The 68,070-nt window shown below is 39.6% G+C and overlaps 1 protein-coding gene and 2 long non-coding RNA genes across 17 annotated transcripts; 2 read left to right on the top strand and 1 right to left on the bottom strand.

Moving 5' to 3' along the window:
- Positions 1 to 7,514: 7,514 nt before the first annotated feature.
- On the top strand, positions 7,515 to 10,642 carry LOC307120560. Of its 2 annotated transcripts, XR_013815812.1 has the most exons (4): positions 7,515 to 7,666; positions 8,529 to 8,566; positions 8,780 to 8,900; positions 9,834 to 10,630. It is a non-coding gene; the product is annotated as an uncharacterized lncRNA (long non-coding RNA). The 2 variants fall into 2 exon arrangements; XR_013815811.1 differs by lacking the exon at positions 7,515 to 7,666 and having other exon boundaries at positions 8,462 to 8,566; positions 9,834 to 10,642.
- A 5,383-nt stretch (positions 10,643 to 16,025) lies between these two features.
- On the top strand, positions 16,026 to 33,702 carry LOC307121002 (uncharacterized protein). Of its 14 annotated transcripts, XM_079808367.1 has the most exons (8): positions 20,092 to 20,204; positions 22,055 to 22,267; positions 22,397 to 22,729; positions 25,765 to 26,073; positions 26,987 to 27,346; positions 28,314 to 28,634; positions 30,791 to 30,830; positions 31,131 to 33,702. In XM_079808367.1, the coding sequence occupies exons 3-7, from the start codon at positions 22,438 to 22,440 to the stop codon at positions 30,823 to 30,825; spliced, it is 1,317 nt and encodes a 438-aa protein (XP_079664493.1). In that variant the 5' UTR covers positions 20,092 to 20,204; positions 22,055 to 22,267; positions 22,397 to 22,437; the 3' UTR covers positions 30,826 to 30,830; positions 31,131 to 33,702. The 14 variants fall into 14 exon arrangements, 4 of the variants coding, with proteins under 4 accessions (XP_079664494.1, XP_079664493.1, XP_079664495.1 ...); XR_013815907.1 differs by lacking the exons at positions 20,092 to 20,204; positions 22,055 to 22,267 and adding an exon at positions 16,026 to 16,100 and having other exon boundaries at positions 26,987 to 27,092; positions 27,165 to 27,346; positions 28,314 to 30,830; positions 31,131 to 33,696; XR_013815908.1 differs by lacking the exons at positions 20,092 to 20,204; positions 22,055 to 22,267 and adding an exon at positions 16,026 to 16,100 and having other exon boundaries at positions 26,987 to 27,092; positions 27,159 to 27,346; positions 28,314 to 30,830; positions 31,131 to 33,696.
- LOC307120772 lies at positions 17,182 to 19,438 on the bottom strand. Its single transcript, XR_013815862.1, has 3 exons — positions 19,370 to 19,438; positions 18,612 to 18,668; positions 17,182 to 17,702 (listed from the first exon to the last, which is right to left on the bottom strand). It is a non-coding gene; the product is annotated as an uncharacterized lncRNA (long non-coding RNA).
- Positions 33,703 to 68,070: the final 34,368 nt, after the last annotated feature.

Here is a 68,070-nt window from a genome sequence, read left to right as displayed (position 1 = left end):
CGGTTGAAACACGCCCCATAATCACAGCCCAACGGAGCAGGAGCAGACTCAAATTCTGACTAGAATTGAGTATGACGACGGCTGCGTCCCAATTCGCCTACTTATACTACGTCCTAAAAGTATGTACTCTTTTTGTGAAGAAAAAGTACATACTTTTGAGTGTGTAGCAAAAGAGTATGCAAGCTTTGGGACATACTACTTCGTCATCTTTAACGGACTCTGTTACGTGCGTCCCGTCACCGTTTAAACTGCCCTGTCAATCATCGTCACAGTTCAAATCCTCCACTTTCAATTTAATTTCCTACCGTATCGGAGAGAAATGTAGTCGCTCGTTGATCTGCCTTTCGTGGGTCTTTAATGCAGAGACTCCTCTCATGTGTTTGCAAAGTTAATGGCCAAACGTATCATTACAAAAGTTCTCAATGCTGCTAAAGGAGAAATATAATGTGGATAATATTGAATAAATATATTTTCGTCAGGTTAAATACTGATAATTGCTCACTCAAACCACTTTATCTAACCCTCTCCACTTAACCGTCAGACTCGCATAACCGTCATGTTTGTAGTTTAACACTTTTTATCCGCGTTTGTAGTTCTAATCGAATCCTCGTCCATCTCGCAATGGGTTGTGGGCAATATCAGCCGTTAGAGTGCGCTTCGATCTGCACTTCGGATTCTGACCGGAAATAGTAAACCATCCGGGAATCTTTGGAATACTTTTTTCAACATACTAAGATTTGGGACATACTAATTATTTTTTCGAATACTATTTAGTACGGATAGTATGCGAATTGGGACGCAGCCGACGTCAGGCTAGGTTCACTCAGGTGTGTCGGCCAGAACACCACTTAAGGCCAAATCTCCAGAGAGTGAAATGAATAGAGGAGAGATAGTTCCTTTTATTCTGTTTATTCCTTCCTCTTTCTGTGAGTTTAAAGGTGAGTGTAATTTCGAGTGTGGTTTCTATAAAGATAGAACGAATACAAATGAATAAAGGAAACATATGCATACACTCATTCTAATACACTAATACACATTACAAACATAAAATAAACAGTAGTCAGAATATGACTATATCTCTCAAACTCTAAATGCAAGCAGAGAGAAAGGATTCAAACACTTGAATTTTCTACCATGCATTAAGTTACCAATAACATAGATATAACTTACTGTCGTCTATTATATACCTTAAAGGGTTAGTTCACCCAAAAATGAAAATTCTGTCATTAATTACTCACCCTTATGTCGTTCGAGACCCGTAAGACCTCCGTTCATATTCGGAACACAAATGAAGATATTTTTGTTGAAAGCTGATGCTGAGAAAGGCTTCAGTTAGGCCTCCATTGGCATTCAGTACATTAATACTCCCAAGACCGATAAAAGGCACTTAAAATGTCATTACAAAGTCCATCTCACCACAGTGACTCTACAATAATCTTACGATGCGACGACAATAGTTTTTGTGCGCAAAAAAAAATCAAAAGAACACCTTTATCCAGCTTGTTATTGCCTTCCGCGTGTGCCTCCACGACGCATGCGCGAGAAAATGACGTAGCGCCGGGGCTCGGGATTCCATGAAATGCACACTCTAACCCCATTTTGAGCACTACGCCGAGACCTAAAGCACGATCAATGTAGAATCCAACAGCTGAGATACGCGCGTCTTCCTCTGATTGTAAACAAATCACTTCTGGGTCATCTGTCCGAACGCCGGATCTGCGTCATATTCTCGCGCATGCGTCGTGGAGACACACACGGAAGGCAGTAACAAGTTGGAAAAAGGTGTTATTTTGATTTTTTTTGCGCACAAAAACTATTGTCGTCGCATAGTAAGATTATTGTAGAGTCACTGTGGTGAGATGGACTTTGTAACGATGTTTTGAGTGCCTTTTATCCGTCTTGGGAGTATAAGTGTACTGAATGCCAATGGAGGCCTTTCTCAGCCATCAGCTTTCAACAAAAATATCTTCATTTGTGTTCCGAATATGAACGGAGGTCTAAAGGCCCATTTATACTTCTGCGTCGAGTGTACGCCGTAGTGTACGCCGTAGGCTACGCGCGTAGCCGACGCCGTCGTGAGCATTTATACTTCTGCGCTGTTGTCTGCGTCAATGTGCAATTCCACATGCAGACGCTAGGAGGCAGTGTCCTCGGGCATGTTGGTGTAATCAAGACAACAGCCGAAGAAGAAGCAGCTTGATGTGTAGAATCTGTACATTCATGTCGGAATATCAGCAGCAGTGAGAGAGCGGCTTTTCTTGCAGCTTGAGTTGTTGTATCTAATACAAATTTAGCATCTCTAGTTGATTAGTAAAGTTAAACAAGGCGATCTGGCGCTGGAATGCATTTGTGAAACTATGAGGAGCTCGTGGCCGCTGTTTTCAGTATCGGTGGCTCAGCAAGCGATTGTTGTTGCGGAGACTTCATTCACGAAATATACCCTAATGTGTCCCTGTTCTTGATATACAATTACTGATTAACATCTTTGGTTTTAATGAGAAAATAAATAAACTATATTCAGCGGATCTATGTATTTATTTACTACCATAAAGAATCGCTGGACTGCAAAATAGTGTGTTATAGCAGACGTAAGGAACTATCATCCAATTTCTGGACACACACACACTCCTATCGCAGATTTTTTATTTATTTATTGACCTGAGGGAAGGGTTCTGGCAGACCAATCACAGCGCTTGCGGTCCGCGTAGAATTGACGCGTTGTTACATTTTTGGAGAGGTGCGCGTCAGGCTACGGCGTAGGGTACGGCGTATCCAACGCGTCTATGCGTAGGGTACGCCGTACCCTCTGCGTGCACTCGACGCAGAAGTATAAATTGGCCTTTACGGGTCTCGAACGACGTGAGGGTGAGTAATTAATGACAGAATTTTCATTTTTGGGTGAACTAACCCTTTAAAGCATCAATAGCGGTCCAGATAATGATATTTAACATCACTTCATATTTTATTCAACCACAGAATACTTAACATTCATAACATCAAGTATTGAATGAAGTAAACATGTCTAAACCCATTTAACCCGACGCAGTCCGATGGACCTCAGGCACGTGCAGAGGGGGGGGGCTTTGGGTGCTCGAGCCCCTGCCCTTTTTCAAAATGAATCAAAAGTGCCCCTCTCAGACAAATATCAATGATAATATCGTGGTCAATAAAACTAAATAAATGTGATTATTATAACATGACAATGTATACAATAGTAACGGACGGCTCAAAAGTCGGACAATTTCTGTTGAGGCGTTGCCATAACGAGTTGCTATGGGTTGCGTGCGTTTTGATTGACGGCTGATTTTCCACTGTTCGGAAACGGCTCTCGAGCCAAATATGGTCCTTTCAGAGAGTGTGTGTGTGGCCTCACTGGCCTGACGAGAAAAAAGTAAACCAATATTTTTTTTTCCATCCATAATCAGAGCTAATGTGTTGATTTAATTACACATCTATATATTATATATTTTAAAGTATTACACAATTCACCAATGCCCGTTTGTTAGTGTATAATACACCAACCAATCGTGATCTGGCAAAGCAAGTTCAAATTCCATTGGGCGATGTGATGTGAAGCGGTAATTTTCTGTTCTTATTCATAAATCGGTTGAAAATGACATGGACAGACGGAACGTGGAACGATTTCCTGCTGTTGTCTCATTTTATTAATTGCATCACTGACAAAATGGATTTTAACTGACAACAAACAAATCACTATGCAGCAACAAAAGTCGCATTAATGGTAAGTAGTGTTAAATTCACTTGTATTTATGTATATTGATACACCGTTTACTATTTCATGAAACTAAACCCAAGTGCCACCGGCACCTAACGTTACAGGCCTATTATGTGAAGTGTAGGCTGGCGAAATGGTTACGTGAAAGGACTTTATTATATTAACGTTAACATTTTTTAATATTATGCAGCATTATGAAAGAAGTCTCTTATGTTCTTCAAGCCTGCATTTATTTGATAAAAAACAGCAATATTGTGAAATATATTAAAATAATGGTTTTCTATTTTAAAATAATTTAAAATATAATTTATTCCTGTGATCACAGCTGGATTTTCAGCATAGTGTCACATGATCATTCAGAAATCATTCTAATATGAGGATTTAATGTCAATGATGGAAACTGTGATACTCTTTTCAAGATTGTTGGATTAATACAAAGTTAAAAAGAACATAATGTAATAATATTTCACAATATTAGGCTACTGTTGTTTCTGTATTTTTGATTAAATAAATGCAGGCTTGATGAGCATAAGGAGATATATATATATATTTATATATAGCCCCTTTTTTACATTTGAGCCCCTGCCCCTGAAGAACTCTGCACGGCCCTGCCGAAGCTAGAAAGTAACGGGCGAACGTGGATATAATTAACACAACAGTCGTGTAGCGACCCTTACTCCTTAGTACTCCTCTCATCCATATCGAATATCAAAATAACAGCTGACAAAGAAATACAATATCACGAGTAATGCAGCAGATTTACTTACTTCTCTCATTCACGCACACTCTGAGGAAAGTGTCACTCACGATTATAATCCAACCGACCGATGATCTCTACTGAATACTAACTGCGTGACAACCGACTATCATCTCTATCGTACTGCATACTAACTGCGTGACGTCAGATATTGTATACAAACCAGCGCGCGCTTTTGCTACCCTATTACACGCACTGAATAAACGGGAGTAAAAGTGAAACATAAAGCACATTGTGGTCAACTGTACTAAATAATAGCAACACTAACATAACTTTGGGGCCTTTTCTACAACTTCATAATTTGTACAACTTTAAAGGCGATTTTCTCAATATTTAGATTTTTTTGTCCTATTATAACAAACCATTAATCAATGGAAAGCTTATTTATTCAGCTTTCAGATGATGTTTAAATCTCAATTTAAAGTGTCTCAATTTTACCCTTATGTTATGACTGGTTTTGTGGTCCAGGGCCACATGTGTGTGTTATTAGATTCAGTGTTGAAAAAGATACAAATGAAGTCTAACCCATTCGGTGCCATGTTTGTTGTGCATTTATGTCAGGTTGTTGTAAATGAAAATAATTTTAAACAAACTTGACTGTCTTTGTCTTAATTTACTGTTTAACACAGTTCTCAATTTGTTGTTTGGATTGTAGCCTCACAATGTACAATACAGTGCAGACTGTTATTCATCAAACACACAGATGAGAAACTTTGGATGCTGTTCTTCATTTTTTGATGTAGTGTCTCAGGAATGATCTAGTGTTTATATTTTCACTGCTGTGTGTATGATCTGAAAGCATTGTTTGATTTTGAGCACAGATAAAAAGGTTGAGGCAATTGTTTGATTTTGCCAGAAGAGTCAGAGTCAGAGGTTCTCTAATGTAGTTTGAAGATTTGTTTTGTGTTTAAGATTCTGAGAAAGTGGATGATGGTTTCAAGAAATGTGTTTTAGCAATTTAAAAAAACTGTAATGATAAATGTGTCCATGTGTGGATTTGACTTCTTATGATACCATGCTAAATAGATCTGAGGCAGCTGCACTCATGACTGTGCTGCAAGATGATGGAAACTCAGCCTCAGACGTCACGCCCTCGGACCGTTGGCTGAGTTTCTGATGCATATGGCATTAAAAATTGGAAAGACTTTGGGATATTCTCTCTGTTTAAGTCAACATCTGCTTGTTTGACTTCTACAGGATGTCCAGGAGACGTGTGTGTGTGTGTGTGTGTCATGTTCTTTAATCGTCCTCTTGGAAACAAAGTCGTCGTGGCGTGTACTAAAGTGTACTAAAATAAAAATCATCACCTGAGGAGCCTACATTAGCCATAGACAGTAAAACAAATGGACACAGCGACCCCATGGACTTCACGGAGAAAAATTGAAGTCATGTAGAAGCACTCACTTCCTGATGGCTGAGCTTACAGCCTCAGACTAAGCTTGACGACGTAGATGTGACGTGAGCAACCTGTCTGACAGTTGTAAGTCCTCTAGTAGTTGTGCAAAGTGAAATCTGAATCACGTTGTTGAAATATTTTGTCCCGTTGCTTTTGGCTCTCTATATCAGGGTTCCTCAAACTCGGTCCTGGAGGGCCACTGTCCTGCAGAGTTTAGTTCCAACCCTGATCAAACACACCTGAGCAAGCTAATCAAGGTCTTCAGGATCACTAGAAAATCACAGGAAGGGGTGTTTGATCAGGGTTGGAGCTAAACTCTGCAGGACAGCGGCCCTCCAGGACCGAGTTTGAGGAACCCTGCTCTATATGGTCTTCTCCCCGTGCTTCTCCATTGAGTTTGGTTCGTTATAAACGTCAGAGATGTAGTTATGACACTGCATACACTGTAACAAATTTCTGTAGTTTTCACAGCATTATTACTGTAAAATGAGCAAATACTTACTGTAGAACCTGTATACAGCATGTTGCTGTAGATCTGCAAAGCATCATGGTCTTTTTTCAACTGCGGGTAAATTCTACAGTATTTTTTTTTTCCTGTGAATCACAATACAGCAATTTCTAGAAGATTTTTTTTCAGCCAAGGAAAGCTACGAGATTTCCCACTTTCATCTGAATTTTTACTTCAGAAAGGTAACATAATTTATTTCCAAAGTTTACTCTTGTAAAGTCACCTGTTTGTTCAACTTTAAGAGTGCAATGAGAGAGAAAAGAGTAATGAGCAGCACACTTCGTAGTAAACTCGTCTCATGTTGTGTGTGCATTTTATAATTTTATTACCACAAATATATATTTCTGTATGATTTCGATATATTTTCTAGTCTGGCAACATTTGATAACGTCATTAGTTTATAGAAGGATAGCATTGTTAAATAAAAATTAAATTGGAATTGTGTATGTGATCTCTTTTGGTGCAGATACGTCACATAATATGTTCACTTTTTTTTCCTGTCACCACTTGCGCGTGAGGGAGTGAACCAAGCCTGCCGACTCTCGACGGTCTCGAGCTGAAAGAAAACGCAGCTGAGGTACGTTAGGCCTAAGACTTAACCTATTTTTCATAGTGATTCATCATGATTTTTCTGAACGTAAACCCCCAGAAACGAGATTGGTGAAATGCTATTCAAACTTGTGGGAGCATGGCATGGGCTGTAGGCTACTGTATTAAGATTTGTCTTATCCAGCAACATTACATTTTTTAACGTCTTTAATTTGATTAAAGTCTAACGTTAGCATTGTGAAATGACATTCATTTAAGATGGTGTAATTTTTTGTATTTATTGGCGCGGTAGCCGTTTAAAGCTACACTGTGTAACTTTTTTAGTCTATTCTTAGCTAAAAACACTTAGTTCTTTCAAAAATATATGTGCTCATTAATGTATATTTACTTCTTTCAAGTAATAAAGTATTCTCGTAAGTTTATAATATGCCATTGAAAATACATAAGGTAATGGGATCTAACGGTGGTCGCCATGTTGCCCCTCCATCTTGAAAGTACATTAGCCAAAGAGGGACATACCCGTAAATTCAAGCTTCGCCTTTGGCGTTTTAACCGGTTTTAACACTGTGCGCGTCAACTTGTTCAGACTTGTCTGGTGCATGCGCAGAGAGTTTTCATCTCAGCAGCTCCAGTAACAGAGTTATACGGAGTTTTCCTGGCTTGTTTATTCCTCAAAAGTCTGTTTTTCCTTGTGTGGTATTTCTGTGCGTTAATAACTCCGTAAGTAATAATAGTTATTGTCATTGTGGATGTGTTTCAGAGTGTGTCATCATGTAATTCAGTTGATGTTACCTCAGAAGTATTTTTGTGTCAACATACAATAGCGTAATGCTCACCTATATTTGAATAGTCATTCAGTTATTAACAATGTTTATTCGTTTATAGAAAATATTTGCTTGTAATGTATGTTGATGGAAATATGTATCAGGTCTGATCGGCATATTAACACTTGTTATACAGAGCTAAACCTGCGCACACACTTTTGTAACCGGACACCGCTTGTTAGCAGCGGCAGCTCCGCTCCTTTTAATGCAGCTGCATTTAGCGCCTATATGTGGTACAATAAGCTCTGGTTTACGGTTACATTATACAAATGTAACTTATTAGTTATACAGTTCTTAACTTTGTATATTCTGTCATGTCATTATCATGTATATTTACCATCCTAATTTGTTCTCTCACAGAAACCACATTTATGTACATATCCATGCAAACCTGTTTATGCCTTGCAATTGGATGACTGAATAAACATTACTATCATCAAAGTTCACTCTGGATTAGCTGCAGTTCTTTCTAGCCGAATAATTAGGCCAGTTGAGTTCCAACCATCCCACTGCGCACAGAATATCCCACAGGCACCGTGTCGAATGTGGATGAGGTCGAACTGGAAGCCATATTAATCTTGGACTAAATCGGCCACCGTAGGAGTTAAAACGAAATCGGAATTGAACAGAACAGAAACTAAAATTCACTGGATGGTCATATACAAGTTCACCACTAGATGGGGGAAAATATCACACAGTGTAGCTTTAATAATCTCTCGTTTTTTTCTCTTGCTTGCTGTTGCCGCCTGAGGAATCAGACATTGAAGTTAAGCGGGCAGAGAAAACGCAGCTTGAGGTAGTATCTGTTAAGCTACGTTACTTAACATATTTTTAATAATTTCATGATTTTTCTGAACTTCATTGCCTTCAAGCTGCAGAAACTATAACGTTAGATTGTTAATAGCCTTTTGAAGTGCCATTCCCGACTTTTGGGAGCATATATTGTATTAATATTTGTCTTATCTGGCGAAATTACATTTATAACGTCTTTTATTTGATTAATTCAAAGGTCCAGATTAGCAGACGAACTGGGAAGGTGGTCCAAAAAAAAAACCGAGTGCCTCAATCCACACGTGGCATCATTCATCAGGGACTTCATTGAGTATGACTGGCAGAACAACTAATACCAGGTGAGACTTTTAATTGTTACCTTGAATACCTTGGAATAACTGGAAGCCAGTTTGGGTGGGTAGTTGGTGGTTGAAAGTCAGAGGTGGCCCGCAACTTGTCTATTAAAGGGATAGTTCACTTTAAAATTTACTCTCAAGTTGTTTCAAACCTGTATGAATTTATTTTTTCTGCTGACCTCAAAAGAGGATATTTTTGAAGAATGTCAGTAACCAAACAGATAACTGGAGCCAGTGACTTCCATAGTAGGGAGGAAAAAAATACTATGGAAGTCACTGGCTCCAGTTATCTGTTTGGTTACTGACATTCTTCAAAATATATTCTTTTGTGTTCAGCAGAAGAAAGAAATTCATACAGGTTCGAAACAACTTGAGGTTGAGTATATGATAGCATTTTCATTTTAAAGTGAACTATCCCTTTAGGCCTGCCAAGCATCATTTTCAAATCATGCAGTTTTACAGCGTCAACACAAGGTGATTCAACAACACTGACATGAAAAATAGGAGGAACATTGTGTGACAACACCAGCCAGTTAGAATACTTTTCCATTCACTGTTGTATCACTAACTGTAAACATGGGATTGTGGCAGAAATGTGGGATATTCATGTACAATTTTATAATATTATTCATGTAGACAGTTATTAAATATTAAAGTAATGGCAAATGACAGAAACCAATACTGTCTAATAAGAGTCGAGTTGCAACTCCATAAGAATATAAGAATCCATAAGAATTGTGTTAACGAAAATAAATTTACATTTTACATCTTTATTCAAGCTATAAAAAATATCAGCCCTGGGGGATGCTACTCCACAAACCACCAACAAAGCATATAAAAAATACTAAAAATTATTTAAAACTTTTATGTATATGTCATCAACCCATCTGTCTTGCTTTAAACTTTTACATTAATAATGAATTTCTTCCTCTGCAGGGTAGAAGACTCCAGCCCAGGAAGTCCAGGTCAAGTTTTAAAAGAATAATAGTTATGAAAAAAAAAAATAACTCCTTGGAGAAAAACAATATTCAGGTTTGAAATCCTGCTGTTTTTAAAGGGATAGTTCACCCAAAAATGAAAATTGTGTCATCATTTACTCACCCTCAACCTGTATGAATTTCTTTCTTCTGCTGAACACAAAGAAAGATATTTTGAAAAATGTCGGTAACCAGACAGTTGATGGGTCCCATTGACTTCCATAGTATTTTTTTTTCCTACTATGGAAGTCAATGGGGTTCATCAACTGTCTGGTTACCGACATTCTTCAAAATATCTTTCTTTGTGTTCAGCAGAAGAAAGAAATTCATACAAGTTGAGGGTGAGTAAAGGATGACACAATTTAAATTTTTGGGTGAATTATCCCTTTAAATCGTTTAATTTTTATAGATTTGTAATTTTACCCAAAAATTTTAATACATATTGATTGTTTTGTTTGCTCAGAAAAGTGTTGAAATGAAATGAATTATTCACAGATAAATGTTAACTTATTGAAAAAAATGTATGTTCAGAAAATATATAGGTTTGAAATCCTGCTGTTTTTAAATCATTACATTTTTATACATTTGTAATTTTATCCAAACATTTGAATAAATATTGATTGTTTTGTTTGTTCAGAAAAGTTTTTTGTATGTTCAGAAAAGTGATGAAATTAAATGTTCACAGAAAAATTGTAACATTGAAAAAAATTATGCTATACTATTTTTATTTTATGAATTTTTTTAATTAAAAGTGAGAAAATAAATGGCATTTGTGACTGTCTTTATTTTACAGTACACAAAATTAATGCAGTAATCCCCATTACAGTAGTAGTTATGAAATACAGTACTGTGATTATTACTGTAAAAAAATGTACAGTAATTTTAAAGTTACTGCGATTACATTTACAGTAAGAATACTGTGAAATGAAATACAGCAACTTACTAGCTAATTGCTGCCAGCAAGTTGCTGTATTTTTCACAGTATTCTTTTTACAGTGTACTTATGAAGAAAATTATTCATAATTTGTTCAAGCATCCATAATTATAGCCACGTTAATAACGTTTGTAAGAAACCAAATCATTTGTAAATCCGTCAAGATTTCAGTGAGATAAGAGTATTTGTGTTCATGCAGATTATCAGGTACCACAGAGCCCTGCCTGTGACAAGATGGCCGCCGGTGATGACATTAGAGACTCCGCCGTAAGACATCTAGCCTTTATTATGGATATCTATGGGATTACCCCCTTGACATTTGCCCACTACTTCTCGATGCTTTTTCCTGATGATTTATAAAACAATTACTCCGAGTCGCCCTCTGTCGTTTCAAAGAATAGCACAACGGCGAGCGCGTCAAGTATAAACGGCTTGTCCGTTTGGGGAGGAGCGCGCACAGTCAGCGGAGGCTCGCGCTGTGGAGCCAGGCTAAAGTATAAACAAGGCTTGAGAGCGTCAGATTAGCGTGATGTTCGGCAGCGGCAGATCTTTCAGTGACAGCAGCCGTGCTAATGATTAATATAGCTTTTAATTACTGTAATGTTGAATGTATCATTGTTTAAAAAATCACTTTCAGAGACATTAGCAGTAGCAGGGTTGCCAACTCTCTCGCATTTGGCGTGATACTCACGCTTTCAGGCTCTGTCTCACGCTCTCACGCTGCCCAACTTAATCTCACGCCAAATTGAGTAGTATGAAGCTGCAGACTCGGAGCCTGCTGCATCTACAGTCCCGCACCCAGAGTCCCGCATTCTCAGGCCCCTCGTTTTTCGAGACAGCGCCTTCTATCAAATTGGATCGTGTAAACAATGCAATTGCAATGTGAAGGATTTAGGCCGAAACGTGAGTATCATCAATTTTATTTAACACATTTCTTTTTTAATCAAACCACTTTATAGCTCATCGACACCAACATGAATAGCTCATTTAATATTTGTAAAGATACTTTTTATAGCTTAGCAGACTTTTTGTAGACAAGCCATTGTAAAATATGATTAAAATTAAGGTAGACCAATTAAATACATTGAGTGTGAGTGTATTAATATCAAAGAATGTCATCATTCATTATTTAATCAGATTTACAGTTTGACCTTTTTTTTTTTACCTTTTATCTTAAAACTATAAATTGAATTAATTAATGTCAAATGGAGTAATTTTTTACTTTATATAATTTATGTAGCCTACTTAAATGAGTAGCCTATACTTATAAAACTTACATATTAAAATTAATCCATGTTAATTAAACTGTGATATGAAGTTGTTGATATGAAGGATCCTGCAAATGGTGAAATAACTGTATCTGAATATATATATATATATATATATATATATATATATATATATATATATATATATATATATATATATATATATATATATATATATATATACAGGGAGTGCAGAATTATTAGGCACGTTGATTTTCTGATCATATTTTTTTTCCAGGCACATTTGACCAATTCCAAACCACAGTAATCCTAATAACTACTATTGATTTAGTATTTAATAATGTATAAGTGATATATAATTGTTCATGAAGGCTGGAAATGAAAATCACCTTATATTCAGGTATGCAGAATGATTAGGCATGTTTTCTTTTACAGATAAATTGAGCCAAAAAAGAGATTTAACTCAGACTGAAAAGTCAAAAAGTATTAAATGCCCATGAGAAGGATGCAATACTAATGCAATACTAGACATTGCATTTAAGGCGTGACCATTGGACAGTGAAATGCTCGTTGGGTCAGCAGGGTCAGATAAAAACATGTGGTGAAGAAAAGACACCTGTTAACTGCAAAAGAATTAAGAATTAAGGTGAAGAATTAAGGGTGAAACCATCAGGAACCCTTTAGTCTCCAGCGCCACCATTTTCCAAAGCTGCAACCTACCTGGAGTCTCCAGAAGTGCAAGGTGTCAGGATCTCAGAGACTTCAGTTAGGTAAAGAATCCTAAAAAATGACCCCCACTAGATAAGAATCACAAGCTGAAGTGTTGTAAAATACATGAAGAAGGTTTTTTTTATAGGCTTTATGGACAGATAGGTTGAGAGTGACTCTTGAAGGACCAGCACCACATCCTCTAGTACCACTGTTTGAAGAATTCATCTTCCAGAATCTGGCAGTACGTTTTGGGAGTTCATTTTTAGTCCATCTCTGCAAAACGGACTTCAGGATGGACTAAAATGAACTCCCAAAACGTACTGCCAGATTCTGGAAGATGAATTCTTCCATTAATTATGCTCTGTAGGCCTCTGCCTAGAATGTTACCTGTGAGAGAGAGAGAGAGAGAGAGAGAGAGAGAGAGAGAGAGAGAGAGAGAGAGAGAGAGAGAGAGAGAGAGAGAGAGAGAGAGAGAGAGAGAGAGAGAGAGAGAGAGAGAGAGAGAGAGAGAGAGAGAGAGAGAAAGCGAGAGAGAGCTAAAGAACAGCTCTCTCCAGAGAAAGCCAGAGAATCCAAAGAGAGCGAGCTACAGATGAAATTCTCTTTTATCCTCTTCCCTGAAGTCACCAAATTCAAATCTGACTTTTGTAAAACTGACCAATCAGACCAAACCGTGAGACATTTGAAAGTAACCAATCAGACAAAACTTTCCCCCATTGTATCACAGGTGCGAAAACCTTTTGACCAGCCAGCCTTTTGTTCTTCAAACCCCAACTGGCCCCTCTGATGGCGTTAAGGGGGAGGGGGTTGAGTCAATTTCAATATCCTGATCACGACGATGGCTGCTAACAACAAAACAGATGATTTTGTCATATTTCAAATATCTTTGATTATTTTCCACCTTACATTATTTTACCTTATGCAATTGAAGATGAAAAGTAAAGTCACTAACAAAATTCTTTCTTACTTTTTTCTTTTCTTTGTCCTTTTTACAACAACATGATGTTTAGGTGATCGTTAAATAAAGTACAGAATTGTTTATTATTGGTGTTTTGTCTATTCTTATTTGAGTTAAGCTTTGCATTGCATTCAAAATATCAAAAAACGTTTGTAATGGCATGGTATGTTAATTAGACCATTAGGTTGAACTGAAAGAAACATTGGAATTTGAAAAACATTGAGGCAATATAATAATCACACAATATAAATATTGATAATAAGATAGTTCAATCTGTAATTGTATCTCTTCCATCAGTAATTTTCTTTCAATTAGGCTAGCCTACCACCCACACTCAAAAAATAACTACTGGGTAATTTGTTAGTCATGAGCAGGGAACGCAAATATGTTATTTTGTTATTATTTTGTGTTAATTTATGTGAAAAACTTTAAAAGAAGCGAGACCCTTATATTGCATCCGGAGTCTGAGAATGCGGGACTCTGTGTGCAGGTGTTATACGATCTTCCGAACAGCAGGAGGCGCTGTCTCGAAAAACGAGGGGCCTGAGAATGCGGGACTCTGGGTGCGGGACTGTAGATGCAGCAGGCTCCGAGTCTGCAGCTTCATAATGTTGGCCAAATTGCCAAACCTGCTTTTGATATTAAACAAAGTCTAAGCTAAGCTAAGTTTTAATGCGAAATTCAAACAATAAATAGCGTTTTGGCGCTAATATGGCATAACAGTTAAAGCCAGAGTGTTGAAAAACGGAGTTGCGGCATGCTCTCTCATCTCGCGGCCGTGCGCGGTCACGAGCTTCACGGAGCGCTCAATACTTCTAGCGCTGTGTCAATACATTTGAATGGCTTGATACACAATAGCTTTACTTTACAGGTGTTTGCAGCAAGTTTTGGTAAACATTACTGCATAGTGTGCATTGATTATTACGTCAACCATACAAGATTGTTTTATAATGGAGAGTGATGGAGATGCAACATTGTTAACATTAATGTTAATGTTTTTCTTGTATTTAGCCCTCAGGTATTCCTTACTAATTGGTCACACTCTGACTCATTGATGGTCAAAAGTGGCCATACACCTTCACTATTTTTCAATTGAATAAATGTTCTATATTTTAGTTCAATAATATTTATTGAATATTTTGGTACTAAATACTATTTGTGCAATAATTATGGTCCATTAATGACCACTTAAAATATTTTCCTTCTAATAGCCTATTTGTATTATTTATATTACAATTAGTGTAGTTCTTAAGGTTAAATTAGAGAATTCTTATTCAAAGAGGCAAATTAGAGTCATTTTGTGGCTCGAAACATAATAATTTCCATTTGTAATGCCATTACCCACTATGTGCCTTCATAGCTCTTTAATCAATATACATGTATCTAATCTGGTTGCTCAAAAAAGTATTGCAGTTTTGCATTTTAATAAATATTTAGATATGATCAAACACTAGATTTCTTTAAATGCGAAATTTTAAAATGTTAATAACGTACATATCCTTATTTCCTTATATGTACAGTAGGCTATGAATTGATACTGAAATCGAAATCGATATACCGTCGTATACCGTCAGCCCCTCAACAACCCCCCAAAACGCATGTTTTTAATCGCGATTAATTACAAAAAAGTGTGATTCATTCGTTTATTTAAAACAATTGACAGCACATTGTACAAATCTTTTTTTTCAATCTTTTTTTTTTTAAATATAAAAGTATAACTATATAAAAACAGCCACACGTGGATTTTGATGATGATGATGATGATGATGGTGGTAATGATGATGATGATGATGTTTCATGCCCAGCTCCAGTTCCTTTTAAAATATATTTAATGTATGATGTATTATCTTTTACTTAATAGGATGTCCTACTTTAGCTGAATGCTACTGTAGTATTTTATCTAACATGTTTATTAAAGGACAATAACAAAACTTACTTCAAAACTTCAAAAGAAAAATCGAAAGAAGAAACTTGCACATCATTGCATAAAACTGAATTATCACATGACAATACAAATTGATATTTTAGATTGAAATAGTTTGTATTCTACCTGAACAATTTGATTAGACTTTCTTTAACTATGTACAGCCAAACATGTGCTTTCTCAGACATTCCAGTTTGGAGTTAAACGCAGCCCTGAAGAGAGAACTTTCCGTCTTGACTCTACTCCTCCTCAGTGGAACTTCCTCACGTTTACAAGGCGGAGGCGTTTGGCATCTCAGAGCTTCACGTGGTCTCTGACAGCAACAGCGACACACCGATAGAAAGCGCTGTAGTTCAGCAATTCTGTTCAATTCATTCAAAGTAGCCTATCAGAATCACGTTTGAGAAGAAACATGGAGACAAAGAAGTTTTTCGTTGGTTTGTTCGCGGTTTCTGCATTCCTCTTGCACAGTAAGACATTTATTTATTTATTTATCTTCAGGTCAACTATTAAAAGAATGAGTATTTTATAGAATTCCCTGCTCAAACCAGATCCAGACAAAGACCTGTCAGTCCAAGAACCAGCCTAAATATTAATGAACCAAATAATAATATTCAATAACTTTTCATTTATTTTGTCTTTACTGAACAAATATCAATGACAGCTAAACATTTTATTTGTTTCAAGCTTTAAAAAAAACAAAATAAAAAAGTAAATACACTTTATTAATTACCTAATTTTGTTGTAATTACCTAAGTAGTTTTCAATGCAAATCAAATAACCACATTTCGAGTGTCTTGCTTCGACTTCATCTCAAATGCATTCTGGAAAGTTTGTCCGACTTTGATCGGCGCTGCAGCCCTAATGTAGTATTATTTAAACGTGAACACACTATTTTGAAACTCTTAAAGACCTGAGGGAAAAAAGCAAAACGACGTTGGTTCTGCACACTACGGAAAGCACGAAGTGTCCGACCTCCAACCAGCAGATCTCGCCAGCCGGTGGGAGACACGACCAACTGCAGAACCGCAGAACCATATACGTCACTCACAACAGTCTGAGAGCAACAGCACCACGCCACAGTGACGTCACTCACAACCGTCTGAGAGCAACAGCACCACACCACGGTCTCATGCCGGAAGTGGGCGGAGCTGATTTATCTTCGTATACATTGCTCAATGCTCATGGAACAATCATACATTGGAGCGTTTCAAACCATGTTAATAATGTCAAGTATTTTATTAATACGTTCTAATTGTAGAGAGATATAGATAGATAGATATACTCACTTTTCATTAATAGTACATAGTTAAATCATAAAAATACACACATTACACATTGAATATATATATAACGCAAGTTATATATGTAATGTAAATTAATATATATATATAAAATGTAAGTTTATATATATATATATATATAAACCCCATTGCAACGTTTTGTTAAGGATTTTTAAAGTAAAAAGTTTCTATTTATATTATGTCTTTAAAGATTATATTAGATCAATTGAACATAAAGCTTAAAACACTAAAAATGAAAACAAAGATTGAGCATTTGAACATTTATTTATATGACAAAATATTTTTTACTCAAGCATTTCAGAATTAACCTTTTTTCATAGTACATAATACACATTACACAATTCTACACTGGAATGCATAATTCAAGCAGATTCAGATTAATCAAATCCTAAAACAACACACAAATTAGTTACTTCCCCAAAGGCATCATATACTAGCTGGGGTTTGCTTTAAAAAAATACACAATCAGACCAAAGAGAATATATTGAACTAGGTTCAAAGTTATTGCACAGCAGGTACATGACAAATTAAATTAAATGAAATCTCCATAAATATACAATTAATTCTGAGACTCCTTTAGTCCAAACACTTAAAAAATACTAAAGGCTCTTTGGCAAGTTGTTGGTCAACCATTTCAGCCTGTGAAAGTTGAAGGGCTTTTTCCTGGTCTTCCTCTTTCAATTTCAGAAAGCACGGCTCCTCCACGAAACCTCTGAAAACGTTTGGTAGTTCGCCTGCAGTGCAGAGGTCTTCTGTCATCCGTGGCTCCTTCATGAGAGAAGGGTACAAAAAATGGGATGAAATGTTGGAAGTTTTTTAACAATCTCGTGTGTTGAAGGATGTAGCATGTATAATAGTTTGTAAAAAAGTTTTGAAATTCAATTTTCCTCATGTCTATATTTGTGACAAATCATACCCTGTCACAAATCAAATTAATTAACCATTTTCAGTTCAAAATGTATACAGAAATCAAAGGCAAGCTTTCACACTGTGCTTATCGTCGTTCTAAACACACTTTTAACCCCGGGTAAAGTAACATTTCACACTTTTATATTTACGTGCTTTGGACAGTCACTGAAACACTGTGCATTCTATATAAATAATAAATTCACCGTTGGAGAGGAAAAACGTCAAATGCTGACAGAAAACGCAACAATTGCAGTGAAGAAGAGACCATTTTAATTATTTATAGTCTGAAATGTCCATTCAGGATAAACTTGTAATACGAGGACATGCAAAGCTTGAGCATTTATGTAAAAATATTGTGTGTAGTGTTCGTCCAATCAGTGACACTGCAAATAAGGACGTTATCCTATGGCTTAGTACAGTACAGTGTGGAACGGCAGTGTATGAATACCCAGGATTAATTGTTCATCTCAGGTAAATGATGATCAGTGTGAAACAAGATAACCCAGGATTCTGTATACCCGGGGTTTACTATTTCAAGTGTGAAAAGCCCTCATGTTTTTCATCCTAATGAAGAGAAGCTCTTATTTTTTAAAAAATGTCTTACTATTAACATGAATATCCCACAGTCAATAGAGCCGACCAACTGTTGTGGAACAGTCTAAAACAATAGAACATTATTAAGTTATTCCTGGAAAAGATGTGACAGATATAACAACACACTATCTGTATAAGTAGCTTATGTCTTTATGAGAGCCTTTTAAAACTAACCTTGTTTTTGATCAGCCTCCATTGTCCTGTGCTGGGGTGAGTCTGCTTGTCAATTTACTGCAACATAATCAAACAGAAATATTATATATAATGTAACCATAAAAATTGTACAAGAGAGACAAGTTTCATTGTTCTCAAGCAAAAATGACCACTTACTGCAAATTCAGAATATAAAAGAAACTTTCAGAACGTCATCCAAATGAACAATATCTATATTTGGCAATTCATATCACATGTTTGGTTGTGTATTTGATTTGATTTTAATAGGACATATTCAGACACATGAAATATTGTTTGTATTTTTTTGGCTTAAGCACATTGTGCTTATATATAAATATATCTACTTGAAACTTTGAAGATGAGATGACATTTTTGACCAAATCATGCAGAAAACCAACTAATTCTAAAGGGATAACAAATAAATACTATTTCTAATGAAAATGAAGTAAAGCTGAGCCTCTCCAAATCGTAATGTGCCTCTATAAATTCGAAAAAAATCCACATAAAACACATTGGTCAGTATCAGAAAAGGTAATTAAATAAAAAATACAGCGCCAACAACAAAGTAAAATCACAAACAATAAATATGTAACTTAAAGCAAGACCATATCAACAGATGCGAGAGACATCGTAAAGCTCGTTTAAAAAAAGATTAGAGCCACGTGCTGTATAAAGTGTAAATACAACAACTATGGATCAAATACACAACACAAATAAACTTGATAGATTAAAACCACAACACAAAAACAACTGTTTACCGTATTCTCTTTTTCCGCCATACCGATTGTTTAGTTTTCGTTAACTCCGCCCACTTCCGGTCCTCAGACTGTTGTGAGTGACGTCACTGTGGCGTGGCGCTGTTGCTCTCAGACTGTTGTGAGTGACGTAAATGGGTTCTGCGGTTCTGCAGTTGGTTATTATTGGCCGGTGGCAGTCTTGACTGACGGATAGAACAGCCAATCAGAATCTGCTTTACAGAGCGTGAACATTTGACAAAACTAGAGCGCGCTTATAATAAACAGAACGTTATCGTTCGTTTGTGTGAATGCTAATATATATATATATATATATATATATATATATATATATATATATATATATATATATATATATATATATATATATATATATATATATATATATATATATATATATATATATATATATATATATATATATCTTTGTAGTTATAGCTGCAGTGTGCGCTTCTTTTCTATTAATGGGTGTTTCTGCAACTATACGGGCACTTTTAAGTGCCAGCAGTGAAATTTTAGATTAATGTTCAAATTTGTCATATGATGCTTTATAAATATATTCACAGTGCCATCACACACCTTGACAAAAAATATAATTACTGATTAATGTGATTTAATATAATATTATGAAGCATTAATAGCTCAAAACACTATTTTTGTTAATGTCCCACACCTGTTGTTAAGAAGTTTCATCCAATCGGAGCGCTGTTTGCTAAGTGACGTCAGTCAATGCCTAGCAGTCAGAGGAAGACGAACTGAATGCTCCAATGCAGGAGATTGATATCTCCATTTCCTTCTTTCATTAGTGGACTTATGTGAGCGAGTTAATGACCAGAATGTAAGTTGTTTGTTACCTATTATCCAGTGATCATTCCGATGTGTGTGGAAGCAGATTTGAGTACTTTATTGTGATACCACTAGCTTGTTTGTTTACAATCGCGGCAGTTCCCGCTAGCGCCTAATCGCCAAAGTTCACTCGTGGCATATAACTAATTCCTAAGTACTTTCATAGAGTAATTAATATATCTGGATGGTGATTTATATTAGTGTTTATATATATTACGTTATGTGCTGTTTATTATACTGTCTGTTACTGCCTGTAATGACATATAATGGCGTCTCTCTTAATAACTCACTCCACATGTGGACTGTAGGCGCCATCTTGTGGTCTAACTAAGTACTGCAACAACTTGAGTAATGTAACCAGTTTATTGCTTATGTGAATGTTAATAATTATTTATATTTAATCTTTATTGTTATTCTTTGATTATTTCAGACCACTCACTGTAACCACTCACTGTACCCATTCAACTGAATCATAAACTCCAACTTTGATTCAACTGAGTCTTATGTGTTCTTGCCGACACACCAGTGCGGATACAAAGACACCTCTTCCAGTACAAATACAGTCCTTAATTAAATCTACAAAACACCTGTGGTCTCAATGTTGAGATACGTACAATTTGACATTATTTCAAATGGAATTGTTTAATATACAGATTCATTGACATCATCTTAAAAAAAATTGTATTATTTACTGATAATTTTTATGATTTTCTTTAACTAAATGTGCCTGTCCTACACTTTTGAGTCCTTACCGCAACAATGAAAAAAAGCTTTTATTATGAAATTTTATCAAACACAAACAAGTCTAGTTTCTGTGGAAACAGAAATGATCACTTGAGCACATTTCTGACAGACTGGGCCACCACACTACCTCACTCACAAGATACCAAAAAAATAAGGTAAACATCATCTTTACTGCTCTAGTATTTATTGTGCGTCCTTACCATTCAGCTCAATAATTGTGTATTTTGAACTACATTTTAAAAATAAATGTATATTACTGTTGAATTCATGTATATTAAGATGCTAAGAGTCAAAACTAATATAGTAGGCCTTGCTAGCTGCCAATTAGCTAAAAGAGTAGCAAAAATTACAGAAACATGTCTTTAGGGCAACAAATTTAGGTGTCGCGGTAAAGACAAATTCAAGGTTTACTGTATATTAAATGAAAAATATTCAGTATATTATTAGTACTGAAGTATTTTTTTACTTTTACTGTTGTTCTCTACAGTAGCTTGTTTTTGTGGCACTTTAACATTGTGTCCTTACCGACACAATATGTCATTACCGCAGCACTGCTCTATTTTAAAAAAATGTTCTTCACATTTTCATTTGCAAAAAATATACTAAATAGGGAATTTCATGTTTTTTTCTATTATTTTTTATATCAGTATTTACAAAACTGCATCAAATTTGAAAATGCTATTAAAATATATAAAATTTTTATAGAAATTAATAAAGACAAAATTATAAAATAAGGGCACTTTTTAAGAAGATGACCCGAAAAACATAAAAAATACACGTTCCAGATTATAATTTTAACGACTACATTCAATTTTGTGTACATTTTTATATGTATTACAGACTGTTATGGTTAAAATTTTAATTCATAGAGGTTGTATTTATTTATTTATTTTAATTGGGATTGTCAAAAGTGCCCGTAGTTGCAGAAACACCCTAATATGCCTGAAGGTGAGGAATAAGACAAATGGTCTCTCAGTATTACTTGATCTATTCCACAGCCATCTCAATTACAAAGAACAAATTCAGTGTATTCAGTTGTGCTGTGGGCAGTTAGTCAAACTCATTTTAATGTTGGAAAAAATTTCTGTTATACCTCAGACTGATGGCTCCTGCCTGGGCCCCTATCCTGGCTCCGCCCCTGTTAGAAGGGTAATGCCAGATGTTGAAATAATTTGACCAGATGTAGAGCATTTGGTAGTTTGAAGATGTCCAGAGATCACACAAGATCTAGACTCCACCTCTGGCTCAAACTGTGCTGGTGTGTTTAGGCTGGTCTCCCGTCTGGCCAAGCAATTATTTGGACTAAGTTAAGTATATCAGTTTGAATACATCTGCCGTATTGTTGACGTGTAAAGGGATTCTAGTCTGTGCGCACCCTGAGATAAAATCCTGCAGGTGCCCCTGGTAGACATGACATAATTATGTTCATTTCTTCTCCAGGTGTTTTCGCTGTTGATGCAGATGAAGTCTCAGTGTCTGTGATGGAGGCAGATTCAGTCACTTTAAACACTAATGTTACAACAAACCAACAAGATGATATTAAATGGTATTTTAGTGGCACTCTCATCGCTCACATCAGTGGAGATCTCAGTGTGATCTGTATTGATGTTCAGTGTAATAATAAAAATGGGAGATTCAAAGACAGAGTGACGCTGGATCATCAGACTGGATCTCTGACCATCACAAACAACACAAACACAGACACTGGAGAATATAAACTACTGATCATCAAAACCAGTGACAGTGAAACAACCTTCAAAGTTACTGTTCATGGTGAGTCTTTATGTTTTGAATCATATTGTGTTTATTATATGAGAGACATTCAGAGCTGTTTTTCTCTTTATCTCTGGTTTTTGGGTATTTTACAGATTTTTTTTACATACTGCACTTTTAAAAGTAAACTCAGGTAACCCACAAGGATTCGAGACAGTTTGCAAGCATGAACACATGCACAATACCAGCCAACGAACTGAATGCAAGGAGGAACTTTAATAAACACAGATGATGAACTGAATACAGATGCTCGTTAAATGAATGTCCATGACAAATGATTAGTGGCGGGAAACTAGAACAAAGGTCACCGGCTAAAAGTCCATGAAAATGAGTCTATAAATAAAGCTAAACTGGTGACACTTGAATTTGTCTGTTTATCTCGTTTAATGATCGCAAGTGATTGCAAATCCTTTTAAATATTTTATATTTATAATGTGCTTATTTTGGGATGTTGTTGCAATGCAGAAAGGCAGAGGTGGACAGTAACTAAGTACATTTACTTGAGTACTGTACTTAAGTACACTTTTTGAGTATCTGTACTTTCCTTGAGTAGTATTTTTTTCTGGAAACTTATGACTTTTACTTCACTACATTTGAAAGACAAATATCGTACTTTTTACTCCACAATTCAGATGCCTAAAATGTTATAGTCAAAAGACTATGACTAAAACTAAATCAAAATTTGCTGTCAAAATTAACATTGGTATGAAATATGGTTGGTCAAATGATTTTTATAGATTTCCCCGCCAAGTTGCCATAGCCTTGTGGATGGAGTGCTAACGCATAGGTAACGTTCGACAAAGATGTTAGTTAGCATGCAAAAACGTAGTTGGGCTAATAATGTTAACTGAAATCCTTTCAGAAATGTTTTTTTTACATAATCCTATCAAATAAACACAATGTAGAAACCTTTCTTTTCTAGTATGATTTTGACTTTGATAAGAGCTTTGTAACTTTTAAGCAAGTATTTAAATGAGTTCAAGGCATGCTAGCATGTCGGATGGAGCATGACTGGCTTAAACCACCATGATGGAACAGTGTGCATTCATACAACAATGCAACAATAATAAAACAATGCGTTTACTTTTGCTTTTGATACTTAAGTACTTTTAAAAGCAAGTACTTTGTACTTTTACTTAAAGGTCCCATGGCATGGCATTTTTCTATTATTTTATAGTGTTTCCTGAGGTGTACTTATATTGTTAGTATGATTTTTACATCATAAAATGTCATAATTTAGAAATAAAAGGCATTTTTTACTATACTGCTGTTTGCCCTGTGGCTGAATGCCCTACTTCAAGAGGTGTGTCTGCTGTGAGACTTCACTGAAAACGCCCACTGTTGTTATTGGCTGACATCTTTGCATTTGAAATGAGCGGATGGGGCGTGGTTTAACAAGGTCTAGTACGAGGCACGAGCTGCTGCCAGAGAGACGGACCTGAGTTCACTTCACATCAGTTCTCTCAGCATGTCTCAGTTCAGGGTGAACTGTTGTAGTTACTAGAATATACTTCAGGTTATTAGTTTATTTCTAGTTGGAGGGGCTGTCACTCATGTCAGAAAGTTAGTAACTTTTAGTAAATTATGGATCAGGGCTGACTCGAGACGCGAACCGTTTAGAACGATTCAGTCCGATTTGGTGAACTGGTTCGGTTCACTAAAAAGAAACGATTCAAAAGAATGATTCGTTCGCGAACCGGACATCACGGAGACGGAGCGATTGCTAACAAAGTTATTTATAGTAACTACTGAGTTATGAGTTTATTGTGTTTGTATCTGAGAGTTCTGAATAAACACGAGTCCCAGTCACGCCGAGTCCGTCTTCATCATTATTCTACCAACTTTGTAACACATGCAATGTACCATTACAGCGAGATGAACGAGTTAGTAAGTATTGATTAAAGCATTATTTCTAGATATGTTCCAATCATATGAAAAGCGCCAGTGACGCGCATTGAGTACACAGCGCAAACAAAGACACAACAGCAGTAATAGAATGTAATCCAGTTTATTGTGGGGAAAGCTGGCTAGCCTAGCCGGATACCCTCACGCTTACCCTCCTTCTGCTTAATCTCACGCCGCGTTTGGTGCCTCCGCTGTGGGCCAGATGCAGTACTGGGGGTCGGGGATGTTGAAGGCCGAGCTTCGGCGTGTGTGAGGTTTATCTCTATAGATGTGGCTCTGCCTATGTTGATCAGAAACGACTGTATGCACATTTAAGAACAGATAGACTCGACGAGGACGTACAAAAACACTGACTCACAAGATAGAAAACCCGAAAACACCGTTCTGTCGGGAGAGAGAGAAGCCGCAGTGTGTGCACAAATAATAAATAATTAGCTACACATCAGAAATCACTGATCACAGATCAGAAGGAACTGAAAAAAGACTTCTGTTTTCATTTGTACATCCAAACACTGAGAAACTGCCAGCATTCACTCGTTCACAACCCATGATCTCTCGAGCGTTTGCATGGGCGTGCCAGATTCTCTGGGCGGGGGAAAGGGAGGAAACCGTTCCTGCTTGGACGTCAAACCAGGAGACTTCAGGATTGGCTCGTCTGGGCTGTCATTTTCTCAAAGGCAGAGAAAGACAGCCAGAACTCGGTTTTACACCGATCAACATTTCTATCCACTTGGGGACATTATTCAGGCTAAGGGAACTCATATTAATGTTGAAAAACCTCATAAAATGAAAATTTCATGCCATGGGACCTTTAAGTAAAAATCTATCTTTACAACTTTCACTTGTAATGGAGTAATATTTAACCAATAGTACTTTTATTTTTACTCAAGTAATGGAGTTGTGTACTTTGTCCACCTCTGCAGAAAGGTATATTTCAATAAAGTAATGCATTTTACTATTCCAGTTGACATATACTAAGTCTATATGAATAAAGATATATCCACAATTCATTTATATTTAGCAAGTTTGCAGTTAATTTAGTTTCTACTGAATTTATGAAGATTCTGGAATTTTATATGCACAATTATTTTCACAGTTAATCCTCCAGCATCTGTTGGTTTATGTTTCAGATGTTTCTAAACGAGATCAGTCAGTGATGGAGGGAGAATCTGTCACTTTAGATCCTGGTGTAATTAACCCAAATGATTCAATGACGTGGTATTTTAGTGACACTCTCATTGCTGAAATCACTGGAGATAAGAGACAGATCTGTACAGATGATCAGTGTGAAGAGAGATTCAGAGACAGACTGAAGCTGGATCATCAGACTGGATCTCTGACCATCATGAACACCACAAACACAGACTCTGGAGTTTATCATCTACAGATCAGCAGCCGCAGATTCAGCATCAGTGTGAGCTTCAGTGTTTCTGTCACTGGTGAGTATCATTTAATCGTTAGAATTGAAGAATTTCATTTTTAAACTGGCCCATAATTTTTCATTGACTTTATGGCTTTACTTTTTGAAAATTAATTTGACTTTACCATAATAATTTGTTAACCAATTAGTCAAAAATGAATGTAATGAACTTTAATTCAATGCATGAACAAAAAATACTGTAAAGCATGTTTTCCTTTTAATTAATTAATACTATTTGTGACCCTGGAGCACAAAACCAGTCATAAGTCTCACGGGTATATTTCTGGCAATAGCAAACAATGCATTGTTTGGGTCAAAATTATCCGTTTTTCTTTTATGCCAAAAATCATTAGGATATTAAGTAAAAATCTTGTTCCATGAAAATATGTTGTACATTTCCATAAATGTATTACAAATGTGTTAGTAGTAGTAATATGCATTGCTAAGGACTTAATTTGGACAACTTTAAAGGTGATTTTCTCAATATTTCGATTATTTTGCACCCTCAGATTCCAGATTTTCAAAGAGTTATTCTATAGGAAATCCTATCCTAACAAACCATACATCAATGGAAAGATTATTTATTTGGCGTTCAGATTATGTATAAATCTCAATTAAAAAAAAAAAAAATTACTCCATGACTGGTTTTGTGATCCAGGGGACTTTAGTTGTATTAGTTTAGCATTAATTAGTTGTATTAATGCAAATATATGCAATATTAAAATGCAATGTATGAATCAAGATGTGCTTGCATTGTATATTATGATGCACAATAAATACCATATAATCTGTTTGCCTGACAATGAGTGAGAATCAGTGAAGCTTTTATGCATTTTCATCTGTAGAAAAACATTCTCACAGCACTTTCCTGTTGTATGTTCTTGTTCCAGTATTCCAGACATGATTTATTGACCTGTTCGTTCTTTCTCCAGGTGTTTTCGCTGTTGATATAAAGAGAGTGACAGTGTCAGTAATGGAGGAAGATTTAGTCACTTTATGTACCAGTGTTACAACAAACCAACAAGAAAACATTCAATGGTATTTTAATGACACATATGATAAAAGTTATGATAATAACACACTCATCGCTCACATCAATGGAAGTCTCAGTGTGATCTGTACAGATGTTCAGTGTGAAGATATTAATGAGCAATTCAGAGACAGACTGAAGCTGGATCATCAGACTGGATCTCTGACCATCACGAACATCAACAGCACAGACACTGGAGATTATAAACTACTGATCATCAAAGGCACCGACCGTGAAACAATCTTCAGTGTTACTGTTCATGGTGAGTCTTTATGTTTGAAAGCAGGTTATGTTAAATCATATTGTGTTTATTATATCAGTGACATCCAGAGCTGTTCTTCTCTTTATCTCCGCCATTGAACAGAACAGAATTGCTTTAAACTGTTTAGTTTTTCCACTGGTGATCTGTTCGTTTCGTTTTTATTTGACTGGGATCCAAAGTGCAGAAGATTTGAAGTAAAATAAGTGTCAATCTGTAAATATCTTGTAATAGTTTGTTATTGTATCTCATATAATGATTGCAACTCATTATAAATGTTTTATTGGCGTATCTTATATATATTATAAATATTTCAGTGTAGTAATGCATTAGGTGCGGTTCTGTACAAAAGATAGACATACAAGTCTCTGTTTCTAGGGTTTACAAAGAATGGTGTGAAAAGGGAAAAACATCCAGTATGCGGCAGTCCTGTGGGCGAAAATGCCTTGTTGATGCTAGAGGTCAGAGGAGAATGGGCCGACTGATTCAAGCTGATAAAATATAGCAACTTTGACTGAAATAACCACTCGTTACAACCGAGGTATGCAGCAAAGCATTTGTGAAGCCACAACACACACAACCTTGAGGCGGATGGGCTACAACAGCAGAAGACCCCACCGGGTACCACTCATCTCCACTACAAATAGGAAAAAAATGCTACAATTTGCACAAGCTCACCAAAATTGGACAGCTGAAGACTGGAAAAATGTTGCCTGGTCTGATGAGTCTCGATTTCTGTTGAGACATTCAGATGGTAGAGTCAGAATTTGGCGTAAACAGAATGAGAATGTCTCAAAGAGTATCTGCGATTAACTTGATAGTTAGCAATTTTACAGTTTATTTTGTATTTATTTCTACTGAATTTCTCAAGATCCAGGAATTTAATGTGCACAATTATATTCACAGATAATTATTGTTGTGGAGTTTTTCTTCCAAATATCCTCCAATCATCTGTTGGTTTGTGTTTCAGCTGCTGAACGAGATGAAGGGAAGAGAAAGTCAGTGATGAAGGGAGAATCTGTCACTTTAGCAACTGGTGTAACGAAAAACACAAATTATTTAATGAAATGGTATTTTAATGGTGTTCGCATCACCGTAATCACTGGAGATCAGTGTCAGATCTGGACAGATGATCAGCGTAAAGAGAGATTCAGAGACAGACTGAAGGTGGATCATCAGACTGGATCTCTGACCATCACAAACACCACAACTGAAGACTCTGGACTCTATAAACTACAGATCAACAGCTACAGATTCAGCATCTTTAGGAGCTTCCGTGTTTCTGTCACTGGTGAGTGTCATTTAGTCTTTAGAATTTTAGAATACATAATTTTTAAGCTGACCCAGTTAATTTTTTATTGACTTAATATATAATATAGGCTATTAGAGTATATTAATTACCATAATAACTAAATTAATTAGTTAAACAATAGTTCAATGCAAATCAAATTTAACTCAATACATGAACAAAAACGACTGTAAAAGCCATGTTTTCTTTTTAAAGGGGTCATGAATTGAGAAATCAACTTTCCCTTGAGCTTTTGATATATAAAAGGTCATGGTAATATAAGAATATCCTGTAAGTTTCAGAGCTGAAAACTTCCTTGTTAGTCAAAGAAAAGCTTTTATAGACACCAGGCCCAGCAAACGCTCAATCTCAGAATGTGCCGGCTATGACGTGAGAGTGTAGTGAAACACCGCCTCAACAGAAGAAGAACAACGCCTGATTCTGTAGCCCCGCCCACCGACTCGTGCTACTAACATAACACAGGCCTACATGCAGCTAAACCTGCTCGCAAAGCGTGACGTCCCGGGGCTATGTGTTTTCTAGACAGGCTACCAAAATGTAAGCCCGGCCTGCTGACGGGTTATCTTAAATAGTGAAATAACATTCCTTTCTTGATGTGCATTGTTCACTCTCTTGACTTGATATTTGAAGGAAAAATACAATCGCTGAAGTTTTGATTATGCAGTCTGCAACGTACTTAGCGTGTGTGTGTGTGTGTGTGTGTGTGTGTGTGTGTGTGTGATACACGTTTCGCGCTTATATCCTCAGATTGTGCGAGGCAAGTAATAAAAAAATTACTTTCCAATCAATCGCGGGTGGATGAGAGATAAATAATTGTGTTTGTTTGATAAAGACATTTTGCGAGCCCTGTGGGTTTGAGCCCTTCCGGTTGCCGTTTCTCCACACGCTTTCAAAACAATGCCTCACATGTACTCACGGGGGAGCCGAAGCTCATTAAATATGCAAAACTGTTATCCAATCCTAGCCGTGGGCGTTTACTTCCAAGTCTTAAATGCGGCACGCCCATCAAAGCCTCAAAACCAGGGCAGAAAATAGCCTATTACTTATCCATTATGATGTTTTTGAATGTAAAAACCACGCAAACGCCATAAGTAGACCTCAGACAACAGTATACAAAAAAATTAAAAAGCCAGTTCATGACCCCTTTAATTATGGATCCCGATTATTCTGAGCACCAGTGGTATTTGTCTGCAAGTTAAACAGAAAAAGTTAGACAAGCGTAGCTCAGTTCTGGCAGGTCACGTTAGGTCAAGCTCGCATCAGCCGACTATCAGCTGATCACGTCTACCTATAGGGATACGATGTCTATTACAGCATACATATGTAAGCTCCTTCAGTATTATCAGCTGCTATCGCATTTCTCCAGAGCTCATTTATCCTCCTCCATCCCCAGCTCCTCCTCTCATCCAGTCAGGATTTGGCATTCTGATTCCCCCTGAATCAGACTAAATTCCCAAATTATGTTATACATTTTAATATTGACATTAATGCAATACATTGTTGCTTCTGTTCTGTTTGCCCTTAGGGTTATCACTGCTCTCCCTGCTCTTATCTATGCTAGGCTGCATGGATGCGCAGGGAGTTCTTGACCAGAACAGAACCATACCGCCAATCCAAACTGTATGCTAATAGTCAATCAATCATCTTTGATGATAGTGGTTCTGACAGAACTGTACAAGTAGCTATTTCACGTTGTTGTAATGGGCGGAGATTATGCTGATTGTGAACGAGTAACCTGCTGATCATAGTGTTTTGTATATCAGACTGACCAATTGACTAACACTAAAGGCCCGTTCACAGTGAGAATGACGCCTATAACGATATATTAGCATCAACGCTGGCAGACGATATCGTTCTGTTTATTCTAAGCATATATGCCATCTGCCACTTTAAATGTTTGTGCTGTTTCAGGATGGATTCTGATTGGTTGTCAATCCAATCAGTTGGTTGTATTTTGTTCACCAGCTGGGAAATCGTTCTGAAAGTGAAACGATATCATTCCTCTATGCTGTTATCTGTATAGCTGTGCTGTGGACTCTGCTGTTCTTTTATCTTTAACGATTGTTATAACTAGCCTATATCTTTATCGTTGTCATTAGTTATTGTCCTTGGTGTGAACAAAGACTCTTGTGTTTCAGATTCAGGTCCTGCTGGAACACGTGACGAGCTTTAGAAAGGGCAAGTATTACATACAGATACCCCAAAGAGCTCTTTAGCGCCACACACTCCATGAAGCAATTGCTTCGAGTAGATATCCATACATTCTCAAAATACTTAAATATTTGAATATACTGTGCAATAGCATTTCTCTTCTGCTGTAAACTTTCCCGTGAATGAATGGAGTTTCCATCCAAATCATCTCGATGGGAAATAAACATTTCAGATTGAATCATATTCAATGATTTGCTGATTTCAGTTTCTGTAATTGCTGTTCATTTCTCTATCTTTAATCTTCTGTGATTTATTGTTTTCTTACAGATGGAGAAAGGTCACGTGATCTGAGAGGATCCCAACAATAGAGTGGTGCAGGTATGACATCACTTTGTAGGCTAAAACGCGGAGTTAGCATTTTAGCACTTCTGGTTCCCTCGTCCCGAAGTCAATATTTTTTTTTAAATGGGTTTTTGGTTAAAAGGCTGAAATGTCTGTGGTGAACACAAGCTCAAGACACTGTCACGTTTTATTCATAAAACACATCAGTATTACCCCACTCGTGATCTTTTTTTAAGCTGTTATGGGTCTTGAATAGTGGTTGCTAACAAGTGGCTAAATGGGACACATTAAGGGCTCTATCATACACCCGACGCAATGCAACTGCAGGCAAGTGTTTTTTGCTATTTTCAGCCCAACGCAGTTATCATTCCCAGTTATCATTCCCAGTTATCATTCCCATGGTCTGGTCTGAAAACCAGGTGTGTTCAGGCGCATTGTTGGCGTGTTGCTATTTTGAGGAACTGAAAACGACTGCGCCATTGACCAACAAAAACCTGCTCTAAAGTCAATAGCACAGTGTTTTTGTGTCATTTAAAGGGTGTGTTAGTAATATGCACCTATAGGTGGTGCACAACGCACACACACTCTGCTTATTACACACACAGGGACGCGCAGCAGCACACACCCATTTATAAATATTACAATTAAAAGGATTCCTCTCTGGAGAAGCGTTCAGTCTTTCCGCTCGCAAATTCCTTCATGTTAATAGCGAATCCGTCATGGTGCAAACGCATCTGGTTTTTAGACCATGCTCCGGGCACACAGAACGTTTTTCCGTCGTTAAACTAAAAGTGGATTTGGACACGTCCTAAGTGCACCTGCGCCATGCGCTTAGATCGCTAAAATAGGGCCCTTAATGTCATCACGCCGAGCAGGTCAACTTTTACAGCCTCATTATGCTCATAATTGTGCTCTTATAAACTATTCTAACGCAAACGTTCTGGGAAAATGTTTTGCCTTTGGGAAAATCCTATCGGAATTCCAATGGAGAGGGAACCAGTGTGATGCGAACTGCCGGTTGGCCTACAAAGTGACGTCAGACCTGCACCACTCTCTATGACTGAGTATCTGCAACATTATTCCCATTGACGTGAATCAGCAATAACACACTTCATCTGTTGAGCTGTAACCTGAAATACTTATTAATCATAAAGCACTTTTTACATGTTATGGAAATAATAAGCTACCTGTTACTGGAAGCACATATAATTTAGGACATTTAGATGAACGTTACTCACATTATCTGATAGTTGCAGCTTATAAACCTGGAACACATTTATCATTTATCATGCTTATTATAATAAGTGCCTTGTTTTAGATTATGGATTAGTGAAGTGCTTGAGGAAAAGGTTTGTTTCCTGAAGGTATTTTTAGCATTCAAATCATAGACTGTAAAAAAATATGAACGTAGAATCCTATGGATCCACCCATAGGATTCTGAAGAGCAGTTTTGAAGCGTAAAGTAGGGTCGAGCTGGTCGTTGCCATCTTCGGATAACAGTAAATGGGCAAAGAGGCGGGACGTGGGCGGAGCTGAGGTGACGCGATGACTAACAGACAGCAGATAAATGGCAATCCACCTGTCACTCAAAGTGGCCACGCCCTTAATTATGCAGAACTTTAAGGCTTTATATAATGTAAATGAATGAGTTAAATTCAAAACCACAATTTGTACCAGGCTGTAAACATGTTTTTTTTCTGCTGTAAAGTTGGGCATTTTAACATGGGGCTCAATGAGATTCTGCTCCTTCTGGAGTCTGTCTCTAGAATTGCACTTGCATTGTCACTTCCGTATTGGCTTCAAGAGAAACTGGAGGAGGTTGCCGCTTAATTCAATTCCATAGAGCAGTGGTTCTCAAAGTGTGGTACATGTACTATTAGTGGTACTCAGGCTCCCTCTAGTGGTACGCAGATGAATCACTAAATGAATGTCCCTGTAAAGGCAATTCTTAAATTTGTTTCTAAACACATAAATGTTAGAAATGTATTGCTGAAACACAAAGACTGCATTTTTCTGTGGTGTGACAAACTCTGTGTATTTACAATGAAAAGAGTGTCTGACAACAATTCTTATTAGGAAAAAACTGCCTCGTTTTATTGTCTCGTAATGTTGGTCCTTATGGTGGTACTTGGAGAGACAAATATTTTCTAAGGTGGTACTTGGTATAAAAAGTTTGAGAACCACTGCCATAGAACAAATGCTTTGTGATATTTAGGAAAATGGAAACACTCAAATCATAATTTAACACTCAGTTTGCACTGACAACTCAAACCTAAGACAAACCTACATGAGCTCTCAGAACAGTCAATATCATTATTGTTTCAAGAAGATTTGCACTACACACACTGTACTGTCAGTTATGAGTTATCACTTGATTTGTTGTTAATGTACTGTATTTGCATACTACAACGTGCATATTTTGCTTCAAAACAAAGATTGTATTACTGTGATTCAGCAGAGCTGGTTTGTTTGGTTCATTAAAATCTGAAATCTTCACTTTATCTGAATGATTGTTTTGTAATATCATATTTACTCTTGCATTTAATAAAATAATGTGAAAAAAAATAATGTGTGCTGTTTAAAAAAAAAACTGTTTCACTGTTATAAATGATCATTATTTAAGCAAATTATATTTACAGTGAAAAGATTGTGTCAATAGTTTTATTAATTTATGTATAGCTATAGTACTTCAACATAAACTAAACTAAATGTTGCCTTGGCAACTAACTGATAAAAAATAAGTTTATTATTCTATTTTAAAAAACACCTTCAACACGTCCACACTGAACTACACACAGACATAAAGCATTTACTTGAAGTTCCTCTGAGATCTTAATATAATTTCAATAATTAAATGATGGTCACATGACTTGCAAAACATCAAATATTTTATATATTTTTATGTTTAAATAATTTTTGTTAAGAGCTTAATATAGTGATTGTATTATAATGTAAAACATTGTGAAGGACAATTATACTGTAAAATAAGTTATTTGATTATTGTAATAATAATTGTATTTTATTACAATACTATACAATACTAATATTTATGTCTTAAATTATTTGAAACATTCAAACCCTCAAGCTTCTAACATGTCAAAGCTTTTATTCACATTATGTTTATGGTTTCACACTCATATTTGACACTGTGTGTGATTTAAGACTGTGAATATGAGAGACTTTAACATTAAAAACACATTCACATCACGGCAACTTCAGCTTTTCTGGACCATCTGAGAACTTGTCAAAGTTTTATTGCTGAGTGTATCTGCGAGTTTCAGGTATCAGAGTTTTGATTTTATTTTCTGTTTATTTATATTGACAATAATACAATAATATCCGCTCATTTAGTTTTCAAATATTCATTCTAAATGAATTTTAAAGTAGTTTGAACTATTTCATTATATCACTGCTGGTCTAGTTTGATCTTAGATGTTTGACATATATTATTATTTCTCTGTGACTTTACTCTTTTTAGATCACATATAGTATATATGTTCAGTCATGATGGTCAAACAGCATCAGTCTTTAATGATGGAAAATGTATCTGCAGTTCCTCAAATTCACCACTAGAGATCATTCAAACATCACAGATTGCACCACAATATTTACTCTGCCTCTACTCAGATCAGGGGCCTATACCATGAAGCTGGTTTAGCTGGCTAGCTAGATATGTTTAAGCCAGTGGTTTGGCTTTTAGCAGTGTTCATCTCCATAGTAACTTACACTCCACGGCTAACCTGCTCCAGGGCAGGTTATGTTCTGGATAAGAGATCTCAAACTGAAATTAGACCAATCAGCTGTGAGCAAAGTGACACACCTCTGATGCAATGAAGTCACTCCCCCTGTTTCTACTCCAAATTAAAGGTCACTACATAGCAAATGGCTATTAAAGACTAAAACCTCTGGCTTTTAACAATGCTTATTTATAATAATAATAATTTTGAATGATTTAGATATAATTTATGTAATTATTATACCCTTAATCAACTACATATGTATCATTTTATAAAAACAATCATTAATAGGCACTTAGTTGAAATTAATATAAATAGCCTATACAAAGGTCATACAAATAAGCTTTAAAATCAATAAATAAAGCTAAACAAATTACTGCATTACTCAATTCTCTATATATCAACTAAACTAACTTCATAACTTTTACTTGCATTGACGTAGTGAATATTTTCTTTAAGTTGTACTCTTTTATAGACAGCTCTTTTCTTCTTGCTGTGTAAATTTGTTTAAATTCGTAATATTTTTCAATCATGTAATATTCTGCTGAAGAGAGAAATTAATCTCGCTGCTTCTCTCGCGAGAAATTAATCTCAGTTTTACTGATCCACAGCGTGTGATTGGCTGTTCACTACTGATGTCACTAAACTACTAAACTCAGGATCAAAGCCTGAGTTGACAGGGAAAGCTGATGATCAGCATCATGGGACCAACAAAGCCTGAATAGATTGGTTTGGTTTTGTCAACTCTAAACTAATCCTGTAACCCTGAGTTTGTTAAACTACCATCATGGTACAGGCCCCAGGGGGTATTCCAGAAAGCAGGTTATGTGACATACCCGGGTATGTTTAAGAGTAAATAAACGGATAACCTCAACTTTCGGTTCCAAAAACGGAGGTAACTTTCATGGTATGTAAGTAACCATAGCAACTCACTCTCTGAATATAACCTGCTCCAGAGCAGCTCATGATCCAGGGTTAGTTTGCTTAAGAGATATTCAGATGTGTGTTATATAATTAATATAGTTATTAATATAACCATTTTTTCAGTTATATAATATTATATATTAATTCTAAAGAATTAGAATTAAAAATTAAAAATAAGTTTAAATGTTAATTAAATTCACACATTTATTATTTATTTTATTGTCATCGCACACATGGATCTGCATTCAATCAATTAGCATCAAGCAAACAGTATAATCCTTATACTCAGTGAATAAATATTACTTATTAAATGAAAACATTGAAAAATGTATTGGATAACCACCAAATAGGTGGCGATGTGCAGTAAGTAGGTTATGTAAATCGCCATTAAACAAAAGAAGAAGAGGAAGTAGAATGGCACTCATCGATTCGTCACTCTGTTGAGAATGTCTTGTGTGTTAACCGGGATCATACTCTGAGGCTGCGTCTCAATCAGCTCCCTAGTTCAGTAGTCAGGGCTCTAATCAGGGAGTCAGCCCATTGACTTATGTCCTCAGTGCCCTGACTACTGAACTAGGGAGCTGATTGAGACGCACACTGAGGCTGCGCAAGCTCAGACATCAGGAAGTGAGTGCTTCTAATTGACTCTGTTGAAGTCTGTGGGGTCGCTGTGTCCATTTCTTTTACCGTCTATGATACAGGTAGCCTATGAATTAATTCTTTTTTAATTGCTTATTAAATCATTTAATTACGGTTTATAGGCTACATGCTAGTTTCCATGACAAGTTAAAGATAAATCTGTTCATACTGGACCTGCCAGTTTGCTACGTTTCAAATGATTATTAAACAGCAAGCAGAAACTATGCAAAAGTGGCAGCCCTTCCGGCGCACTCAATGTCCGAATTCACTCACTCATTTTCATTCACTTCTTCAAGTGGACTACATTAGTGGAGTAATGTAGGGAAGAGTGAATGAGGGCGTAGGGGGCGATTCAAACACAGCATGAGACTTGGGCGGAATCCGAAATCGCCCCTTTATCCTTAAATAGGGCACTATTTGAGGGAACAGCCATTTGTAATAGTGTCTGAAACCATAGTGGACGTTACTGAGTGCACTCATTCTATCCCACAATGCACTGCAATAACGAGTGTCCAGCCGATGGACACACAGCGGCTGTGTGAATGCGCTCACTTGTTTTCATTGACATGAACTGTATTAGTGGACTAAAAAACAGGGAATAGTGATTGAAGATTTAGGGGGCGATTTCGGATTCAGCCTTGGATTGCTTCACCAAAAGGTTCCCGAGACGTCATTTATCATTGCTCAATAGTGACGCCTAGTTACTGTGCAAAGAAATAGCAGACAAATCCATAAATCCTGAGCCAATGACCTGAGCAGACATTTGTCCATTGCCTGGGTTTAAATTTTTTTTTTCCTCTATCTGACTTTACTTGTGCACACACACTTAATTATTCATAAATTGTTTGGATGACAGTAACAACAAAAGTGATGCTGTGTTGGGTGCAGTGCTTATTGTGGAGGGAGTGTAATACAGCAAATCGCAACACAGCTGCGGTGGGAAAAGTGTGCTATGCAGTTTTTCGCGTGCATTTGATACGCACTTTATGCACGAACTGACAGGGGCCCCAACAAATAGGTAAAAACTATTTTTTTTTATTATATTATACACTAGCCTATATTGAACAGCACAACGCTAGGGCTCATGTTTGTCAGAGCACAACATACAGACACAATCTTATCGAGGAATGTCATGTCTTCATCCTTGCTTGGCAACACCATGTGAATCGGTACTTTATCTGACAAATTAGTGTACTTGTTGCGGACGGTTCCGATCACCCTTTCCACGTGAATTCGGAGGTGGGCATTTTTTCTTGTGCTCTCCACATCTCTTGCATCCAGCTGACAGCGTCCTTTTGTGAAAGCAGACGACTCTTTGTTACCTCGGATACTTGGTCTCTGTGGTTGCGCCTCCAAGCAGGAAAGCGGTGGAGAGTTAATCCATTTTCGACGCCAAATTAATCAAACTAAGACACACGACTGAGAGGGAGTACGTCTATAAACAGTGCGTAGTAGTCCGAGTAGCAGTAAAGGAGGCCATCAACATGGCCGCAACGCCAAGTAATGACGTCAGACGCCCAAGCCCTATTTATTTGTAAACATGTTGATCACTATTCTGTCATTTTTCATTGTCAGTCATTTTACTGTATGTTATAAACATGTTTATGCCCAAAACGCTTAATTAATATTCAAGGTAGGCCTAGACTGTCATTTTCCTCTACTGTGTGCATTACTGTTTAGAATTATTTCAATATTTAACATTGTTAACATTACATTCATTTAAGGCACGTACCGAGCATTCATTCTACTTAAGAAGGCTGGAATAAAAGCACACAAACGATCATTTTAATTTTTAGTCAAATTCATTTAAAAATGTAAACTCAACAGGTATAAAATATGATCAGTAAGAGAAAAACACTGCTAATGAGGACGAGCACTGGACTGTTGCAGGATAGTGGGGAGATATATTTATTTATTATTCAAAATGCACAGGAAATATATTTATAGAAACATTTCAGTGCAAGGTGGTAAAGAGTTCGAAGTTCAGCTCGTAGGTCAACGTTTTCTGATATCAGCTTCTCTAAATACCTCAGCTTGGCGCTGGTAGTAAGTTTCTCCCTGTAAGAGACCTCTTCTTCTCCATTTCTTCTAAGTTTTCTCGTAATTTATCCGCTTAAACGCCACGATGATAATTCCTCGAGCCGTCTTTCCTGCTCTGATCTCTGTATTGCTCTTACAATGTTGCCCCTGGCAACCGATAGCGTGGGATCCCAAAAGGGTGGACGGGGCTCAGACTCCGCCCAATTTGTCATGTGACAGCAAGTGACCATGACGTATCTCCGGCATCCTCAATAAACCCGTCTCCGGCGATCTAATATGACCCCTGACCTGTAAAGTTGCCAGAATAATAATCATACGCTGTTTGTTAATTGGCCAGAGGAGAACAATGAAAACAAATGTATTAGCCTACACATTATATTCTTTCACTGTCTATGGACCCCCTAAACTAGCCTGTGTTCGCGCTATTGATGACGCGCCATATGCCGCGCACCAGACGACAATGCAAGACAGTGAATCTAATCACCATACAGGCAAAAAGGTTCACTTGTATCATCGATGTGTTTTGCTGTAAAAAACTGCACAAACGGAAACAAAAAAGCACAAACTATAGAATATCTTTCCATAGACACAGACTTTAGAGAAAGAAAAATACTTTAAAAAGTCTATACACTCTTTCAGCCTCTAAGTCATTATAGCTACATTAACAATGTTTTAAAGGTCCCATGGCATGAAATTTTCATTTTATGAGGTTTTTCAACATTAATATGAGTTCCCCTAGCCTGAATATTGTCCCCAAGTGGATAGAAATGTTGATCGGTGTAAACCCGAGTTCTGGCTGTCTTTCTCTGCCTTTGAGAAAATGACAGCCCAGACGAGCCAATCCTGAAGTCTCCTGGTTTGACGTCCAAGCAGGAACAGTTACCTCCCTTTCCTCCACCCAGAGAATCTGGCACGCCCATGCAAACACTCGAGAGATCATTGCTTGTGAACGAGTGAACGCTGGCAGTTTCTCAGTGTTTGGATGTACAAATGAAAACAGTGTTTTTTCAGTTCCTTCTGATCTGTGATCAGTGATTTCTGATGTGTAGCTAATTATTAGCTACACATCAGGCGCAAAGACGTTTGAATATGTGGATACGGCTGTTACACTCAGCCTAATGGTGCGTTCACACCAAACGCGATTCGCACGAGCATGGGCGGATCTACAGGGGGGCAAGGGGGGGCAGGTGCCCCCCCACTCTAGAGCCTTGCCCCCCCAGCTGCCCCCCTAACTTTGATGATCCAAAAACTGTACTTGTAAAAACAACCCGCCAGTATGTCCAATACATTTACCAAAAGTAAACCATTTAATTTTTTATTTTAAATGCATTAAAATTAAAATACATAAAATACCCCTCCCCCCGCCCCTCAAATACTTAGCTACGTTCCTGATTCAAACGTGCAGAGCGGCGTTCGCTCAGTCTGGCTCACACACAGCGACAGCGAGTCTGCTGCGGTGCGGTGGCCCTACACACCGACTGGAGAGACTGAGCTGCCCCAGAGCCCCTGAAGTTGAAGTGAGTTTCCCCAGGTGTAGTTTAAACACACTTTTAACTTAAAATTACATTTGTAATGAATGTATTGTATGCTAAAGATGATTCAGCATCAGCAAAAACAGCGAGTCTATTACGTTAGCCAAAATCAGCGGTTGTGATTCGTAAGAGCACTCTTCCCTTTGATTAGCCTAATTTTGATTTTAGTAAAGACAAGAACAGCTTAATAAAAAATATAAAAATATTGTATCCATAACTGCCAAATCTCACGCATTCACCGTGAGACACGCGCAATTGACACTTTTCACGCTCTCACGCACAGAAAAATCGCGAAGCAAAGAGGACACGGAGACCGACAGACAAGACAGAGCAGGTTACTTATGATATAAAAAAAAATCTCAGCTCTCAGATTCTGTCACTTTTATTACGAATTTCAAACAATAAATGCCGTTTTGGCGCTTGTAAATGTTACGTGACAGAGCTGCACGTGGACCGATCATCTCTACTAGCTAATAGTAAATAAACACGAATTAACAATGTTGAAAGAAACAGTAGCCTAAAACTTACCTAAATGTATATTCATCATACATAATATCGACCAATCAATCTAACAAAGGGGTCAATATAACAACTGGAGAACAATTATGGCACATAACATTTACCTCAGGAAAGCCATTTAATGATTATGATTTAATGATTTAGCCATTTAGGCTATAGCACATTAGTTGGCTAGAAATGTGCTATAGTCGAGAGTATTTTGCTAAATATGTGTAGTGTACCATATTACATAGGCTATTACATATTTATTATATTTTTATCTATATAATTAAATAAAGTTGTTATTATAATAAAAAAAACGCATTATATGTAATTTGAGTTATTTTTAACCTTAAATAACACTGCCAGCTGATAGGGCTCTCTGTATGTTTACAGCATTAGGTGAGTTGTTTTTTCTTGAGATTAGGTACATCTTGTGTGCCTAATATTTATCCAAATGAGTCAATATTAAATCAAATCACAATAATTTAATTGAATTGAAATAACAAAAAAGTGTAGCTTACCAGAAATTGTACCATGTAAACACTAACATGTTGAGAAACACATAACGCTGTTTTTGAAACATTTTGCTGCAAAGCACAACAACAGTCGCCTTAAGCTTTCCTAAAAAAGATGGGTGATCATGGGTCATTTCATTTGTGGACTGTAATTATAAGTTTTTAATTATAATAAGAACTTGAGTATTGTCCACTGTTGTATATTTGCAGTCCACTGCAGCTTGGACACAATTATGGTACTTTTTTATATTTTCATTTTGCTTTTTATACGGTTTTGTTTTGTTTGAACACTGGGCTTATTCCTGTTGTGAATTAAAAACCTTTGTAGTGTGTAAGGGCATGATTAAACAATAAGTACTGTAGTTTAAAAGTGGTTTTGTGTTTGTTTTGTTAAAGCAATTCACATATAGTGATTTCCATGTACCGTCTACCCCTGCCACCCTGCCAAGACCTCTTGCCACCCCTTTGCCCCCCCATGTAAAATTTTCTAGATCCGCCACTGTGCACGAGTGATTTACATGTTAAGTCAATGCAGAGACGCGAAATGGCATTCTGCCGCGCGATTCGCGCGATTGAGGCGGCGCGAAGGACACAAATCGCGCGAATCGCTCAAGTTGAAAAATCTGAACTTTGGCGGATATTTCGCGCTGCGTTAACCAATCAGGAGCTTGCTCTAGTAGTGACAACAATGAGGAGAAAATCTGTATATTAATATCTGGTTCAGACAATATGATTATCACTGTGATAACATTAAATGACATGAAACACAACACAGTCTCTTTTTGTTAAATGCAAGTTTATGTATGATCAATAATACAAAGGTATAAGTAAAAGGTATAATAAGCTATACATGAAATAAAGCAAACAATTCAGTCAAACATTCAAAGTCAGTGCTAGTAGGCTAACGTTACAACTGCAATGTACAGTTATAGCCTAAAAATATAAAGTAATGAAACTTCTCTTTGCCTTCAGTCTAAACGATTTGCCAGGGAACAAATTATAGATCCATGAGACCAAAGATCGGCCGTTACAAGACGAATTATAGCTCGAGACACACCACAGAGACATCAGAGCCAGCGGCAGACGGCAGAAGGACTGGCCTGAAGGTTGCCCTCGCCGGCTTTGACGAGCGCTGAGCGCCGCTGTCCGCTGGAGCTCACAACTCCGAAAACGCCAGATAAAATGTTCAAATAGGCACTCTTTATATAAATAAACCACATATTTGAGCTTTAAACAACTACATTATCGACTGAAAAAGTCTTAAAACTACGTTTTGTCACACATTAACAGTAGATTTTAACAAAAAAAAGACGTGTAAACACAGCCCATGTCAGCAATTTCTCAACGAGAAGAGCCTCTGGCAGAAGCCCCGTCCATGACGTGAATTCGCGTCTGTTGTGCAGTGAATAGGCTTGTTTGAGATGCGCCTCACCCTAGGCGGCTGCAGTGAGGGGAGGAGTGAAAAAAGTGCAGGCAAGCCGGACAGTTCTCTCTTCTCGTAGTGGATCAGACACCTGCGAGATCAAAGGCGGATATCGCGGGATTCACACTCGTGCGCTTTGTTGCTGATAAACTGGATGTAATTTAATTTCTGTTACTTTTATATGAAAATAAATATTATGAACAAGACACCCAAAGTTTTTGTTATTTATTTCCATTCAAAAGACGTGTTTTTCAATCATTTTTACTTTAATTAGGCCTATATACATGTTTTTATATATATATATATTTATAAATATGACAACAATCACATAACCCACAGAGAGATCGCCTTTGTTAGAGAGTTTGGGAATATTCACACATAAAAACATGATCTCAGAGTTTTAAAATCAAACATTTAAAAAAAAGAACCATACATCACGGTTGTTTAAACCAATAAGCATTAAGCTGTGTCGTCAGCAAGTCGTTTCCCATCATCGGTGGAGAGCAACTGCGCTCGACTGCAGAATCTGACACATCCGCCTTTCGCTCACGAGAGTTTTTTGACATACGTCAGCATGACATCAGAGCAAGGCGGACCGCCCTCGGACACTTTTCTAACCGGAATGCATCTCGCGCTGATCACCGGTGATCGTTTCTGCGCAGATTTCGCTCATCTCAAACAAGCCTATCGTCACGCGCGATTGAAGCGAGTAAACTCAAAATGTTCAAGCGTCCACCTTCGCGCGATCAGCGCGAATTATTCGTGTGAATCGCGTTCGGTGTGAACGCCACATAAGGAAGGCAGTTTACACAAGTTAAACAATTCTTAACTTCTCTTTTAAAGGTGTTAGAATAAATTGCTTAACCAATAAACACAGAATAAATGATAACCCAAAGTGTATTAAACAATAAGAAACGCCAAAAACAGTATATACAATATCGAAACAAAAATGTATGTAAATGCGGTGGAATAGTCCGTTTCAGTCCAATGTGTGTGTGTGTGTGTGTTGGATCGGCCTCACCGGTAAGGCTTTTAGTCCGGGAGCACGATGAAATAAAGCGCTGTCCTGTTCAGTCTCTCAAAGGTGAAATACTCCAACTTGTTATTTCCTCAACGAGATAATCCTTAACAGACGATGACAACCAGTATTGTAGAGCGATCGATCGCGTAATCCACAGTGAATTGAGAGCGCCCTCTCTCGAACGCCGGACACCGGCAAGCCGCCACTTTTATCAGATGTGACAATCAGCTGTCTGACCCCATGACGTCACGGGGATTCCCTGTATCTTCCCGACACAAGTCTCGCGTGAGTAAAACGGGAACACAAACACATATCCAGGCAATATACCAAAGGGGAAAACAATATACAAAAACAGCTGTATTAAATTAATAATCGCGTGAGTAAAACGGGAACACAAACACATATCCAGGCAATATACCAAAGGGGAAAACAATATACAAAAACAGCTGTATTAAATTAATAATGAAAATAATTCACAGCAGTATAAGTATTCCCCCATTATGTGGCCGCACTACACGGTCCTCCTTCCCCTCATCTGTAAACACTGACTCTGTACTTCCGCCTGCGTCTAGCGCAACCTTTTCTACGTAACTGCGTTTTACGTGACGTCACGAGCGCGCATCTCTGAACAGAGCAATTCGAGCATTTGTGCTTATAAAACTTAAACTTTATTTATTTTTTAAAAAAATGACTGATCGTTTCGCTAGATAAGACCCTTATTGATCGTCTGGTACCGTTTGATGTGGTTTAAAGCTCTTTTGAAGCTGTACTGAACCTCTCATTTGGAGCCCATTGACTTCCATTATATGGACAAAGATCCTGAAATGTTTTCATCAAAAATCTTCATTTCTTTTCGACTGAAGACAGAAAGACATTGATATATTGGATGACAAGGGGGTGAGTAAATTATAAGCAAAAGTTTATTTGAAAGTGAACTAATCCTTTAAGAATGACTTCAGTGCCGTTCTTTGTTCTTTTCTCAAAGAAAAGCTTAACTCCAAGTCTTCCAGAGTCGCGGCAAAAGCCGATTCGAAAGACCGCAGCTTCTTTGTTTATAAGTAGCACGCGGAACCGCGTCAACTCTGCCGTCATTATGTTAAGCCCGCCCACCAACTCTATACATGATGTGATTGGCCTGACCAGAGTTTGGTTTTTCCAGCTTGCAAGCATACGGAGAGTTGCTAGACTACCCTGGCTGCAAATTACATTTGCTGTCGCTATGGTGCGTCTAGATTTCTAGGCTAGACTACAAGCTCATTATAACTAAGAAAAGCAATAGTGCTGCATCAGCAAAAGAGAGTTGCCATTGGCAAAAAATAACGTAGCCTAAGACAATTATAAATAGGCTATTCCCTTTCATTGTTGCAAAATTATTTTGGGCATGTTGTCAAAACAGACAAGCATTTACTTTTTGCCCTCCATAAATTTCTTAATATTACTGTAGTAATGTACATATTTGGCTAGTAATATAGACTATTGGCATCTACTTTTATCAGTCCTGTTACTGAAGCCATGTAATTTAGTATTTTATAGTTTTCTATGTGGCCAATAGAAAGAAGGATGAGGCCCGTAAAACAGGTGGGGGTCCACTTCCATCTTCCCTCACCCCGGCTGAGGAGCTGGCACTGTCCCTTAATAAAGGGCGACCTGTGGTCGATGGGATTCCAGGGGGCAGTTCGTCAGACTCAGCTACCAACACAAGTGGCTTAGTAAAATGTAGGTGTACCATATTAAAACTGTTTTTATCAGTGTTTATAATAAATCATATAATTAAAGGTGCCCTAGAATGAGTTGAAACAATTTTTGAAATTGCTCTCTGATATCTACATAGAGGGTATGTGACTTATATAAGGGCAAAAATTGTCCAGATACGGTTTTACAGGTCCATTTATAACCCTATAAATTGTCCCTAGAATGAAATGGTATATTTTTGCCTTATTTGGAAGGCTAATTAATATTGATGTAGAGTTCTGCTCTGATTGGCTGTTTCACTGCAACTAATTTCAGTAGCTTTAGTGACAGAAACACATCTATACTGTCCATTATGAAAATGGTGAGATTATGCATCCAACCTTATATGTTTGATCCTGTTTCTGACGAAGATGCAGATTTTGAGGAACAACCAATTGTTTTGAGAATTGAAACGGACGTTTCTGAGTGGTAAGTTTAGTCTTTATTTTCAGTAAGACCTGCAAAATGTAACGTCAGTAACTTACTATAACTTCAGCTTACATGTGAACTAGCATATAAAATTAACTTTACACACTTATTCATAACTTTGTTTTTAGTATTGTAAAAATATTTTAATTATTGTAATGTGTCACTGTATGATTTTACAATGATAGCTTCTTCACTTTGAATCACAAACTCTAACAGCGAACTGGGTAACGTTAGCGCGTAAATATGTTGTTTGTACAGTAGGCCTACAGTAAAGTTTTTTATTTTTTATTTGACTAGATGCCTTGTCAAATGACTATCGTTTCAACTTAAGTGGTGGAGAAGGTGACGTTAGCGAGAAGGATAGAGCATCTAAACTAACATAGTTAGCTCCTGAGTTGTGTTGTTGATGAAATATAGGCTAAATTATAATTCTATCCGACAAAAGGGATTGCCATATGTATCGACGGTTGTATTTCGTAGATGTATATGACAACACTGGCAGGAAATAATATTAACCTTTGTTATTTGTCAAACTGTTATGTATGCTACTTGGAGTTTCTTACTAGCATCTTGCGTTGGATCTAGACAACACGGGATATTATTGTTAATGTTGTCTCACTAAGAAACTTTCAATTTAATCAGAAATTGTTTAGACAGTCAATAAGTGGATAAAATCACTACTTACTGATATTGTCCCAGGTTAGAAAAACTGTCCGTGGTGAAATGGGCCGAGCAAACGAACAACTTTGAATTAAATTGTTGCGGTATCCGGTTATAGATAAACATCAACCATGCCTGTTGACAGTTTTGTTCTGTGGGAAGGGTATGAAAAGTCCTCACATCCCCTGCACAGCCTGGAACATTTTATTTCATGATCTGCCATTTTCGCTATCCTCGATATCCAATATTCACAATACCTGCAGAACAGTTCCACCTGGCCTAGAACATGGGCTGGCATATGCAAATGTTGGGGGCGTACATATTAATGATCCCGACTATTGCGTAATGTTGCGCTGTGTTATGTTGAGATATGTTCTTACTTACTTGCACCGTAGTATACTGGACAAAGCATAGAAACAGACATCATATTTGCCCTGGCCACTACAACTCTGGTTACGTAAAATTACGTTTGATATCTATAGAAAGCATGAAAATTTCAGCAGCTGAGTTAAAGCTACATTGGACACAGACAGAAAGAAAAAAACATCAACAATGTCTTCCTATTTATCAAAATAGTGTAAGTAACAAAAAGCTACAAAACAATACTTCTATTTTGCTGCTAAATGTAGTTAAACGGCTAACCAGCAGATCATTTTATGCCAGTAACAGAGCATTGCTGAACACTAATTTAAAATAAACAAAATATGTGTATAAAAAAAAAGTTAATTAAATGGAAGATTGATTTGAAAAGGATGGCTGGTGAAAGAACAGAACTTTAATCTATATGGTCATTCATTATCAACTGACTGCCAGTTTGTTGTGTGAGTGTAAAAATGTACAAAGGGCCAAAGGGTTAGGGTTAGTCTTTTATTTGTCTTAGTTTTTTTCCTTTTCTATTTGTTTGTTCCTTGAATTTAGTTGGTTTCATTAATACATATCGTATTTTACATCAATTAATTTTTACATCACAAAACAGCAATTTGAATAGGGGTGTGTAGATATTATCTGCGAGAGTCTGATGATGTTGGTGAAGTCTGTTCTGAATTCTTTCTGGATGTGATGTCATACACCACAATAAGAACAGCAGCCACACCCACCAGAGCAGAGATGACCAATCGGGTGACAGCTTCAGGAAAATGACAACAGCAAGCACAATCTGAGGAAATAAAAGAACAACATGAAACAGTTGAAAACATTTCAACAAGAGGAATATTTCATCTGAAAGGGACATAAGGAGCCTTAAATACTCTGAAATTGCACTTTATCCTTATCATTGAAGGTGGAGTGTGTGTGATTTCTGCACACAATGCAATTTCTAAATTCATTACTGTTCAAACAGGTTTCCTGAACACTCCTCTTGATTTTCATTGGTTAGACAAACTCACACCAGTGGATGTACCGATGTAAGGACACTCAAACAATGAGAGCACATAGATACAGGTAGTTTTAGAAACGATTAGCTTTAAAGGTGCACTATGTAACTTTTCCGTCCGCTAGAGGTCGCCTATTCAAAACAAAGGTGTAGTTTGACGACACCAAGTTTGAGCGTAGAATCTTGGGACATGTGGTCTTCACCTCACAGCCGGTGGAAGAAATCGGGCAGAAATCATGTTCATGGATGCGATTATTAATGTTACTGCAGAACAGGACGAGTGTTGTGGAGCTGAACAAGGCCACAGGAGCGATTTTTTTAACACTGGCCTAGTGGTTTTTTGATATTTTACTGCAAAAATGTTATATAGTGCAGCTTTAAAGTATTCATTTATCCCTTAAAGACCTAGAACATTTTTGGGGCGCCTGACTTGCCTCTATGTTTTTCTCACCCATTCTAGCAGTTAGCATCAAGTGTCCTATATCGTTTTAAACAGGAGAACATGATGTTTCCATCAAAGTCCCAATTTTACATTTATTTAGTCTGAGAATGGATTAAATTAATAGAATTTTAAGAAAAAGGGCAGCAAAAATGTGGTGTTTTTACTGTGAACTCAAACAGAACTTCATGAAGCTTGGATTTTTTTCCTTTAGAAAGTTAGACTTGGTTGTTTTAGACTTCCAGATGAAATTTTGTCTACATTTAACAATCCCTCAGCAAGTTATAACCATTTATTATAATATTATTCTAGGCGTTTTTCAGTGAAAACAGGTGTATTTTATTTACTGACAATGTAGATGTGTTCAAAAAAGTTCAGGGAGTAAAGTAAATAGAATGATTGTTATATATTAACTGAACACTGAATCGGTGTAAAACACAAACTACATACAAATAGAGAAATATACTGACTTTTGTGTGCTGTGCTATGTGAGAGAGTGCCCTGTATGCGTTTATTTCGGTTTATTTTCATGCACGTGAATACACACCCACGTTCATGTTGTGTCAGAGAAAAATGTGATTGGTGGTTCAAAAGTACGGTGATGCCTTGCTGCCACATACATATTATTTTTTCCACTCAATTATGTCGTAATAACGAGATCTCATGTTGTTAAAACGACATAATTTTCTCATAATAAAGAGATGTTATGATGTTAAAACAACATATTTTTCTCGTTAAAATTACGTATACTTTCTCCTAATAAGGACGTGTTGTACAGTGATGTGTAGAAAATATGTCTGTATCCACATTTATAGCAGAATTTATAGCCTATGTGTCTTTGTCACACTTCCATGTTTGAAAAGTAGAAGCAAGCTCAGTGTAAAATTGGCTCTTCCGCTGCCTGTATCAGTGGCAGTGCCCATAGCACAAAATGTATTGATGTAGCCTACAGTTCTTAACAGATAGCCATAGGTAACAGGTGCCATGGCCCACTCATGATTAGCCTCAGTGGCATAACTTTAACCTAGTAATGACGGACCCCGGTGCAGCCACAAATATCATAACTATCTATAATTGGCCTACTGTAATCAATATATTCAAGAAATTTATTAAAAACAGAAAGGCGCTAGTTTCAGCCTTACTCAAAGGCCGTGGAAACAGGCCAGTGGGTTCGTTACGCACATCAATCCATTCCTGACGTTCTTGGTTTGCTTCTTATTTATTAAGTATACAGGCAATTAGATGAAACCTTGATCAAAATTAAAATACAATTTATACAAAACAAAATTCACGTTAAAGGAAGACTTTCTACAAAACAAAACTCAATAAAAAATCATGTCTGACCCCCACTCCATGTCTCCAGACATTTTGTCGAATGCCTGTCCTGTCTTGTGGAGCACATGTGGGGCACGTTCAAAGCTCAAACCGGTGCGCAACGTTTTGCTACGGTTTCCGGTGTGTAACGGTGTGCAACGGGTTTGAGATGCGTTTTTTTCCGTTTGGTGGGTGTGTCAAATATGTCAGTCCAATCAGCAGCAACATGTATATAAACCACGCGGTATTAAAGAGACAGCTCACACAATGGGTCCAAGTAAAGATGTTTATATACTAATATATATATATATATTATATATATATATATATATATATATATATATATATATATATATATATATATGGTAAATGGACTGCATTTATATAGCGCTTTTTTAACAGACCTACGGCCATCCAAAGCGCTTTACATTTGCCTCACATTCACCCATTCATACACTCATTCACACACCGACGGCGGTGTCAGCCATGCAAGGCGCCATCCAGCTCGTCGGGAGCAGCTGGGGTTAGGTGTCTTGCTCATGGACACCTCGGCACTTGGTCAGGTGGAACCGGGGATCGAACCACCAACCTTCCAGTTTGTAGACAACCTACATGAACCACTGAGCCACTGCCGCCTTCATATAATCAACATGATGATGTATTTATTTATATATTTAGCTTCATTGCAAGGCAAGATTATTTATATACCAAATTTCATATATGCGGTGGTCCCGAGTGTGGCGGTTCGAGTTCCAGTGGTCCAGAGTGCGGTGGTCTCGAGCCTGGTGGACCCAGTTCCGGGGGTCCCGAGTACGGCAGTTCCAGTGCATTTTTTTTTCCCTTTATGACAATGGAATAATACGTTTAAGTTGTTTCCGCTGTCATAAAGAAGAATGCGCCGGCGCTTTCGTCTGCATTCGTAAGAGACATGGAGTGGGGTCAGACATGATTTTTATTGAGTTTTGTAGAAAGTATTTCTTTAAAGTGAATTTCATTTTCAATAAATTGTATTTTAATTTTGATCAAGGTTTCATCAACTAATTGCCTGTATATTTAATAAATAAGAAGCAAACCAAGAACGTCAGGAATGGATTGACGTGCGTAACGAACCCACTGGCCTGTTTCCACGGCCTTTGAGTAAGGCTGAAACTAGCGCCTTTCTGTTTTTAATACATTTCTTGAATATGTCTTAATTACGGTAGGCCTATAATAGATAGTTATGATATTTGTGGCTGCACCGGGGTCTGTCATTACTAGGTTAAAGTTACGCCACTGAGGCTAATCATGAGCGGCCCATGGCACCTGTTACCTATGGCTATCTGTTAAGAACTGTAGGCTACATCAATAAATTTCGTGCTATGGGCACTGCCACTGATACAGGCAGCGGAAGAGCCGATTTTACACTGAGCTTGCTTCTGCATTTCAAACATGGAAGTGTGACAAAGGCACATAGGCTATAAATTATCTAATGTGGACACAGGCATATTTTGTACACACCACTGTACAACACATGTCCTTATTAGGAGAAAATATACGCCATTTTAACGACATAACATCTCGTTATTATGAGAAATGTCGTTTTAACAACATCTTATCTTGTTATTACGACATAATTGAGTGGCAGCAATGTGTCACCATACAAAACACCAAATACTATGTTTATTGGTTGATTTGATGACAGGGGGTGGGACTAATGATCAACAATCCTTTCTGTTTGGCTCAAGGGAACAACCCACATGCGTTTCCTTGATGAATCAATGCTGCAGATTTTGATGACGCAGCCACGCTCACCACAGAGCCTCTGAACAATCAAAACACTTCTGAAAAGCTGAGATTCTCCTCTTTACGGTGCATTTTACAGTATACAGATTGGATTAGTGGTTTAAAAGTAATTTAAACATTTCAGAACGATAGTTATTTTTAGCCGCGGGCGACTGTCTAGGTCTTTAAGGGTTAATTGTAATTTATAATTTTAATATCAATAGGAGAGAAAATCAAATAACCTTCATGTCAATGAAAGCAATTCAGCAGATTATTATTTTTTTTTTAAATTGACTTTAAAGTGTTTCAAAACAGTGATGACGTACCGAAGCCTTGTTTACTGAAATCACGTGACTTTGGCAGTTTGATACACTCTCCGAACCAATTGATTCGAAACAGAAGATTCGTAAAGCTTCCAAGCTTCATGAAGCAGTGTTTTGAAATTGCCATCACTAGTGTTAACAAACACATGCCAGTGTCACCAGTGGACATAGAAATATTACATACCTGCACATGTGTGACAGAGCTCAGTGTTGTTCACATACTGAGTCTGGTTGCTGATGGAATTGTTCACCACACAGCTGTACGAATCATCCAGACACTCCAGATCTAAAGAGATGTTTCTGTTGAGATCAGACACAGTGATGCTGGACAATAAACCGTTTCCTTTGTACCAGGAGAGAGTCACATGACTCACATTCAACACTGAACACACCAGTGAACAATTTGATAACGATGATGATGATGAATTTTGTGCGGATTCACTGATAATAACCGGAATGGGCAGACGAGCTGGAAAACATGAGAGAATAGTGAGAAATATGAATAAAATGTTGCTTCAACCAGTTGAGGCCATGCATGACCTACAGTAAATCACACAATTCATAGAACCAAATGAATGTAGGGGCAAATCTTCAGTAACACCATGGGAGATTTGAACCCGCAATCTCATGATTTTAAGAGCTCAGGTCCATCCACTGAGCCACACTTTCAACAACTTCTTTGCATTGCCAAACAAAGTAGAGAGAATGCACGGGTTTCACTGCTGTTGCTCGCACATGTTTGTGGAATATATATTTTTTTAGAATTAAAAAAAAAAAAATGTTTATTTTTTTTTTTAAAGCTTTCCTGTAGCTCAAACAGTAGAGCATGGCGCTAGCAACGCCAAGGTCATGGGTTCGATTCCCAGGGAAAGCAAGAATTGACAAAATGTAAAATGTGTGCCTTGAATGCAATGTAAGTCGCTTTGGATAAAAGCATCTGCCAAATGCATAAATGTAAATAAATGTAAATGTAAATTGGCTAAATTGTTTACACAATGCAGTGCCACTTCCCATGCACACATGTACATGAACACAATATATACCAAATTTTGTATTGAGTAATTTACTAACTGTGTCTTGCTTGGAATCAGAATGATATTGAAAACCAAAACTGTCTATTTATTAGTTTTGCTTGGAGCCACTTCTGTAATAGTGAGCTGTAAATCTCTACTCACCATAGACAGTAACACTGAATGTGGTCCTGCTGCCTCTGATGGTCACTTCATAGAGTCCAGAGTCTGTGGTTCTGATGTTTGTGATGGTTAGAGATCCAGTCTGATGGTCCACCTTCAGTCTGTCTTTGAAACTCCCATCAGGAACATCATATGTATTGATCTCATTGAGCTCTCTATTGATTTTAGCTATTCGAGGCCCGTTAGTTCCAAACCACCAAGTAATCACTTCATCTGTCTGTAGTTCAGTAACACCAGTGTGTAGAGTGATTGAATTTCCCTCCGTCACTGACACTGACTTCAGTTCAACACCAAACACACCTGAAGAACAAAGAGTTTCCAATTTAGTTACCTTTTTACGTCCAATTATTGGTTTAATAAAGCTTTTAAGTTGTTTTGAAGTGATTACAGACTTTGGAAAGATAGAAAGACTGACATGGCAAAAAACAAAACAAAACAAAAACTGGAAAATAAATGACAGGATGCAAAATATCTGAATTCATAGTCACACATCTTCATATATTGTACATTTTTAGTTTTGGTCCACACAAATAAAATTCAACTATACATATTTTCTATCACTTACCAACCAGACGGGAAGAGCACAAACAGCAAAAAGCAAAGGTCGGAAGCATCTTCAACAGTTCAGTGGTCTGAAATAGTTTCAGTCAAGTCTGCAGACAGTACAGGTTGTGCAGACTGAATTAGACCACTCCCCCTGTCCTCAGCCACACTTTCTCTTATTAAAACCCCACCCCCAAGGCCTGTCAATCCAAAACAATTGACAGGTAAAAAAAAAAGCTTTCCTGCTTTCTTATTGCTAAAAACGGAGTGTTTATTTACACCAAGTGTAACACGCACTAGCTCCGCCTAACAATGCCTGATTGGGCCACACGATTAAAAGAATACGCACATATAATAACATCTTCAGTGGTGTAGTCAGGAAAGTGTAAGGCTTCAGTTTGAATCCGACTTTTGCCAAGCTCGCTCTTCTCCCTTTTCCTACACATATCACATCGCAAAGGCATTTACTTTCAATAAAAAATAAGAAAATGTTCTAAAAATGGAAATAAAGTGCCTAACCAAATTTTTTATAATATTAAAAGCATTTATTGGATAGGGTTAGGGGCAGGTGTAGGGAGGGCTTTTATTGTCCCATTAAGGCGGCATCCATTTAATAAATAAATGTAATACATTTTTAATACAACAGCTGCCGTATCGATTCTGTGTGCTTTTGAATGTAACCAATTATCACGTGATGTCAAGGCGTGCCAATTTTAGCAATGCCAGCTGAAGTGCAAGACATTCAAAATGGATAAGAAGATTTTAATTGGCTACAGTTTTTCATTTTATGGAATCTTTTAAGTTTTGATTAGTCATTGAGCATTGTTGATACGCTTCAGTGTCACTGTTGCGGGGTAGCACCTCTCGCAACCTTAGTTAATTTACAGTTCTGCAGACGCAGTTCTGCAATTATGGACAGTGATTCCGGTAAGAGAACCAGGCACAGGAAAAGTATCCTCTTCAAACTTCTCTTTAATAGCATTTGTCACGCAGTCAGTGACATCCATTTACAATATAAGGATGGTAGGAAGTTATGGAAAATTATGTTGTGGTCTGTAAACGAATAATAAAAGGAAAAACAATATGAATACAATATATATGTACATGTTCACTACAAATTACCTCACAAAGTATCAATAAATGCTTAAAACAGGCATCACAAATGCTGTGAAATACACATGATAAAATAAGATAAACACCAATATACGGTGTGATGCAGAATATAATAAAAACAGCATGTGTTAACTCAACGTGATCATATAACACCCGTTTTACACATACTCCGTTTGCAGTGAATATGCGGTGCGTATTTGTTAACCGGTTAAAGCTTTCACACTGCACGCGGATGCGGTCTGGCAGTGCGTTCCAGGAGCGGTGCATCTGCAGCAGTGCGGCGATCGTTTATGCACCATTTTTTGCTGTGCTGCACGCACTGAATTAAAGTGACAGCGCATTGTTCGCATTAAAATAAACATGTGTTGATGCGAAAATCTAGTAATTTCACTCTTATGCCGGCGGACCTCTCTTGGAGTTTCGAACAGGAGGGGTTACATTGGTGCCGTGACCCGGATGGGAGTGAGGTTTAGGGGGGCAAGTGTAACAGAGGCCAGCTTGTAGTCGCTGTCCGAGTAAACCTCACTCCTCTGATCTCTCCTCTGATCTCAAGAGACGCTCTAGCGACTGACACTAGAGGTTGCAGCCTTTAGCCTCCTTGTTAGAACGTCATGCCGGCGGACCCGGGTTCGAGTCCCGCTTGGAGCGGGCAGGTTCAAACAGGAGGGGTTACAGATGCATATCATTTACACATGGCTTTTTTCCTCGGGTAAAACAAGGAATATGACACCTTACCTGGCATTTAGGTAAATCATATAGCACTTGTCCTTTCTTGGATGTGGAAAAACAGTTCTTAATGACCTGTAGGATTTTTTGTAAAAAGATTTAAGTAAGGAATAATTGACGACGGGCCATTGAATTATTAGAATAATAATGCACACCAGAGGTGGTGATGCGGTCACGACGCAAAGCGGAGTGGCCGTTACACCTCGGGTGTGCATTATTTTTCTAATAATTCAATGGCCCGGAGTCAATTATTCCGCTTATACTATGGTTACCACACCTCAAGACATCAATCCGATGATATATTTAAAGGGATTCGTCCGGTTTTTGTACTTAAATCGATATTGTGAGTAGGACTATTTCTACTGGGTCTCATTCAACGGCTCTTTTGCTAGTTCCGAAACGTCATTTTAAAGCTGTTAACAGAGGCTTGAGCCGTTGATAGCATTCTACTGCAGTTAATAATTAAGTTATTAGAAAGAGAGCGGGAGCGACAGAGACACACAGAGAGAGAGAGAGCGACAGAGAGAGAGAGAGAGAGAGAGAGAGAGAGCGACAGAGAGAGAGAGAGAGAGAGAGAGAGAGAGAGCTAGCGCTTGTTTGAATTAGCTACCTCTGTGCGTCTCTAAACAGCGCTGTTATTACCTCGCTAGTGAAAAAATGTCATGTGTAGCCTTTAAGTTGCTACACTATATAGGCTAACTGATAAAATCGTCAGGGCAGCGCTGACAACACCTTTTTGTGCAAACTGTAGTGCGTGTGCGAGCACGTGTGATTGCAGTAATGAGACAGAAAAGCTTGCCTTTGATGTCCGCTTCCATTTGGTTTTCATCTAGACTGTCTAATACTGCTGCCACCCAATTGTTGTTTTATATTCACCATAAATATTAAGATTTACTTTAGGAAAATCGTCTGTCATGTTGTTGTTTTTTTAGTCCTGTAATTTCCGTTCCCTTTCGTTCAGTCACTACGACGTAACGTTAGTGACTAACGAATGGGGGTTTCGCTTAGAAGCCTATCATCTTCGAGCTTAGAGAAAACGTCCAATGGCGTGCCAATGCCATGGGGCATGCGGAATTTGCATACGTAACTCCGCCTCACCGCGTGAGTATATAAGGAAGTACGTGGCAATATCGCATTATGTTTCTGCTTTCGGAGCCAAGAGAACCTACCTCTTCACTCCTAAAGCCTTCTGAGACTCTGTCAGCTTCTTCGAGACGAGCAGCTTTCCAGTTGGTGTTGGTGTAACGGCGCGTTCCAGTGATCGCATACTTCCTGCCTGCTGATCTGCGCAGTGGTCCGTTTGACAGCTGGTGTGTGTTTCCCTGGGCGCTTCGGCATCGACTGCGAGGCTTTCCTCTCACAAAAAGAGCTTGCGCGTGGCACGTCTTTTTCAAGACGGCTCGCCCGTGCACTTCCGGGTGTGATCGATTTCTGTCTATGGGCACATTCACTGCTCGAGCGTGTTTGGGCTTCAGCACGTTCGGGCAGTGTTTGCGGATGTGTCACGTTTCCATTGCGGGAACGTGACCATCGCGATGTCGCGGTCGAGACTCAATGATCTCCGTGAGGAGAGAGAGTCCCCTCTGCCACACCCCAATCTACCGTCCCCGAGTGAGATGGTACTTTGGCTGGTGGCCAGGGTGACCTGAGGGCGGTGCTGTGGTATTAAGAACCCGACGTTCATTCCTCGGGCCACGCCCCCCTCTTACACATCGCTTCCCGCGAGTGTTGGACTGAATCAACTCTGACGCCCCGTTCGTTCAGTTCATGCTCCGGATAGCAGTGAGATGTCAATCGCCGCACCCCAAGGTGGGCTGGAGTCCTTTGGGGATGACGATTAGGTTGTGCTCCGCCTCCGGGTGTGTCAGCACTGCTTGATCCGACCTAAAGTTGACAGCCATGTTATCTCGGGCAGCCGCGAGTTTCGCGCTGGTGTGGAACTCCGCCCAGTCGCGGGTGCTCGTGGTTGCGCGATTGGTTTTTGGGGGCGGCACCCGACAGCTGTTGGGCCCCGCCCCCAATGCCTTTCGCTCTCGGGGTGCATGAGGAGATCACGTGGTCCCGGAAGTCCCCGTGCTTCCCGTGACCGTTTGGTGGCCTCCTCCGCCTTCTCTGCCCTTGATGGGGCCGCGGCCTAGGGTACACTGGGGCCCCCTCCCCCCCACTGTTGAACTCTCTGTTGCGCACTACGGTGTCCACAGAGGGCTTTGACGTGGCGTGGTGTGGCTGTCCTAAGCACCCTCCCAAAGCCTGTGGGCTCGTCTACTTCGGTGGTGTGGTCCTGCAGAGCTACGGGCAGGCCGCCGCCCCTTTGCACATGCACAAGGGTGGAGCCGACCCAGGGCTCTTCATTGAGCTGCGTGCCGCAACTGATCCCGCCCCCGGGCGGTGAAGGTGGCCACACGCTCCCTGGGTCGGGCGATGTCCACAGCTGTGGTCCGGGAGAACACCTGGCCTTACCTGGTGATGTGGAGGACGTTGAGCGGGCCCGCCTCCTCAACTCACCCATGTCCCAGGCTGGCCTCTTCGGCGGCGCGGCTGAGAACTGCGCCCAACGGTTCTCGGCCGCCCCAGAGCAGACTGAGGCTAACACGTACTGCCCCGGCGGCCAGCTGCTGCACCAGCCGCCGGCTCAGTCGCCTCAGTCCGGTCGCCACCGAGGGCGCCCTCCCTCTTCCCGCCCGGCCCCAGCAGCAGCCTTCACCTGGGCCGCGCCGTGGAGGTGGTTGAGGATGTCGCCCAGTCCGCTCCCCAGACTGGTTAAACGGCAGGCTGGAGGTGGACAACTCAGAGATGGGTTCCAGTTCTTCCCAGGGGATGGTAGCAGGGCCTCTCCTTCCCCCGGTGGAGGGCCGGGGGAAAATCCTTCTGCTGCTGGCCCCCGGGCTAGCAGCGCTTGGAAAGAACTCATGTTCCTGTCTCTGAGGACCCAGAGACCGGTGATGACGGTGTGCGCCACCCACCGGTCCCGCCACTGGCATCTCTCTCTGTCGCCAGCCTCCTGGCAGAGCAGACCCCAGTGGAACGTGCGGCCTTCCCTGGTCTCCTCTGTCAGGACGCAGCCGTTAACCGTGCCCCGACCCCGGGACGCCCAACAGCCTCCCCTGTCCGGGCCGGTAACGCTGCCTCGCTGCCCCACCCTGGGTACGTCTGCCGTCCGTATGACCCCGTTGGTGCAGTCTCTGGAAGCATGGCTTCAGCTTCCGGGGCTGGGTCGCGCGGACCATCAGGCGCGGCTACGCGATTCAGTTCGCGCAGGCTCCTCCCCGCTACAGGGGAGTCCGCTATACCGTGACCGGGGCCCATGCCCCCGTCATGCGTGCAGAGATTGCCACCCTGCTGGCGAAGGGTGCGATCGAGCCCGTCCCTCCAGCCGAAATGAAGTCGGGGTTCTACAGCCCCTACTTCATTGTACCCAAGAAAACCGGTGGGTTACGGCCAATCCTGGACCTTCGCATCTTGAACCGATCCCTTCACCGGCTTCCGTTCAAGATGTTGACTGCGAAACGCCTTTTCGAATGCGTTTGTCCTCACGATTGGTTTGCAGCGATCGACCTGAAGGACGCCTACTTTCATGTCTCCATCCTTCCTCGACACAGACCGTTCCTACGGTTTGCTTTCGAGGGGCGGGCATATCAGTACGCGGTCCTCCCATTCGGGCTATCTCTGTCCCCTCGCGTCTTTACGAAGATTGCCGAGGCAGCCCTTGCGCCCCTTCGGCAGCACGGGGTTCGCATCCTGAACTATCTCGACGACTGGCTCATACTGGGCCACTCTCGGGAGCAGGTTTGCGGACACAGAGATCGGGTGCTCCAACACCTAGCCCGTCTGGGCCTTCGGGTCAACTGGGAGAAGAGCAAACTCTGCCCCACGCAGAGGATCTCTTTTCTCGGTATGGACATCGACTCGGTCGCCATGTGCGCGCAGCTTTCGAGCGCGCGCGCAGTCTCTGCTGACTTGCCTCCGTCAAATCGAGAGCAAGAGTGCGGTTCCACTGAAACTGTTTCAGAGGCTCCTGGGGCATATGGCATCTGCAGCCGCGGTAACGCCGCTCGGATTGCTTCATATGAGACCACTTCAGCCCTGGCTTCGCGATCGAGTCCCGAGATGGGCATGGCAGTCTGGCACGCTCCGGGTTCAAGTGACCCGGCCCTGCCTACAGATGCTCACCCCGTGGTCGAACCTCAGCTTTCTACGGGCAGGTGTTCCCTTAGAACGAGTTTCCAGGCATGTTGTCGTATCGACGGATGCCTCTGCCACGGGTTGGGGTGCCATGTGCAATGGACAAGCAGCCGCGGGCTCCTGGACAGGACCCCAGCGCCTACTGCATGTCAATTGCCTCGAGTTGCTGGCAGTATGGTTCGCCCTGCACCGCTTCCGAGCGTTGCTGAAGGGTCAACACGTGCTTGTCCGGACAGACAACACGGCCGTAGTAGCGTACATCAACCACCAGGGCGGTCTACGCTCCCGCCGTATGTCTCAACTCGCCCGCCATCTCGTCCTATGGAGTCAGAAGCGCCTGAGGTCCCTTCGTGCTGTCCATATTCCGGGAGTCCTGAACCACGCAGCTGACGAGCTCTCGCGGTTTCAGCCTCTCCCGGGAGAATGGAGACTCCATCCCCAGACGGTCCAGCTGGTTTGGGAACAGTTCGGCGACGCACAGGTAGATCTGTTTGCCTCCCACGACTCTTCCCACTGCAGCCTGTTTTATTCCCTGACCGAGGGCACGCTCGGCTCGGATGCACTGGCGCACAGCTGGCCGCGGGGCCTACGCAAATATGCGTTCCTCCCAGTGAGCCTACTCGCACAACTCCTCTGCAAGATCGGGGAGGACAAGGAGCAGGTCCTTTTGCTCTCCTCTCGTACCCTCTTGGGACCTCTCAGTAGTTCTCAGTGCTCTGCAGAGGCCTCCCTTGAGCCTTTGCGGTCGGTTGATAGTAAGTTCCTGTCGATGAAGACGGCTCTGCTGACCGCATTGGCCTCTCTTAAGAGGGTCGGGGACCTGCAGGCTTTTTCGGTTGACGAAGCGTGCCTGGAATTCGGGCCGGCTAACTCTCACGTGATCCTGAGACCCCGGCCTGGATATGTGCCCAAGGTTCCTACCACTCCCTTCAGAGATCAGGTAGTGAACCTGCAAGCGCTGCCTTTGGAGGAGGCAGACCCAGCCTTGGCATTGCTCTGTCCAGTACGCGCCCTCCGCGCCTACGTAGACATGACGCAGTGTTTCAGGACCTCAGACCAGCTCTTTGTCTGTTATGGTGGAGAGCGGAAGGGAAGTGCTCTCTCAAAGCAAAGGTTGTCTCACTGGATAGTGGACACCATTGTTTTGGCTTACCAGCAGCAAGGTCGACCATGTCCCCTTGGTGTGAGGGCACACTCCACTCGGAGTGTGGCCTCCTCTTGGGCTCTAGCGCATGGCGCCTCGCTGACAGACATCTGCAGAGCTGCAGGCTGGGCGACACCCAACACATTCACCAGATTCTACTATCTCCGAGTGGAGCCAGTGTCCGACTATGTACTCGCCCCCCCCGAGGGGCCGGTAATGGACCAGGCTTTGGTGTCTTCGCTTGCTCGCCACTCCACTCCATGGACTGGATACGTGCGATATTCCTCAGGTGAGCTCCCCGAGAGCCCTGAGCTCCTCCAGCACTGCTTACGCCGATACCTGTGTGTCTGCCCTCTAGCGAGCCCAGACCCTCGTCTCCGGCCAGGTGCCCCGTGTGCATGGTTCCCCTCCGGCGACCCCCACACGAGTATTTCAGCGTAAGTCTCCGCAGTGAGCGGGTTTCTTCCCTTGGCGTGTCCCCCGCCAACCCTAGGGTTAAAAATCCACCTTCGGCTGGTACCCTAGAGATCTCCATATGTAGCCCCTAGCCGGGTCATATGTGTCTCTTAAGTCCTCCCCACGGGTAGGCATCCTTGGCATTCCCTCACTGGGATATGCTTCCCAGTGTACCTTGGTAATCCTGTGATAAGTGGGAGTCCTTCGTCCGTACTAGTCTTACGACAGGGTACTCACACTTACGCAGGGCACTGGAAGACAGCTGAGTGGCGGGATTATATTGGGACCCCCATTCGTTAGTCACTAACGTTACGTCGTAGTGACTGAACGAAAGGGAACGTCTCGGTTACGGATGTAACCCTCGTTCCCTTAGGAGGGAACGGAGACGTAACGTCCCGTTGCCACATCAGCTGTGCTACCTGGAACACAGGAGTTCAGTCTTGGCTCCTCAAGCAGGTAACATAATGGGATATTGCCACGTACTTCCTTATGTACTCACGCGGTGAGGCGGAGTTACGTATGCAAATTCCGCATGCCCCATGGCATTGGCACGCCATTGGGCGTTTTCTCTAAGCTCGAAGATGATAGGCTTCTAAGCGAAACCCCCATTCGTTAGTCACTAACGTTACGTCTCCGTTCCCTCCTCAGGGAACGAGGGTTACATCCGTAACCGAGACTTTATTACAGTTAACTATGCGAAGTGATATGGAACTGTACTGCGGTCAAGAGACCTGCCTGGAACTACGTTCGCTGTGCGTTTCCCAGAAAATAATTGCACACCTCAGAACGTTCATCAGCCAATCAGATTCAAGCATTCAACGGCCCTGTAGTATAAAAATGAAATAAAAGACAAGAGTCGGCTGTTTTCGTCCTATTGTAAGATTGAATTTAAAATGTTTGTGATTTTAGACTATAACCTATGTTAAATGTATTTGCACTTGCGTGAACAACGTAATATAGGCCTATATCTAAATCTAAAGGACAATACTGACAAGCCATGTTCAGTAACAACTGTTGGATTTGAAATTTTTTTTTTTTTTAAATGAATAAATGTTGTGTTTGTGGTATAAAACCGCGGATCAGTTGCACACTGCAAACGCATCATATGTGAAAGCACAACAGTGCGCGCTGCTTCTACATTGCACACGCACTGCAACATGCACCATGAAACAGGCATAACATGTAAAACTAAATTATCGTCTATCCACGATCGCGCCCGCGATTGTCATTTGCATATCTCAATAATCCGCCAAACATCTGACATTCCCAATAACAGCTACAAAGTGTTGACTAAATAATATTCACATGATTACTCACATTTGTTGCATGAACGCACAACATTGAACAATATCAGGAGCACACAGGAGCTGTTTTCACAGCTGTGTCTCATTTAATTTAATTTCGAAGGCTGCGTCCTCCGGAGGACGCACCCTGTGAAGGATGTGGTTAGTGATGTGACATTTGAACCGGAGCTTGTGGCGTCGGAGCTTGTGTCGAGAATAAATAGGCGTGCCAGATGAAGCCCTGATTCGAGGCCGTTCGTATGGAATTCCAAAACTGCCAATATTAAAAATAAATAAATACATTGTTACGACCCCATTATGGGTCATATTGTGTGGGTTTGGTTCTTCTCTGTTTTTCTTGTCTCATAGGTTGGCGTTAGAGTGAGTGACGTCATGATGACTGATTGTTTACACCTGTGCTAGAGCTGATGCCGGCAGATTAAAGCAGCTCCCTTCAGTCGGAAAGGGCGCTCTCCCCTCGTGCCATTTTGTCGTCGTTCCAGTTATTGTTTTGTTTCCGTTTTGGTCTTTTCTCTTACTTTATTGTTCTTACTTTAAATAAATGTTATTCCTTTTTGCATATCACGCAACGTGTCATCTCCTTATTTGTCGCGGCTTGCAAGCCGGCCGTGACAAATGGGGCTCGTCTGCTCGTCAGCTAACTTTTGAAAACTGATTGAAACATAATTTGGAAGCGTTTTTCGTTGCGTTCGGTTATTTTGTAATGAATTTGGCACGTTCATTAACTGAATGTAAACCGGAAGAATTTGGTTAACGCTATTGTTTGGGATGTTTTATACGTCATTTGGAAGGAAATGCGCGTTGAGTTTATTTGTTTTGAGGACGTGTGGCTGTATCCATAGTGAGCTGTTCTAGTATTCTGTTTCTAAGAGGTAAGTGACTTTACAAATCTTATCGTGGTGAGAATTTTGTTGGTGTTCCCTTGTTAGGTGTAGCTGCTTGGTCCCTTTTGGAACAAGTGGGTAATGTAATTTTGTTATTTTTGTGTGGTGACCGTGAGTAGAGCAGTTGTCTCGGGAGCATTGCCGTGGTATGAGTGAGTCGCCGGCGTGCCGGTTGCTTTTCTTGTACCAGCGGGAGTTGGTGCTTAAATACCCCTCGCCAGTAACCACACGAAGATTAGGGGTGAGTTAGTTAGTTGTTTTCCTATAGATAGGGAAAGGGAATTTATTTCTCCCACGTGAGGTTTGTGAATCACCATCTAGTAATTGTAACGTGTATATTTTAGGGGAAGTATGTCTAATCTCGTAGAAGATTTTAATATTTCTCCTTCTGAAGCGTTACTTGAATTGTTTACAAAAGATCAATTGTTTAAAATCGCGGATCATTATGAAATCGAACTTGGGGATAAAAGATTAAAGGATAGTACAATTAGAGAAACGCTTAAAACAAAATTGATAGAACAAGCTATATTGGTTGAAATGTCTGATACAGCTGCCGCTAGTCAAATTAAACCACATGTTGGCTCTTTAACTTTTGAACAACAAGAGAAGTTATTGATGTTACAACTTGAACAGGAACGTCTAAAATTAGAAATAGAGCGTGAGAGAACTAGAAATGAACAGACAAATATAGAACTGCAAAGATACCGTTTAGACATGATAAGAGAAGGCAGAATAAATAATGGCTCAGATAATGCTGTACATGGTGCTTCTAAAATGTTTGACACTGCGGGAAACTTACGATTAATGCCTAAATTTAATGAACGAGATCCGGATAAATTTTTTACATTGTTTGAACGGATTGCGGAAGCGAGAGGTTGGCCCAGTGAGGAACGTACACTGCTCTTACAGTGCGTGCTTACTGGCAGGGCTCAGGAAGTCTATTCTGCTCTTCCACACTCAGACTGTAACAATTATGACATCGTAAAAGCAGCAGTTTTGAAATCGTACGAGTTGGTACCAGAAGCGTACAGACAAAAATTTAGAACGTTAACCAGAGGTGTTAATGTTGCTCATGTTGAGTTTGCTAGAGAGCTCAGTACTGCATTCAATCGTTGGTGTATGGCATCTGAGGTAACCACGTTTGAAGAGTTGACTGACTTAATTGTGCTCAAACAGTTTAAGAACTCTGTTCCTGCTCGCATTGCAACATATATAAATGAGCAGAGAGCTGACACAGCTGCTAAAGCTGCTGAATTAGCTGATGATTATGTTTTAACGGACAAGAGTTTTGAGTGTCGGAAAAGGGACGAATATTTCGAAGATAAAGGAGATCGTATGTCGAGAAATTCATCTCTGATCTGTAATTACTGCCATGGTAGAGGGCACTGGAAAAATTAATGCCCTGTGCTTAAAAGCAAAAATAAAGGGGGAAAAGCTCCTCGCGTTAAACCAGCTGCTCTTGTGGCACCTGTGTTAAGTCCTGTTAGTTCATCTTGTGAAGGATTTCCTACGGCGGATAACCTTTTAAAAAATGGTGACTATGCACCTTTTATCACCTACGGACATGTGTCAATGGTTGGTACAGGGACAAAAATTCCAGTTACAATATTTGAGATACGGGAGCTTCTGAATCTTTTATATTGCAGGATGTGTTACCGTTTTCATCTTTGAGTGACACTGGTACAAGTGTTCTTGTTAGAGGAATTGGTTTGGATGTGTTGTCTGTTCCTTTACACAGAGTATCGTTGTCATCTGAGCTTGTGAGTGGTGAAGTGGTGATTGGAGTACGTCCATCATTACCCGTGGAGGGGGTGAATATAATCATGGGGAATAATTTAGCTGGGGATAGGGTTTGGCCTGATACCTTTTCACCTCCTGTGGTTTTATCTGTTCCTCTTCCAGGTCCTGATGAGAGTCACAAGAACTATCCAGAAGTGTTTACTGCATGTGCGGTAACTCGTTCCATGTCCTCTACACAGCCAAGGGTAACCTCTGACTCTGCTGTAGTCAAGCCATTCTCTTTGCCTGATGACTTTGCTGTTTCTGCTTCAGAATTGATTCAGGAGCAGAAGCTTGATTCTTCTCTCCATCAATTGTTTGAGAATGTGATGTCCTCTGATGAAATTAGAAATGTTGCTCATGGTTATTTCTTGCAGGATGGAATGTTAGTAAGGAAATGGATTCCTCATGGGAGTGATTTTGCTGGAGATCCTATCATGCAGGTGGTAGTTCCAGAGAAATATCGTTCACTGGTATTGCAGATGGCCCATGATAAACTTGCAGGTCATCTAGGGGTAAAAAAGACCTATCACAGAATCCTTCGTCATTTTTTTGGGCCAAAAGAAGGATGTGTCACAGTATATCAAGACATGTCATACTTGTCAACTAACAGGCAAACCAAATCAGAAGATTAAACCTGCCCCATTGTTTCCTATTCCTGCTGTCAGTCCGCCATTTGAGCACCTGATTATTGATTGTGTAGGCCCATTGCCTAGATCAAAGTCGGGTAGCATTTATTTGCTCACGGTGATGTGTGCCTCAACTCGATACCCTGCAGCCTATCCCCTCCGTACGATCACTGCAAAATCAGTGGTGAAAGCCTTGACTCAGTTCATTTCCATTTTTGGCATTCCGAAGATTGTGCAAAGTGATCAAGGTTCTAATTTTACTTCTCATTTATTTTCTCAGGTCTTGAAACTGCTGCACATTAAGCACAATAAAGCTAGTGCCTATCATGCCCAAAGCCAGGGAGCTTTGGAGCGTTTCCATCAAACGCTGAAGTCTTTACTGCGTTCTTATTGTACAGAGATGGAAGGTGATTGGGAACAAGGATTGCCGTGGTTGATGTTATCAGCACGTGAGGTATGTCAGGAGAGTACTAGATTTAGTCCCAATGATTTGGTGTTTGGACATACAGTTCGGGGACCACTGTCTGTACTCAGAGATCAGTGGATCGAAAGTTCACCACCTAAAAACTTGATAAGTTATGTGAATGACTTTAAGCGTAGATTATATGAAGCAGGTAAGGTGGCAAAAGAACATTTGCATTCTTCGCAAAAGCGAATGAAGACGATTTTCGATCGACGAACTGAGGAACGAAAATTCATGCCTGGAGATCAGGTATTGGCTTTATTACCAGTGGAGGGATCGCCCTTCAAAGCTCAGTTTATAGGTCCGTATGTAGTCGAGAAACAAGTTACTGACTTAAACTATCTGATTGCCACTCCAGAGAGAAGAAAGTCCACCCAGTTGTGTCATGTTAATTTGTTGAAGCCCTATTATTGCCGTTCCCACAAGACGTTAGACGATGAGGTGAAACCTGCATTAGTAGTTGAGACAATTTCGCCTATTATTATGGGGGAGGGAATGGATGAAGGAGTTTCTTTTCCAGAGGATACAGTATTGTTAGGACGTCTAAAAAATTCAGAGACTCTTCAAAATTTGCAAAAAATATTGTCCCATTTGCCTGTTAATAAATGTGGTGATTTGATTGACATTATTAATCATCATGTTTCTTTATTTGGTGATGTACCTTCGCGTACACACTGGTTGGAACACGATATTGATGTTTGGGATGCGGAGCCCATTCGCCAACATTTTTATCGGGTGTCCCCAAATAAACTTGTACATCTTAATGCTGAACTTCAGTATATGCTGGATCATGATATTGCACGACCTTCATTTTCCAGTTGGGCTTCTCCCTGCTTATTAGTCAATAAACCTGATGGAACTTATCGGTTTTGCACAGACTACCGTAAAATAAATAAAGTAACACAACCAGACTCCTTCCCTTTGCCTCGTATCGAGGATTGTGTTGATCGCGTTGGGTCGGCGAAATTTGTAAGCAAGTTCGAGGTTCGGGTTGGTAGGTTACTACCGGGGTTTTTGTAGGAAATTTTCTACCGTGGTAGCCCCGCTCACTGACCTGTTGAAAGCGAAAGCCGCTTTTGTTTGGTCGTCTGTCTGTCAAGAAGCTTTCGAGGCAGCTAAATCACTGCTTACTTCCACTCCTGTGTTAGCAGCACCTCGTTTTGATCGTTCTTTTCAGTTGTGTGTAGATGCTAGCAATGTGGGTGCTGGAGCTGTATTGTTACAGGCTGATGAGGAAGAAATTTACCGTCCAGTTAGCTACTTCTCAAAAAAAAAGTTTAATTCATATCAGTTGAATTATTCTGTGGTTGAGAAGGAGGCATTAGCGTTGATTTGGGCTTTGCACCACTTTGAGGTGTACGTAGGATCCGTGTCAGGCCCATTGGTTGTGTACACGGACCACAATCCGCTCGTCTATTTACATTCTTTGCGGTGCCCTAACCAACGACTGACGCGGTGGTGTCTTTTCTTGCAGTCATACGCACTTGACATCCGGCATATCAAGGGGACTGACAATGTGGTAGCTCACGTTAAATTTGACATCGCTAGCTTTTAATCTAAATCACCATCACACGTTAGCATTTTGCTAGCCTGTTAGCTTGTTATCTCTGCACCCGGGCCTCCCTTTTTCTGAGTTCATAACTTGGATTAGTAAATTGTGTCCAGCAAACGATTGTGGTAAGTGGTAAATTGGATTAATCAACAAACACGGTAAGTCATGTCTTCTCCTGTCATTATCACCTGCAGTGCATGCCACATGTTCAGTATAGGCTTCTCCGCTGGCGAAAAGGGCTTCACATGTGATAAATGTAAGGAGATAGTTAGGCTGACGGAGAAGATTTCAGAATTAGAAACACGCATCCATACTTTATCTGAGAGTAGTGAGGATGTAACAGTTTTAGACACTGATTTGGATGCGAATAGCTTAGTGAACTCTGTACATTCTTCGGTTCCGGCTGCAGGGCCCTCGCAGCAGGGAAACTGGGTAACAGTGAGGCAGCATAGTCGCAGACCAAAGAACCGCTTTTCCGTTCCGGTTAGAACATCAAACAGGTTCTCCCCTCTCAGTGAAGCACCCACTGAGTATCCTGTTGAAAGTGCCCTAGTCATTGGCGATTCTATTACACGGAACGTGAAGATAGAGACACC

This window comes from Gobio gobio (assembly GCF_949357685.1).
Source record: "Gobio gobio genome assembly, chromosome: 24".
NCBI classification, from domain to species: domain Eukaryota; kingdom Metazoa; phylum Chordata; class Actinopteri; order Cypriniformes; family Gobionidae; genus Gobio; species Gobio gobio.
This window is presented reverse-complemented; position numbering and strand designations above follow the sequence as displayed.

What these genes read in the sequence shown, in the direction of transcription:
- LOC307121002 (XM_079808368.1), top strand. Translation starts at nt 16,043, where the DNA reads ATGGAGACAAAGAAGTTTTTCGTTGGTTTGTTCGCGGTTTCTGCATTC. An exon ending in CTTCAGTGTTTCTGTCACTG is followed by an intron (nt 26,074 to 26,986) that starts GTGAGTATCATT and finishes TTCTTTCTCCAG; the next exon opens with GTGTTTTCGCTGTTGATATA. An exon ending in CTTCAGTGTTACTGTTCATG is followed by an intron (nt 27,347 to 28,313) that starts GTGAGTCTTTAT and finishes TTTGTGTTTCAG; the next exon opens with CTGCTGAACGAGATGAAGGG.